This window comes from Notamacropus eugenii, chromosome 5 (genome assembly GCF_028372415.1).
Source record: "Notamacropus eugenii isolate mMacEug1 chromosome 5, mMacEug1.pri_v2, whole genome shotgun sequence".
In the NCBI taxonomy this organism is placed as follows: Eukaryota; Metazoa; Chordata; class Mammalia; order Diprotodontia; family Macropodidae; genus Notamacropus; species Notamacropus eugenii.
Window position 1 is genome coordinate 324,855,129 of NC_092876.1, and position 60,948 is coordinate 324,916,076.

The window sequence follows — 60,948 nt, forward strand, 5'->3', positions numbered from 1 at the left end:
ACAAGATCTAGCAGCTTCTACATTAAGGGATCGAATGGCGTGGAATATTATATTCCAGAAGTCAAAGGAAATAGGACTAAAACCAAGAATCACCTACCCAGCAAAACTGAGTAAAAAAAAAAAAAACTTCAGGGGGGAAAATGGTCTTTTAATGAAATAGAAGACTTTCAAGCATTCTTGATGAAAAGATCAGAGCTGAAAAGAAAATTTGACTTTCAAACACAAGAATCAAGAGAAGTATGAAAAGGTAAACAGTAAAGAGAAATCATAAGGGACTTGCTAAGGTTGAACTATTTACATTCCTAGATGGAAAGACAAAATTTGTAACTCTTGAAACTTTTCAGTATCTGGGTAGTTGGTGGGATCACACACACACACACACACACACACACACACACACACACACACAGAGAGAGAGAGAGAGAGAGAGAGAGAGAGAGCACAGGGTGAATTGAATAGGATGGGATCATATCTTTAAAAAAATGAAATTAAGGGGTGAGAGAGAAATATATTGGGAGGAGAAAGGGAGAAATGGAATGGGGCAAATTATCTCTCATAAAAGAGGCAAGTAAATGACTTTTCAGTGGAGGGAAAAGTGGGGAGGTGAGAGAAAAAACGAAGCTTACTCTCATCACATTCAACTAAAAGAAGGAATAAAATGCACACTCAATTTTGGTATGAAAATCTATCTTATAATACAGGAGGGGGGAGAAGGAGATAAGCAGGGTGGGGGGGATGATGGAAAGAAGGGCAGTGGGAGGAGGGAGCAATTAGAAGTCAACACTCTTGGGGAGGGACAGGGTCAAAAGAGAGAGCAGAAGAAATGGGGGGCAGGATAGGATGGAGGGAAATATAGTTAGTCTTACACAACACGACTACTACGGAAGTCATTTGCAAAACTACACAGATATGGTCTATATTGAATTGCTTGCCTTCCCAAAGGGAATGGGTGGGGAGGGAGGGAGGAAGAGAAGGTGAAACTCAAAGTTTTAGGAACAACTGTTGAGTATTGTTCTTGCAACTAGGAAATAAGAAATACAGGTAATGGGATATAGAAAGTTATCTTGCCCTACAGGACAAAAGAGAAGATGGGGATAAGGGAAGGGAGGGATGTTAGAAGGGAGGGCAGATTGGTGATAGGGGTAATTAGAATGCTCGGCATTTTGGGGTGGGGGGAGGGGAGAAATGGGGAGAAAATTTGGAACCCAAAATTTTGTGGAAATGAATGTTGAAAACTTAAATAAATAAATTTATTTTTTAAAAAAAGATTTATTATGCTTTTCAGTGGGCAATAGTTCTTAGGCAACTTGCAACCTTAAAGGAATACAGGGAAAATTTAAAGACAAATGTGATTTTAGAATTGCGGCCCAAGCACATGCACCCAAGCACCCCATCGACCCCAGGCTACTTTCTGGTCCTTGCCATCAAGACCTTTGCCAGATTCCTTCCCCTCCTTCAGCCATCCCAGACTACTTGGCCGACCCTAGATTCCTCCTAGTTTTTCTGTATATAAGATCCATCTTGCCTCCATGAAAGTGCTCAGTTTAATTTTGGCCACTTGACAATACATGTGTCATGAATACTCAGATCTCTTAAGAGTCTAGCCAATGTTCAGATTCCTTAAGAGTCTACCCAATATGGCAGATCCTTAATAAACTCTGTTTGTCTTTGGCTGCAAGAAGGCTTGGGTCGAATTCATTCAGGCAGGACCCAACTGTCCCTATTTCAGGGTCCCAGCACCCCCAAACCTCAACAGGAGGACCCCATTGGAAGTGAATGATTTGTGATCTGATCACATGGTGTAGTGACAACCTTGTTTATGTACGGGTGTATGTGTTTGCTTACCTCTGCAAAAAAAAAAAAAAATCAGTTTCTGATGCTGAGTGAAGCAGAACCAGAAGAACATTGTACGCAGCAACAGCAACATTGTTGGATGATTTTCTATGACAGACTTAGTTCATCTCAGCATGACAAGGATCCAAGACAATTTCAAAAGACTCCTTATGGAAAATGCTATCCACAGCCAGAGAAAGAACTGTGGAGTCTGGATGCAGATCAAAGCATAGTATTTTGGAACTCAAAATTTTACAAAACTGAATGTTGAAAACTATCTTTACATGTAATTGGAAACAATACTATCAAGGGAAAAAGGCAATATTCTGGTAGCATGAAGAAATCAGTTTCATTTACTTTCTCTTTATTCTCAAACTATAGTCAATAAATCAAAAAGTATCTCTTGAACGGCTGCTTGTTGTATGTGAGACAAAGTGTACAAAAGGTACAAACAGAATATATGCAAAATGAAAAGGTAATCTCAGAAGGGAGAGCTTCCCACCTTTTAGCAGAGGTGCAGAACGGAACATAGGTTTCCCACAGGGCCAAGGAGAAGGAAGAAGGAAGCAAGAAACGGGGCTGCCTTTGTTTAAAGTAAGCTTATTTGACACAAGAGAAGGCTTGGAGGAAATGGGGCAAGTGAGTAAAGTCGAGCTAATGATACCAGGAAGAAAGGAAAGAGAATCAATGAAACATTTTAGCAAACGGTGCTACAAAAAAAAGAAGGCAGTTCAGGGGAAACCCAGAGGAGCAGGATAGCTTTGGAAGAAGCACGTCAAAATGGTTACATACTTAAAAGAATAAAGTGTCCTGCAATTTAGCGCGTCATAGGCAATCTGCTGTTATCTCTTGTTTGCATATGGAAGTATAAGCATCCATTGATGTCTGTCAAATTTATATTACACAATACACGTTTTTAAGTGGGGGAGGGGGAGGAGAAGGGGGAGGTAAGGCTCTAGAAAGACGTCTTGTAGAAGGTGGTGCCGGAGGCGAATCTTGAAACAAGGAGGGGATATTAAGAGTGGCAAGTAAAGAGAGAGTGCTTTGTAGTCATGGGAGAGAAGCCCCCCTGCAAAGGCCTCCTGGGAGAGCGACAGGAACCAGGGCAGTCCTGCTGAAGTGTAGAGAGCAAGAAGGGCAGGAATAAGGCTGGACGAGAAAGGAAGACTAGGGACAGCTTGTGAAGGGCTTTCATCACGAGAGGAGTTTGTATTGTATCCCAGCGGCAAAAGAGAGCCACCGGAGTCGACCCAGTAGGGTAGTGAGCGGTCAGGAAAATCAGCTCGGCAGGTGGGTGGAAGGTGGGTGCAGAGGGGAGAGAGAGCTGAGGCGGGATTCGGACCAGGAGGCGGGAGGGGACGCCCAGGCCCGGCGTGCGTTGCCAGGGTCGGAGGCTGCGTTATTTGGAAACGGCTTCCTGGGAGAGGCGCGGCTTGATCCGGGCCCGGTTGGGAAAAGTCGAGAGAAGGGAGGAGAATCGAGGCAAACGGACAGCTCCTTTTACTATTTCGGTAAATTTGGATGGTTGCCGTAGAAAGGGAAGAGGGCAGGGAGAAACGGAAAGCGAAGCCAGTCACACGCGGTTAGGCTGAGGCGATGCCAAACTGGCCATAGAGTCCGCGTGGTTTCCTGTGCTTCTATGCCGCGGGTTAGCAGGCGGTGTGTGGCAGACTGGGTGGGTGACGTCACGAAGGGGGAGGTGGTATGCAGATGAGGAGAGTTACGGGCCCGTTTTTCTCTCCTGGAATACGTAGATTTCCAGGGTTTGAGGGTAATCGTTGTGTTGTTCTGGTTAGAAATTGTGGATATGTTTGTGATGTTTGAGGGTTATGTTTGGCGTAGGTGAAGCGTAAGTTCTGTGTGCGCGTTGGCATATGTGTAGTGTGCGTGTGTGGTGAGGGAGAGGGCGTGCAAGGCGGTGTGTAGCATACTTACCTGGCAGGGGTGATTCCATGATCACGAAGGTGGTTTCCCCAGGGCGAGGCTTATCCATTGCACTCCGGATGGGCTGACCCCTGCGATTTCCCCAAATGCGGGAAACTCGACTGCATAATTTGTGGTAGTGGGGGACTGCGTTCGCGCTCTCCCCTGACATTCCGTTTTCCAAAAGCAGGTGGTTGTGGTTCTGTGCCGTGATGGTTTTCTGTAGTTCTTGAGCGACTTTCTCGCCCCTAGTGTCTTGCTGCTGCGTACGGCGGTTATAGCTGGGAGTGGGGGCGCTTGTTCAGTTAACCGGAAGCCGGAAAGGTTGCCTGTGTTTAATGTAAAACTTGAGTAGCGTATTTCCGGTTACATGCGTTTCTGTCAGTTGGCATTTGTTCATTTGCTCCAGTTCGGCACTTCACTGCCTGTCTCCTCTAATGTAGAAATCGCTAGATCTCTGCGTGATATTTGAATTAATTTTTTTGGCTGCTTGCAATATTTTCTCCTTGACCTGAGAGCTCTACATCATGGCTGTCATGCTTGGGTCCTTGTACTCGGACCCCAATTCCAAGATCACGTTTCTCCCTGGCTTCAAAACGCTATCCCTGACAGTTTTCACCGCCGCCCAAGGACGCTATGCCTGGCAATAACTCATGAGCGGGCCCCAGTAAGACCAACTACCTTTCCCCATCACAAGAACAGAATTATCATGTATCGATTCCCAAAGTTATCACCTTCAATCCAGAGGTCTAGCTATAGACATCAACTCTCAAAGCTATCTTGCTACAGAGGTAACAGACCAAAAATACAACCCTGAGAAACCCCTTCTCCTGGTTCCCAGTAGTGAATGACACCTGTGACCAAGGTTGCAAGTTATCACCTAACTAGCATATTTGCCATATAATCCACTACTTTTCCTATATAAGCTTTAGTAGCATTCCTGTTAACAGGAATGCACGTTCCTTAAGGAGCTTTGCCTGCCATGTTGGCCGTTACAATAAACCTTTACCACCTTGGCTTGAAGAATGCTTGAGTGTATGAATTCATTCCAGATGACCCTGTCTAGTACTCTGATCTTTGGGGGTTGGGGGGTGGGGTGTTCCTGAACCTCTTGCCCAGCATCAATAGTCCTAGGAGTTTTCATTTTGGGATCTCTTCCTGGAGGTGATCAGTGGATGCTTTCAGTTTCTATGTTGCCCTCTGATTCTTGAAAGATGATGTCTAGGCCCATTTTTTGATCATGGCTTTCAGGTAGTCCAATGATTCTTAAATGATCTATATCTCCTGGATCTATTTTCCAGGTCAGCTGTTTCCCTAATGAGATATTTCACATTTTCTTCTATTTTTCCCATTCTTTTGATTTTGTTTTATTGCTTTTTGAAGTCACTAGCTTCCACTTGCCTGATAGTAATTTTTAAGACAGTATTTTCTTCCGTGAACTTTTGCACCTCCTTTTCCATTTGGCCAGTTCTTCATTTCAAGGCATTATTTTCTTCACTGAATTTTTGTGCCCCTTTTACTATTTGGCCTATTCTGTTCATTTTCTGTATTAATTCTGTATTTAATGTCTGTATTATTTTCCTTCTGCATTTCTTTCTTTCTTTGTTGTTGTTGTTGTTGTTGTTGTTGTTGTTGTTTTGGAGGGGTGGTGCCTCCTTTAAGGGAGCTGTTGACTCTATTTTTCATGATTTTCTTGCATCGCTCTCATTTCTCTTCCCAATGCTTCCTCTATCTCTCTTACTTGATTTTTAAAATCCATTTTGAGCTCTTCCATGGCCTGAAATCAATTATAATATTTTTTTTATCTGAGGCTTTGGATTTTGATTTTTCTTTTGGTCTTCTTCTGACTTTGTGTTTTGATCCTCCCTGCCACCATAGTAACTTTCTATAGTCGGGATCTTTTTCTGCTGCTTACTGGTGTTTCCAGTCAATTTCTTTACTTTTAGCCCAATGCCAAAGTGGGGTTCAGCTTCTGGAGCAGAGGGGGCACTGTCCCAAGCTTCAGGTTTTTTGGTGCAGTTGTCTTTAGAGATAATCTTGGGGTCCTGAAAGTTTTTGGCTCGTCCAAGGTGGTACGATGTAGGGAGCGATGTGTTGACTACTCTCCTGGTCTGTATTCTGGTCTGGGAGTGACCACAAGCACTCTTTTCAGTCATGGAACTGTGACCAGGGTCACTGCTCCCCTGTGGCTGCAAGCGCTGGTGTGTTAGTTCTCCTCACCCTGGAACTGAGACCCAGGACTTCAACCCGGATCCAAGTATGGGCAATGCCAGAGGGTCCTGCACCCCAATGCCAGCAAAGGGACCCTTGTAATCTCTTTCTGACCGTTTGTCTGACCCCCTCACTGTCTGTGGGCTGAAGGGTCCAGAAACTTCCACTGCCACCACTGATTCAGTTGACCCTGAGGCCTACTGCTGGTTTGATGATCCACAGCCTGCTGTGGATTGTACTCCACTTTCACCCCAGTGCAACACACCTTTCCTACTGACTTTCTAAATTTGTCTTGGACTGGAAAATTATTTCACCCCATCTTTTTGTGCCTTCTGTCACTGCAGAATTTGTCTTGAGGCGTTATTTAACATTTTTTGGAAGGGCTTGCTGGAGAGCTCAGAGGAGTCTCTGCCTTTTTCCTGCCATCTTGGCTCCACCCCCTGTCCACATCCTCTATCTCATCAACTTGTCTAATTCTAACCTGGCCACGTGGATCATGTTTTGCATGTCTCCTTCAGCTTCCACTCTCATCTCAACTGGTTTCTCAGCTTTGGTCAGTCATCTCATCCCCCATCTCCACCAGAGAACTAGACCTCTCCACACCCACCTTAGTTCTCCCATATTTAAACCCTGTATACTGCAAGTAGCCAGGCATATCTGTATTCCTGCCCCTTAACTTCAGCTGAGATCTCTCACCTTCTTTGTCCACATGGCCTGGTTTCACCTCCTCTACCCTCTGCCTTGGTGGGAATGTCCTAGGGAGTCATGCTGATCAAGCCAAGCTGAGGTGAGTCTTCCCTGGGAAATACCTATTCAAAACTACTCTCTGTATTCCAAACAGGCACCAGCTTGGCATCTTCGTGATCTGCTCCCTTTTCTTCCATCCTTCCCACATACAGTGTTTTCAACACTTGGAATGGCTGAACACAGGAAACACCAACAAGGACACAAAGGTACAACACAGACATGCTCCAACTGACAAGCAGCAATGGGATTGGTGATTCCAATTACACCAGCTCCCACTCTTGGAATACAATCCAGTAAAAAGGTCTCTCCTATGTCCCCCTTCAGGGTTTGCAAGGCAAGCCCCATCCTCCTCCATGCCTAAGAAGATTTGCAAATAATTCTAGAAATCAGCAAGTTGGTGCTAGAAAAGCAACTTCCCATGCATACTACCATCGAACGGAGATTTATAGGTGACACTGAAAGAGAAGCTGGTATTCCAGGGCAGAAGAAAAGGAAGGTATTGTAATACTGATGACAAAACTGCTCTAGCTGATGCTCAATGAAGGGACAGTTTTTGGCCAGGGAGCCACCCTGGCTGCTCAGTCAGGTCTGATTTTGCTAGACTTCTGGCTATAGCATCACTGACTGAATTTCCCATGGGCACTTCCAAATAGACAGAGGCATTTTCCAGAGTTATCCTGGAAACAAAATTGTGTGGGAATTACTCATATGTCTGGCCACCAATTAGCAAAGGTTCAAACTTCCTAACATGGAAGTGAGACAGTGACTGTGGGGGTGAGCTTGCTAACTGTTTCGAGGACCAAAGAAAGTGACGGAAGAATGTGGAAGATTGTCTGTGTAGGCCAGGCAGTCTAGGCTGCGGTCACACAGGTCCATTGTTATATCTAACGAGTTGAACAGGCTTTTTAAAAAAAATTTAATTTAATTTTTTTTTTTGTAATTTACATGATAAAGACTCATCCCGTACAGTCTCTGTGCCTAGACTGTCATTTGATAATTGTGGCTCACTGTGATGGGCTGCTTGGCAATGAGGATGACAAAACTCCTCCTCTTGAAAGTTCCTAATGAAAGACACAACAGTCTCAAAGCCCATTTGTCAGCATTATACTTATGAAAATAAGCAATTCAATTTGTCTAAAATGCTGATTAAGTGTAGGCTGGCACAAGTAAACTCTAGTATCTGGGGCAGGCAGGTGTCCAAGTGGATAGAGTGCCAGGCCTGGAGTTACGAGGAACCGGGTTGAAATTCAACCTCAAATCCAACCTGGCCAACTCACTTGACCCTGTTTGCCTGAGTTTTCTTATGTGTCAAACGAGCTGGAGAAGGAAAAGGCAACCGCTCCAGTATCTTTGCCAAGAAAACCCCCAAAGGGGTCAGGAAGAGTCAGACATGAGTGAAAAAGAGGAAACAAGAACACCAACAAAACCCTAGTTTGGAATATTTTGGGTTTCTATTACTGAGAAAAACAATAGATCCAAAATTTTCTTCAAGTAATGTTGAAGTGAACAGATTGATTTACATGAGAAGTTACATTGTTACCGGGACAAATAATCAAATACTTGGTGGTGTTAAAAGTGCAATTTGAAGTCTAAAGGAGAAAACATTACAGATACAAAATTCAATTATAGATAGATCACGAAGGAATATTACGGTCCATTGCACAAAAATTGCTTAAAGACACCCAGTCGCTTCTCTGTTATGCCCAAGAGCCCATGCTCCATACTGCTAAACTGCTGTTGTGTGTTGAAATCTTTGTCAGGGCTGCATCCAAGCTCGTCTGCTCGGCCAATAGATGGCGGTCTGCTGTGGGGCAGGTTTGGCGAGTGACGTCAGTAGAGGACAGAGCAGTATGCAGACGAGGAGACTGTTGTCGACGCTTTGTCTAAGCAGACGCGGCGCCTGGAAAAGGTGGACGTGGAGGGTCGGAGGGGCCTGGCGAGTTGGTAGGCGTTGAAACGCTTGCGGGTGCGCTAGGCTTGTGTGCGCGCGTGTAGTGTAGCGTGTGCCGTTGGGCTGCGGAAGCGTCGCGCGAGTGATCGTGTGTTTAGAGTGTGCGTGTGGCCAGGGGGTGGTGGAGCGTGGGGTTGGGCGTCATACTTACCTGGCAGGGGTGATTCCATGATCACGAAGGTGGTTTCCCCAGGGCGAGGCTCGCCCATTGCACTCCGGTTGAGCTGACCCCTGCGATTTCCCCAAATGTGGGAAACTCGACTGCATAATTTGTGATAGTGGGGGACTGCGTTCGCGCTCTCCCCTGTGTGAGCTCTCGGAAAGACAGAGGCGGAACAGCACGACTCTTTGGAGGGCCGGGTGGCGGTTTCCCTGCGGAGGGGTGCTCCACGTGTTCAGGGCAGTCCCTGCGGGTCCGGTGCCGCAAGCCCGCCCCACTTTGCCCCGCAGCTCTCAACGCCGTAGTGGCTGCCAGGCCGGACGTGGTCGCCTCGGATTTGCGCGGGACTTACACGCCAGTGCCAAGCGTGCGAGTCACACGCACCTTACGGAGGAAAGTCGAAAACGTTTTGCCCTCCGCAAGCGAGCGCGCAGGCGCTAATCCTATCCACTCGCTGCTTCTTTTCGGAAGGACGCTTTTCCTGTACTTTCCCGGAGCTTCACCTTTCGTTCCAACTTGTCTTTCGGTGCCCAAACGGCGAAAAAGCTGTGCGTCTCTACCCTTTGACGCAGCGATACCACCACCAGCTCTGGACCCCAGAGACATCATCAACACGGGAAAAGGACCCACATGCACAAGCACAGTTAGAGCGGCTTTTTGTGGTGGCCGAGAATTGGAAATTGAGGGGATGCCCGTTCCCGGTCGGGGGGACGGCTGGACAAGTTGTGGTACACGAGCGTACTGCAGTGCTACCGTTTGTTCCGTAAGAAATGGTGAGCAGGCGGGTTTCAGAAAACCCTGGCAAGACCTGCGTGACCTGCCGCTGAGTGAAGTGAGCAGAAGCAGAACCCTGTCCACACAGCAGCACTGCGAGATGAGCGACTAAGCCCCCTCTTCTCAGCAAACGCGATGATCCAAGAGAATTCCAAAAGCCTCGTGATGGAAACTGCTAGGCTATTCACATCCGGAGAAAGAACTATGGAGGCTGGTCGCAGATGGGAGCGCAGGGCTTGCTCTGTTGTTTCGGTTCTCCCTTTGGCTGATTCCTCTTTCCCAACACACACGAGTGATGTGGAAATAGGTTTGATGTGACTGTTGATGTACAGCGCGTCGCCGGGGTGCCGCCGGCGGTCTTGGGGAGGCGGGAAGCTTACAAGTCAACATGTGGCATAAAAACACGAACCTTGATCGAAAGAAAGACAGACAGACAGACAGACAAGCAGGTGGGAGGATAGGTAGGTAGGTAGGTAGGTAAAAGGAAAGCGGTGCTCGGTGCTGCGGTTGGAGAGCGTCTAAGATCACGTAAAGCTGCTCCCGGACGGAAAGAGAAGTCGAGATTGGCGGCACCGTCCCCGCAGGCAGCGCGAGGCAAGAGCCGTGGACCTTCGGGAGGCGCAAAGTCCTGGCGAGCGACGAGAATAAGGACTTGTCTTCTTTTGCCAGCAGCAAGTTACTCCCCAAAGGGAAGTGCACCGTTCCCAGAGGCACTGCAATACTGGGTCGATGCGTGGAGTGGACGGAGCAAGCTCCTACTCCATCTCCCGGCTTCAAAAATCCATTTAATATATTGCCCTCGGATAGAGGACGTATCAGATATTAAACTGATAAGAACAGATACTACACTTGATCTTAGCCAAAAGGCCGAGAAGCGATAAAGAACACTCGCACCGCTCCCCTCACCCTTCGCTACAGTACCCTTTTCCCACTCGCGCCCACTTCAGAACCTCGGACCAAGCCTCGCCCGCCCTCGGCTGCCTCCTACACTCCACCGAAAGGTCTCCAGCCTCGCTCTTGTACCCAACCCGCCCAGCGCCTAAAAGCACGCCAGAAAGACGACCTTCACCCGATGTGAAACCTTTCCTCCGACAAAAAAAAACAAAGCAAAACACTTTCCTGACACCCAGAAGCCCTTGCCTCCTGGCTCGCTTGATATTTGCATAGCTCTCCGCCCTGCTTTACTTCCCCTTTCATTTCTCCTTCCCTTTCAGCTCTTCTTTTGTTTCTTTTACATCTATTTCTTATTCAAAGACCTTCAAAAGTTATGGAAAAACCCACCGGGCAAGACGAGAAATCAGGATGCCCTGATCACCTTCATGGACGACCAGCAGTTCGTGGATGCCCTGGACTCCTGTCTCTCTGTGTATCTCCTTTCCTTCTCAGGGCCCTGAGCAAACACAAAAGGCTGGAGAAGAAAGGGGAAAAAAAGATGGCATTTTCAGTTTGATGGAATATTCCTTGGAAAATATAACATGATAGGATGGGAGTTAATCCAGCTCCTTTTTCCAAAATTCCCTTTCAACCTAGTCCGGGGCTAGCCGAACCTAGTTTCAATGACTCCAAATCCCATGCCCACACCCTTCTACCATCCTGCCTCTTCCTTAATTTCCGTAGCACATTTCCATCGACCTCACACAGTTATGATAGCTACAGGCACTAGCCTGGCGACCCTACTAAGAGACCATGTTTAGATACACTCCTAAGTTCTATATCTTTTTATTCATTTAATGTGTGCTGTGCCTCCTGATCTTCAGCAGCTGACAGAACACCCTGGCAGAAGAGATGTTCCCTAGGTCACTCTGAATAACGGAGAACACAGAGACAAAAAAATCATCATGGCCAACCAGGAATCCAGCCTCACTAGAGCTACCCAGCTTTTGTGCTCTCCTTGATGTCAACACAGTCACCTGGTTGAGTATACAAACCATCAATTCTTTGGATGTGGCTAGCATTTTCCATCATGAATCCTTCAGAACTGTCTTGGATCACTGTGTTACTGAGAAGAGCTAAATCTGTCCTAGTTGATCATTGCACAATGTTAATGTTAGTGTGTACAATGTTCTCCTGGTTCTGTTGACTTCACTGAACAGCAGTTCATCTAAGTCTCTTCAGGTTTTTCTAAAATCTGCATGCTCATTATTTCAAATAGCACAATAGTATTCCATTACATTCAACAACTTGTTTAGTCATTCCCCAATTGATGGGCATCCCCTCAATTTCCAGTTCTTGGCCACTACAAAAGACCTGCTATAAATATGTTTTTGTACATGTGGGTGGGTCCCTTTGCCTTCTTTATCATCTCATTGGGATATAGACCTAGTAGCTCTTTTGCTGGATCAAAGGGTATGCAGAGTTTGACTGGCCTTTGGGCATAGTTCCAAAGAGCTCTCCAGAATAGGTGGGTTAATTCCGGACTCCATCAACAATGCATTCATTAATTTTCCAGTTTTCCTACTTCTTCTCCAACATATATAATTTTTATTTTCTGTCACTTTCTCCTATCTGATAGGTGTCAGGTGGTATCTCATGGGTGTTTCAATCTCTGCTCTCATCCATAGTGATTTAGAGAATATTTTTCATATAACTAAAGATAGCTTTAATTTCTTCCTCTGAAAAGTGCCTATTCATATCCTTTGACCATTTATCATTTGGGGAAACACTTGTATTCTTATAAATTGGACTCAGTTCTCTATGTACTTGGGAAATAAAGTCTTTGTCAGAGACACTTGTAGAAATTGTTTTCCAGCTTTCTGCTTTCCTTCTAATCTTGATTGCATTGATTTTGTTTGTGCAAAATCTTTTTAACTTAGTATAATCAAAATTACCCATTTTGCATCTTGTAATGCTCTCTATCTCTCATTTGGTCATAAATTCTTCCCTTCTCTGTCAATCTGACAGGTAAACTATTCCTTACTCTCCTAATTTGCTTATCATTATCACCCTTTATTTCTACATCTTGTACCCATTTTCACCTTATCTTGGTATAAGGTATGAGTTCTTGGTCTATATCTAGTCTCTGCCATGCTATTTTCCAGTTTTCCCAGTAGTTTTTGTCAAGTAGTGAATTCTTATCCCAGAAGCTGGAGTCCTTGGGAGTATCAAACAGTAGATTTCTACAGTCATTTACTACCGCGTCTCGTGTACCTACTCTAATATACTGATCCACCACTCTACTTCTACTTATACTACTGTGCTGAAATATATGAAATGTGTGGTGAATATAGAGAAGTATGGAAAGATCCCTAGGAAAGGATTCAAAGTGAAGTAAGCAGAGCCAAGAAAACAATATACACAGTAACTACAACAATGTAAATAGAATCAACAAATTAAAAGTAAATTAACAAAATGATGAAGATCAAATAAGACTAAGATGATGTGATAAGACACCTCAAACCTATCCCCCTCCTCCTTTTTTTGATGTGGTTTTATACTCTGCACATGTTTTGGGGATTTTTCAATGTATGGATCATTTGTGCTGACCTTTCTTTTCCCTCTCCCCAATAAAAAAATCCTATTAGTCATATGGATGGCTCTCAGGGAAAAGGAGGGAGAAGAGGAGGGATACATAGGATCCCATGGTGAAGTAAGAAACAGAAAATATAGTTCCTTCTTTTGGCATCTTCCCTTCTCAGTCTAGGCTGCACAGCAGTTGCCCCCATTGCCATGGCTGAGTCCCTGCAGGCATTCAAGGGCCTTACCCAAGAGGCTGCCCTGAGTTTCTGTTCTGACCCAGATCCCAATACCAAGGATTTCCTATTGCAACAAACAATGTTAAGAGTAAAAGATCCCCCCAAAGTCCCTGGATTTCTACGCAAAGGTTCTTAAAATGACACTAGTTCAAAAGTAGATTTTTTTCCATTATGAACTTTTCACTCAATTTCTTGACTTTTGAGTACCAAATGATATCCCAAAAGATAACAGTCTGGACATTTTCCAGGAAAGGTACACTTGAGTTAGCACACAACTGAGACACTGAAAATGATGAAAACCCGGCTTAGCATAATGGCAATTCGGACCTTTGGGGCTTTTGACACATAGGAATTGCTGTTCTTGATCTCCCAGGTGACTGAAAAAGATTTGAGGCATTAAGAGTGAAATTTGTGAAAAAATGTGATGAAGGCAAAAGGAAAGGACTAGCATTTATTCAAGATCCCGATGGCTACTGGATTGAAATTCTGAATTCTAAATATCTGATAACTCACACTTAATTTTGCCAGAATGATACAGTTCTGATATTCTTTGAAGACACTTTGAAAAAGAGAAGCAATGTCATTCAAGCTTTGTTAGACTAAAGCAAGAATGCAGAATGTATTTACATAGTCCTGTCTCCACTTGAAATTTTCTCTTTAGTTCTATTCATAACCATTTTATTATATTTTACATTAACTATTCATGTTCATTGTATATCTTCCAGCTAGCTGAAATACTATAGTTCCAGCTCTGTCCTTGAATGTTGTCATGAATTTTTGCCTTTCATGTAATAATTCTGCCTTTTATGTTTCCTGAACATCAGTTCTCTTTGCCTTTTACCTTTCACTTGATCATCATTAAAAAAAATTATGTTTGTGTTCTGATGTCTTCTGATATTTAAATGCATTAGAAATAACTCTTCAGAATAGAATGTAAGGTATGGTACACACCTTGAAATTTAATGTGAACTTCAAATGGAAAAACTGGGGAATTTAGGGCAAAGTATTGGTTGTGTTCAAGCTGATTCCTGCCCTAAGAGGCAACTTTTAAAAATCCCATCAGGTTAATAAGGATGGTAGTGTTTAATAAAGTACTTTTAAAGTGACAGAAAAAATGTAAATATGACAGAAATATGTTAGTACCAGATGTAATATTGCTTGCCAATTCCCTTAAATGATCCTAGTAATGTCAGAACTTCAGTAATGTTCTTGTGTTCCTACTCTTAAGACAGTTACTATTTCTGAATGAATTATTCCATAATCTGTTTGCTTTAGTATTAGCTACAAATGTGCAGGTCAGGATGTTTGGATGTGTGTGGTTTTTGTCTATTTTGATACATTCTTTTTTTTTTTTCATTTCAGCAGCTATGGTATACTTGGATTACAATTATTCAATAGGGGTTATGACTATGCAACGTTGGGTGAAGTTGAAGAAAGCATTTTCTTTTTTCTTTTTGTGTTGAGAGGCCTAATAGTTTCATGTTCCTTGTAAGGCTGTTATATAAATTTTGAGCACTTTTAGTAATATGCTTTCTAAAAAACTGTTCTGATGCTTATTCTGAGTATTGTATGTAATGTGACTATTTAGAGCCTTTGGCGGGGGTGGGCTGCCTTCATGTTAGATTACCATAATATGTTTTGGTAATGTAATTTTGTTGATCATTCTGCACATACAGTCACTCAGAGCAAGAGGGCCTGAGTTTTATAATCATCACCATGAACTGAGGTCCAAATTCGAATGAAGTAGGGATGGGAAAATAATATCAACTGAGTTCAACATCCAACACTGTCAAAAGAAGATTTTTGTAACCACAGAGCTGTAGTGCCATTAGAAACTGTGAATTTCCAAATAAACCTGAATACTCATCTTCATTTTAAAAAAATGTTTATTTACTCGTGATTAGGTTGCACTGAACCACATGTTAAGTCCCTCCCACCTTGGAATTTTACCTCATTTAGGAGCCTAGCTTGAGCTGGATGTCAGCTCGTTAAATCCTTGCCCCTTTCTGTTGTGATGCATAGCTTGAAGGGTAATGAACCAGAATGAAATGATTTTCCTTGCCCAGATTGGGAAGGATGACTGGGGTCTCACGAAGAGGCCTTGTTAGTTCATACTATGTCCTCCCCTTTTTCTCCTAAAAACATAAAAACCTTTTCCTGTGAGCCTGTTGGTGAGGTTACCTCAGTCCCCCTCCCTTGTTTTCGTTCCAATTCAGGCAATTCTTCCAGATTTGAGTTGCCATAGGATTGGAGAGACAGGTCTACAACTTCTGTTACTTAAAAGAAACCCTCCCTTCACTTGCCTGGCCTTGGATTCCACTGCTGACATATAAAAAACAAAATTAAAAATAAAAGTCTTATCTGTAACAAAAACTTTAAAATTCACTTAAAAATTAAGTGAATAAGATATTGCACCTCTACCTATGAAACTGTGGAGGGAGGAAGGCATGAATCTTCTGCTTCTGGTTGTAAAGGCCTGCATTGGACAGATGATTCATGGGTTTTTTCAATCCATCTGGCTCAGCAGCATTGCTACAGTTTCCTTAGCAATGTGGTGAGGAGGAGAATCAGGTTAACTGTCAGCCAGAAGATCTTGCCACCTAGAGTCTGAATGGTCTGTGCAGGGAGAGCTTGCAGAGAGAAAGGTGTAGCAGTATCCAACATTTCGTCCTGACTTTAGGGAGCCTCCTGCTAAAAGTCCTTCAAATTTTCATCTGAATGGAGAGCAATGTTCTTTCCCTATGGCTCAATGACAGCTCTCTTGTTCGAGGAATGGAAAGGGGTTTAATCTTGAATAGATTGGATCTTTTTATAAGCAATAGCTAATTTGCAAACCATAAATTTGAACGTTCCAGGATTTAGGTAGCCCTACTACCAGACTTAATCATCTTGGATAATAACAGGAACTATACTGGCACTAATCATAGTTATAACCATAACCTTTCAGAATAAAGAATCTACTTTCCAATTCGTTGGAGTTGCCAAAATCAAGAAATGACAGTTTGTTAGAATCTGACTACAAAATATATCATAACACAATTACAGGTAGAGCTTCGAAAGAATTAGATCTGACCAGTGACCCAACGTTGCTATGAAACTCTATTAGATAAGGGTGGACACATAGATGGACACATACGTACATACATACATGTACACACTAGTACACACATCAATAATTGAGACAGTACACTCAATGAATTTTTGAGAAGAGAATTTCTTATCTTAGCACAACTGAAAATTCCTTGACATGATCAAAAAAGAGAAGTGACTGTATATTTCTTCTGCCTAGAAAGTTGTTTTTACAATGTTTTGTCTTCTTTTTCTTTTGTGTATATACATATCATATCATTATTTACATGCAAATAGGCACTTATGTATTTGAAAATACATTTTGCTATTGCCACGTACTTAGAATCAGCATGTAAAAAGAATCTGAATGTCTGTGCATTTTAAATAGTATTTGAATAAAAATAAGAGCATATCTCACTCAAGTTGTCCTACTGGTGCTGCCTCCATGATGTGACCATGTAACTGTTCCTGCCACTGTTGCACACTTGAGAGAGCAGAATGTCCCTTGGACTTATAGTTACAGGACCAAGGTCTAAATCTCACCCGCGCTACAACTACCTGTGTGAGGAAGCTGTACTAAGATGGCCCAAAAGGCCCCTTCCAGTTCAAGATCCTGCCAGCTTTATTGACTACATGCCAGCAATAATGAGGCAAAAAGAATGAAAAGGAAACCAATGGCCAAAAAACATATTAAGACCAGGAAAACTCAAGGACCATGGGCTACAGGCAAACAATTTATGGAGAAGGCTGAGGCTTCCAGTTTCCTGAATTCTGGAAGGCAGGGAACCTTAGTCCACCTTCAGAGGTCAGCATGTCCATCCCAAACAACTTGATCTCTCCTTAAGTGTACCTTTGGCGGGGCGAAGCAATAAAGCAGGACACCTCCCCATCTTCATCAGAGACTAGAGAAGGACAGAGTGGGGAGGGAAGCATGGAAGGCTGCTCGAAAGCACAGCCTCTCCCACTTTCTCTAGGATTTGGTGCCCAGGTTAAGACAGGTACCTAGGCCTCACATTTTTTTGTTCATGTTCTTTCCTAAAGGAAATGCAAATCTGGGCTAAGGAGAGATCAGTGCTGTGCCAACCTCACCCTTTCCCTCGAAAGAACTATGAACTCCCAAGTTGACTGGGAACAGAAGATGAAATTGTCATGGTAATCACATAACAGCCAATTCACTAGGAGGGTGGGAATGGGACCTAACAAAACTAGGGGTTTTTTTCCTTCCTTTTACAGGTTTGGTCATAGGTATAGCCTTTTTATTTCTTCCATTGTAATATAAACTTTAAACCAGAAATCTCTTTTCCCTCAGTTATACCCTGTTGATAACTTCCAACGTATTATTAATTGTTGTTGTTCTGTCCTTCCAGTCAGATCTGACTCTTCACAACCTCTATCCATAGGGGGTTTCTTGGCAAAGATATTGGAGTGCTCTGCCATTTCCTTCTTCATTGGCAAATAGAGGTTAAGTGACTTGACCAAGGTCACATAGCTAAGAAGTTTCTGAGGCTGGATTTGAACTCTGGTCTTCCTGACTCCACAGCATCCAGTTTCTTTATCTTACAGTATCTCCATGTTAATGTGTTCATGCAGTATTACCTTTGCATTTGGCATATCAGGAAGGCCTCATTAGTTATCTCCCATAAGTACATGGACAATTAGATCTATATAGTTTCTGCAACTGGACAGCTTCCCATACGTGGCTTAAATTATTTGATTTAATATTAATTCACCTCTGCCATAAGCCAATTAGGAGGGCAAGGAATAGTTTACCTTTCACATGTATCAAGAGGGGAAGAACTTATGACCAAACAAGAGATAAAGAACATTAAAAAATGCAAAATGGATAATTTTGAATACATTAAAGGAAAAGGTTTTTGTGCAAATAAAACTAATGCCACTGAGATTAGAAGGAAAGCAGAAAGCTGGGAAACAATTTTGGAGGAAGTGCTTCTGATAAAGGCCTCACTTCTCCAATATATAGAGAACTGAATCAAATTTATAAGCATACATGTCATTCCCCTATAGATAAGTGGTCAAAGGATATGAACAGGAAGCTTTCAGATAAAGAAATCAAAGCTATCTATAGTCATATAAAAATGCTCTAAATCACATTTGATAAGAAAAATGCAAATTAAAGCTACTACCTCACACCTATCGGATTGGCTAATGTGACGGGAAAGGAAAATGATAAATGCAGAAGATGTGGGGAAATTGGAACACTAATAATGCATTGTTGGTGGTGTTCTGAACACATTCACCATTATGGCAGCTCTTTGCCTAGTGGCTAAAATTGGAAATTGAGGGAATGTTCATCAATTAGTGAATGGTTGAACAACTTGTGGTATTTGAATGTGATGGGATACTATTGTGCTGTAAGAAATGACAAGCAGGAGTGAGGGGAGCAAAAGCAGGAGAAGACTGTACACAGTTACAGCTACAGTGTTCAATGACGAACTTCTACAGATTTGGCTCTTCTCAGCAATGCAAGGTTCTAAGACAACTCCAAAAGACTCATGATGGGAAATGCTATCCATGTCCCAAGAAAGAATTACAGAGTTCGGATACAGAGCAAAGCTTACTATTTGTTCTCTTTCTTTTTTGTTTTGTTTCTTCTTTTTTATGGTGCATTCCACTGGTTATAATTCTTCTTTGCAACATGACCAACATGAAATGACGTTTAATGTGAATGTATATGGAGAGCCTATAACAGATTGCATGCCATCTTGGAGAAGGGAAGAGGGAAAGGGAGGAAGGAGAAAATTTGGAACTCAAAACTTGTGGAACTGAAGGTTGTAAACTAAAAATAAATAAATAAAAATAAATGACAAGCAGGATGGTTTCAGAAAGACTTATATGAACTGATGCCAAGTGAAGTGAACAGACCAGGAGAACATTGTACATGTTAGCATTATGTGATGATCAAATATGATATACTTAGCTTTTCTCAACACTACAATGATTCAAGACAATTCCAAAAGACTCATGATAGAAAATGTTATCCACAACTAGAGAAAGAACTGTGGAGCCTGAATGCAGATCAAAGCATATTATTGTCACCTCTTTTTATTTTTTTCACGTTTTTTTTTTTGCTTTTGTTTAGTTTCTTCCTTCACAACATGACTAATGTGGAAATATGTTTAACATAATTTCTCACATATAACGTATATCAGATTGCTTGCTGTCTTGGGGAGAGGGAAGAGAGGGAAGGAGAAAATTTTAGAACTAAAAATCTTAATAAAAATGAATGTTGAAAACAATCTTTACATGTAATCAGAAAAAAACTTTTACAAAGAATATTAATTCACCTCAAATTACATTTAAAATTCTTCTGAACTCTTTCCATAATATTTGTTTGTATAGTCTGAAAATCTGGATAAAATAATTAATCCACTCATTCTGAAATGCAATCCATCATGGATTGTTGGAATCACTAAGTAATTGCTTTATCATTTGAAACATTTCTAGTAATTTCCTTTTAAAATGCTTCTTTTTGGATTGTTTTAGTTTCACCTGTAATGTTACTGATTAATGCCCATTTTTGGTTTTGAAATATTAACTTCCTTTTTAATTTTGTTTGTATACCTCTCTTAGTTAAACAGTTTTGTATCCTCTGACATTAACTCATTAATTTTTTATTGTTGACTTTTCCTGGCTACCTTTGAGTCTTCTTGAGTCGGCAAGGAAAGAGAGTGATTTTGCCTTGCTATCCTGGAGTGAGCCATATGAGAGCTTTTGCCTAAACATGGCCCATCAGTGGATGCAGGTATATTCAGAATCACATCTTTTGACTTTTTAAAAATGTTTCCCAAGAGTGGGTTCAAGTATGTTCTGAATCACAGTCTCCATTACTGGTGGCAAGTTGGAACACATATCTGTGTTTTGTTGATGTTTTCTGCATTCTTTACTAGTGCAGCCTACTACTGGTCATCCACTGTGCCAAAAGGCCAGTCTGCATCCACGGTCCTTTTTAAAAAATATGTTTAGATAAATCTCAATGCCTTGTATAAAATTTTGGAATTGTGTTACAGATTTGTTGCTTAAAATCTATAGTCAATGGAAAGTCTAAATTCCCTTTATTAATAGCATCTTCATTTGAAACCAAAGGCTCAAGACTGACCTTAGTAATATATTTCATAAGTTAATAAGGGCTAAAATTAATTTAAAATATGGCAATAACTCCTCATTCAATCTTACTAGTTTAAAATATTTCCCTAAAATCTCCTTCCTTCCCCTACTACTAACCTTTGTTCTAACCCTATGTCCCTCACAACATCAACTATCTTTATTTACTAGTTTATTTCTTACCCTATTCTTTCTTTTATTCTCTCTTTTCTTTCTCTGTCTCTATTATATATGTATATATATCCATATGTGCACATGTATGTTTATGTAAATGCATATGTGTATATTCATTTACTACTACTTCCTAGGCCTTTCAGACCTTTCTAGTTCTTAGTCTGAATGGAAATATATATGTACATATATATTTCAAAAAATTAATAATATTTTAAAAGTAAAGCTACAATCTGGGTGGTGACATTAAGTATCATAGTAGAATGGGAAAGAACAATCCAACTGATACTTATTAAAATATATCAAAACATGACTAAAGTGAAGATATGTTTAATAGGAATGCATGTATAGAACTCATACAAGATTGCATGCCATCTTGGGGAGGGAGAGGGAAGGGAAGAAGAGAAGAAAATTTGGAACTTATTAAAGTGAATGTTGAAAACTGAAAACAAATAAAAACTTTGAAAAAATTATCCAAGCACTCATTTTCCTTTTTAGACAAGAAAAATCAATATTTTCCTTTAGAATTAGTGTAACAGTTGTTAAAAAAAAACATATAAAAGTATAAAAAATTTTTAAATCTTGAAATTATTTAAAGAGAAAAAACTTATGAAAAAGGAAAATAAACTACAGTTATCCCTTCCACATTGTGACCTTCCCCATTCAGGTCCAGATATAGCATAGGAAATTAAATGAGTATTTGGGGGGAGTTTTAAGGAATCAGCAGGTGATACAAGAAGGCCAGCAGATGACACAGAAAAGGTTTAGAAACCCAGAAATCTATAAAATATATGTAGAGTTTTGTAGAATATCAACATATTTTATCTTTTAATACTATACTAGTTCAGACTCTGGGACAAAGTGAGGGTCAAAAAATTTTACTCAGATTTTCCAGATCTCAGGGATGCTATGCCTCTAACTCCTGACATGTAAAGGGATAATTGTAGTTCAGGCATAGGCTATGGGGTGGAGGAAATCATTCAGAGTAGTAGAAAATCTGTGAAGAATGGAACTCGAGGAGGTTGTAGCCTATTTTATATGGAGACAGGATGACAGCTTTTCCTAAAATCTGTTACATTTTATTCTGAGATGGAAAGCAATGTGTTTGAGTGGACTCTGCAGGGACTGATTTCACAATCCCAGTAAGCATTCCTTGGTTGTTTTTCACTTTGGGTTATAAACATGACAGAGTTGTATGGCATAGGTGACCAAAACTAAGCACCAGAATCAAGTTGTGGACTTGGGACTGGGTGATAGGTTCTCATCAGAAGAAGGTTTGGGAAAAGCAAAGCCTTCTCTTTGGAAGCCTGTCTGCTTTTCTTGTTGGCCTGTAAGGTTAAGTAATTAAAGTTAGTAAGTAAGGTTCACTTGTGGGGGCAGGAATGGAAGTTCTACTAAAGGATTAGGATTTTATGTGACAATAAATGTGCCTCCCAAGCTGGTTTTGAACAGACAGCAGTTTAAGAAAATTGCAAGTTAGATTTCGCAAAGGAGATTGGTAAGAGTGTTGAGTCTGGAGTCAGAAGAGGGCTGCCTTGGAATCGCCTGTGGAACCTTTGGGCATGTTGCTTAACATCTCTAGGACTCTGTTGGCTCTCTGGAAAAGGAGGAGATTGAACCTGATAAGGTCAAAGTTCTGATTGTACTGTTCTCTGATCTTTCACAAATCAAGAAAGTGTCTAAGAGCTCCTAGTGAAACCAGGTGTCTCCCAGCTCAGGTCCAATCCACTGGAGGCAGTGGAAGCATCATTTGAGTAAGTGTCTCTAGCCCATGAAGGTTACTGCTTTGAAGGACAGCATGGGTCTGAAACCTTATAAATGTTTCCAACTTTTCATCATCATGGAGTATCTGGGGTAAGGGAGGTTGGAAAAGGCCTGGAATGGATTTGGGGGAGATAGTTGAACTCAGGAAGCGGCCAAATTCATTTGGACCTGTGAGTTCAGAGAGGCTTGATTCCAAGGTGGAACAATAACAAAAGCTAAAACACCTGTTCTGATCCTTTGAGGGTGAGGAAATGTCATAACCTTACATCAGTTCCCATTCATTTTCTTGTCTAAATTCGGCAGGTCAGCCAATAAATGGTGGTCTCCAGTGGGGCAGGTTTGGGAAGTGATGACAGTAAGGGCCAGATCATTATGGGGATGAGGAGACTTGTGTGGGAGTTTTCCCCAAGGAGATGGTGCCTGATCATGTGTTTAGAGTGTGTGTGGTGAGGGAGTGGTGGAGCATGGTGTTGAGCATCATATTTACCTGGCACGGGGTGATTCCATGGTGGTTTCCCCAGGGTGAGGCTTATCCTTTGCACTTGAGAAGGGCTGACTCTGGGGATTTCCCCAAATGTGGGAAACTAGACTGCATAATTTGTTATATGGGGGGGGGGGGGGCGGTGTTTGCACTTTCCCCCTGATTTTTGCACTTTGAAAAGTAGCTATTCTATAATCGTTTGCTGTTTGTGTCCTATGAAAATTTGTCCTCTTAGACTGCATCACAGAGCTGAATTTAATGTTTTTCTGAAAGCTATGTTTAATTTTATTTCTCATTTTACATATAAAGTTAAGCTATATATATATAATATATACATATATATATCTTGATTAGAGGAGCTGTCTTTTTCCTATATTTCTCAACAATCTGTCATTTTATGCCACTTTGTCCTGAACCCTGAAGACACACACTTGAAGAAACATTATAAAGAAAACATCAAGACCAACTTTGCCGCTTGAGTTGACTAGTTTAATATATGGCCTTTTCAAAGTTTAATGGAATAAAAGGAAGGAATTAATTGTCAGTGACTTTTAATGGACATTGTTATTCCTTATTTTTTTTCCTCAAATAGTAGAGAAAGAGGATTTCATAAAAGGCATGGTTCTGAAGCCTTCCAGACTTTCCTAAGCCAACGGTTGCCTATAATGCCTACTAGCACTCTGCCAAAATACTTTTAAAATTTATTTATTTAACTTTGAACATTCATTTTCACAAAATTTTGGGTTCCAAATTTCCTCTCCATTTGTCCCTTCCCCCCACCCCAAAATACTGAACATTCTGATTGCCCCTATCACCAATCTGCCCTCTCTTCTATCATCCCTCCCTTCTCTTGTCCCCATCTTCCCTTTTGTCCTGTAGGGCCAAATAACTTTCTGTACCCCATTACCTGTATTTCTTATTTCGTAGTAGCAAGAACAGTACTCGACAGTTGTTCCTAAAACTTTGAGTTCCAACTTCTCTTCATCCCTCCCTCCCCACCCATTCCCTTTGGGAAGGCAAGCAATTCAATATAGGCCATATCTGTGTAGTTTTGCAAATGACTTCTATAATAGTTGTGTTGTGTAAGACTAACTATATTTCCCTCCATCCTATCCTGCCCCCATTGCTTCTATTCTCTCTTTTGATCCTGTCCCTCCCCAAGAGTGTTGACTTCAAATTGCTCCCTCCTCCCATTGCCCTCCCTTCCATCATCCCCCCCACCCTGCTTATCCTCTTCTCCCCCACTTTCCTGTATTGTAAGATAGGTTTTCACACCAAAATGAGTGTGCATTTTATTCCTTCCTTGAGTCGAATGTGATGAGAGTAAACTTCATGTTTTTATCTCATCCCTCTCTTTTTCCCTCCACTAAAAAGTCTTTTGCTTGCCTCTTTGATGAGAGATAATTTGCCCCATTCTATTTCTCCCTTTCTCCTCCCAATATATTTCTCTCTCACCACTTAATTTCATTTTTTTAAGATATGATCCCATCCTATTCAATTCACTCTGTGCTCTGTGTGTGTGTGTGTGTGTGTGTGTGTGTGTATAATCCCACCCACTACCCAGAAACTGAAAAGTTTCAAGAGTTACAAATATTGTCTTTCCACGTAGGAATGTAAACAGTTCAACTTTAGTAAGTCCCTTATGACTTCTCTTTGCTGTTTACCTTTTCATGCTTCTCTTCATTCTTGTGTTTGAAAGTCAAATTTTCTTTTCAGCTCTGGTCTTTTCATCAAGCATGCTTGAAAGTCCTCTATTTCATTGAAAGACCATTTTTTCCCCTGAAGTATTATACTCAGTTTTGCTGGGTAAGTGATTCTTGGTTTTAGTCCTGTTCCTTTGACTTCTGGAATATCCTATTCCATACCCTTCGATCTCTTAATGTGGAAGCTGCTAGATCTTGTGTTATCCTGATTGTATTTCCACAATACTTGAATTGTTTCTTTCTAACTGCTTGCAATATTTTCTCCTTGACCAGGGAACTCTGGAATTTGGCCACAATGTTCCTAGGAGTTTCTCTTTTTGGATCTCTTTCAGGAGGTGATCTGTGGATTCCTTGAATACTTATTTTGCCCTCTGGTTCTAGAATATCAGGGCAGTTTTCCTTGATAATTTCATGAAAGATGATGTCTAGGCTCTTTTTTTGATCATGGCTTTCAGGTAGTCCCATAATTTTTAAATTGTCTCTTCTGGATCTGTTTTCCACGTCAGTTGTTTTTCCAATGAGATATTTCACATTATCTTCCATTTTTTTATTCTTTTGGTTTTGTTTTGTGATTTCTTCATTTCTCATAAAGTCATTAGCCTTCATCTGTTCCATTCTAAATTTGAAAGAACTATTTTCTTCAGTGAGCTTTTGAACCTCCTTTTCCACTTGGTTAATTCTGCTTTTTAAAGCATTCTTCTCCTCATTGGCTTTTTGACCCTCTCCTGCCAATTGAGTTAGCCTATTTTTCAAGGTGTTATTTTCTTCAGCATTTTTTTGGGTCTCCTTTAGCAAGGTGTTGACCTACTTTTTATGCTTTTCTTGCATCTCTCTCATTTCTCTTCCCAGTTTTTCCTCCACCTCTCTAACTTGATTTTCAAAATCCTTTTTGAGCTCTTCCATGGCCTGAGCTCATTGGGTGGGCTGGGATATAGAAGCCTTGATTTCTATGTCTTTCCCTGATGGTAAACATTGTTCTTCCTCATCAGAAAGGAAGGGAGGAAATACCTGTTCACCAAGAAAGTAACCTTCTATAGTCTTATTTTTTTTCCCTTTTCTGGGCATTTTCCCAGCCAGTGACTTGACTTCTGAGCATCCTCTTCACACCCACTTGGCCTCCAGATCTGCCCAGCTAGCACTTAGGGGCTGAGATTCAAATGCTGCTTCCCAGCCTCAGGGCTTTCAGCGGGGGCAGGGATGCTATTCAGTGTGAGATTAAGTTCAGGTGCTCAGGTGGGGGCAGGGCCACCACACGGGGCTTAGTTCACTCAGGGGGTTTATTCAGAGACCTTCAACAATGGATCCAGGCTCCTGCCTGCTTTGGGAGCCCCTGTCTGCTGCCACCTCTGCTACTGCCTCCCAAGGGGGCCTGAATCATGGAGACACCCCGCTCCCCTCTCAGTGGGCTGAAAAGACCCTCTCACTGACCTTTGGCACCTGTGGGTGGAGGGACCTGCGCTGCTGCTGGAGATTCTGTCCCTGAAGCCTGCTCCAATCTGCTGCTCTTTGTGCCTCATGGCCAAGGCAGAGCAGAGGCTCCGGGTCCAGTGCACGGACCCCTCGTGTCAGTTTTTCAGGTTTCTCTGGAACAGAAATCTCCTCTGCTCCATTGTTCTGTCGCTTCTGCTGCTCTGCTCCAGAATTTGTGGGGAGTTCTTCTTTACAGGTGTTTTATGGGCTGTGGGTTAGGAGCTAGCAGATGTGTATCTTTCTATTCTGCCATCTTGGCTCCTCCCCTGAGAGTCCCCAAAATATTTTTTTTATCTTTTCTTTTTTTAAAATTAATTAATTAATTTTACTTTTAACATTCATTTTCCCCAAAATATTTTTAAGACAATCTTCCACTAGATGAGAGAATGTCTTCTCTGAATAAATTATTTTATGCCACCTAATAATATGGGCCAGTTTATGTGTACACTTCATTAAATAGACTACATTTTACTGTTACTGAAACTTTCTGGTATTTGTCCCAAATGTTGCTTCTGGGGCACTGAAGTGGTAGTTGACAGTTTCTGCTCCTACGTCCCTAGCAGGGGAGATACCTTGATCAAACTAGGCTTTCTCCTTTCAAGGCCTAGAAATTTGCACTTCCAGGTGTTCTGACCTCTGTGATTTCTCCCAAAGTGGAAAAACTACCACATTATGCCTTATATGTAAGAAACTGATTCCCGTGTGCTTTTACACTGGCCTGATATTCTGCCTGGTTCCCTCTTGTCTTTGGCTGCATGGTGAAATTCTGGTGATCATGGTAATCCTGGGCAGTCAATTCAAAAAGCTTTTGCTTTATAACTAATTTTTTTTCCCCAATGAACAAAAATTTTATTCTTTCTCCTACCACTGGGTGCCTCTCACTGTTGGGAAAACAAAAACTGCTGTAACAAGCATGAATAGACATGCCGAACATGCCTAGTTGACCGTATCCCTGCAAAATGTCTCTCATTGTGGACCCAGAGTACCTCATCTCGGTCAGAAGGTGGGAAGCATACTTTTATCACCGGTCCCCTGGCATCTCAGGGAAGGCCAAGCAGGCCCGGGAGCCGCTGCTGTGGAAGGGGTCATTTTTATCCAGATCTTGGCTGTTGCAGGAGGGAGGGCGGACTTGAAGGCAAGTTGACAGGAGAACCTACAGGCTTTTTTCCCGTTGGAGTGATGATTGTCCTTCAGACTGATTGCTGTCTCATAACTTCAGCTACCTCAAAATAGTTTTTACTGGAGCAAATGCTAGGTTACTCTTTTGTTTCAGTATCACCTATGGCTGTTTCCAAAGCATGCAGAGCAGAAATTGGTCCTCTAATGGAAAATGTAGCAGATTTAAAATGAAATGGAAGTAAGGAGTAAAACCTTTAGTCTCGAGGCTGTACACAGCCTTCCAGATTCTCAAGCACGGTGTGCAGAAAACCAGCTAACTAAATAGGATTTGTTTCCTGACCCTTGACCTCTGAAAGTTTCACAGAAGAAGTTCTTTTAGTTAACCAAAACTGTTGTACAGAAAAACCTCTTTTCAGATCCCAAAAAGCCACTCATAGTTTAAAATTACAAAGCTTTCTCTCCACTTGAAGTTCGAGGAACCAGTCTCCTACTCCCTTACCCCTTCGCGACAGCACCCTTTTCCACTCGCGCCCCTTACAAAAACTTTGACTAAGACTCACATGTTCTCGCCTACCTCCTACACCCGAAAACACCGGCTCCACACCTGAGCCTTTATCCAATTAGACGATCGCTTAAAAACACACCAAAAAAAGGACCTTCACCAGATTTTAGCCCTTTCTTCGGGAAAGAAGACGCTTTCCTGACACCCAGAAACCCTTGCCTCCTGCCTTGATCAATATTTGCATAGCTCTCCTCCCTTTTGCACTTTCTCTTTCGCTTCAATTTCCCCTTCCTCTTCCTCCCTTTCTTCTGTGACAGCTTCCAAAAGCAGTAGAGAAACCCACCTAACAAGAGGAGAAATATGCGCGCTCTGATCTCTTTAATGGGGAACTCGACCTTCACAGACGCCTTCATTTACTGGCTTTCCGAAATGACCCACTGCCTTGTGAAAACCCTGAAAAATAGACAAGGGAATTTTAGTCGGCAAGTAAGACTTGACAGAAACAAGCCATTCCATCTCGCTTTTCCAAAAATCCATTTCACACCGAGGATAGCTGAACTCAGATTCAATGACTCCAAATCCCATGCCCACACCCCTCTGCCACGCTGCCTCTTCCTTAATTTCTGTAGCACATTTCCATCGACCTCACGCAGTAATGACTGCTACAGCCACCCCACTCTTCAGCCTACCAAGAGATCACGTTTAAATACACTCCACTTTTTCAGTGTGCCAAGCAAGGTCATCCAGCCAAACACTCCTTCTACCCCGTCAGTGTTCCAAGCTAATGTCTCATTGCCAACTCTCCAGCCTGAATCTTAAATTTGACAGCGATCATGCTTGAGGACTCAAGACTGAAAGTGTCCTCTTCATTCTACCCTGGGCAGCTTACAACACCCTGTTCCTATCTGCCTTCAGAATGGCACATTCACTGGCTCACATAGCCACTTCCACAGAGGAAGATTCTGTCCTTAAAGATGGTCCCCAGGTCCATCACTGCTCATGAACCTTGAGACATGGGTTTCACTTTGACAAGCCCTTTGTTATATGCAGTGCCTCCTGATCTTCAGCAATTGACAAAATACGCTGTTACAAGACATGTTACCTTGGTAACTGGCAACACAGAGGCAAAAAATCATCAAGTCAACCAGGTAACCAGCCTCACTAGAGCCACCCAAACTTTGTGGTCCCCTTGCTATCAACACAGTCAACTCGGGAGTATAAAAACCTATTTGGAAACCTGCTTTTTAACACAAGCTATAGTTTTGCTCAAATGGAGGAAAAAGTTTGTGCCCTTATCAGGGCACAGGTAACAGCTTCTGTCTCACAGATCAGGTGCCTTACCTTCTTCACTGGACTGACAATAATCACTTTTCCAACAAAGTGAGGGGGGCACTTGGAGGACTCATAAAGATGCCTTTAGTGGATCACATACCATTTGGGGTTTATTTCCTACTCTTTGTCACCTTTTGACTTTGAGAAAAGGACATGAAGGTGATGGTAACCATGGTGGGGCAAATTATTGACCCTTTCATTTTGATGTGTATGGGAATACAACATACACTTATTGTCATGAACTCTCAAATTAAAAAGACTGGTTTTCATATATGATTTAACTTTATATAGACATTCCTGAATGTGAGTAAAGCATGGTTGGTGTGAAGATTGTGTTTGGATGAATATGACTCAGCTGAAAATATAGCAGATGGAGGAAGACAGCTAATTCCCAGTCTCAAACCTGACTCCCTTTTACAGCTCCTATAGATGTCTGCTGGATAATTCTCTGATGTATCAGGGACTGAACCTAATTAAGAAGTAATGGAAGGTTGTATGTTTTAATGGGAAACCAGGACAGTTAGTATCTGAGGACCTACTCTGGAGTCTTAGACATTTGCATCTGGATTAACAAGGAACAGGAGTTGCAATCTGAAGACCCAGGTTTAGGTCAGAGAATCTATAGCTGTTGATCTTGGGCAAGTGATTTAATCTTTCTATATCTCTGTGAAATAGTTCATCTAGAACATGAGGTGCTTTATTCTTTGCTCCATGAGGAGCATGGATATGCTACGATTCTGAGTGAGTCTAGCTATGATTTGAGGCAAGTTCTGTGAACTTATGAATACCTTGCTTTCCTCACCTAATATAAAAAAATGGGACTGGTACTGTGTCTAACAGGGGTATTTGCATGATCAAATGAGATCATGTAAATGAAAGTGACCTGCAATTCAACTTAATGCAGCCAATATTTATTAAACCCTTATTATGTATCATCTGTTGGGACTAGTTGGTGAGGGATTTGAGGCAGGAGGAAGGAATACAGCAGTGTAGGTCATATGATGCCTCTCTTTAAAGGCCTAGAAAAAATGAATCACATCCAATGCATAAAGGGAATACAAGTGCAAATAATAATTCTTAAGCAAAATACTCTTGAAAGACTAAGGAAAAAAATCAGAAAAAATCTTGGAGGATCTTGGAGTATCATTCAGGTGAGTTTGAGTCTCAAGAAGCAGAAATGACATGGCGGGGAGTGGAAGAAAGAAATAGACACTATGTATCTTAAGTATCATTTACATGTTATATGCTATTATGTCTATTCATCCCCTGTGGTGGGAAAAGACCTAAATGCCACATGGAGACCCATTCTCAATCCAAACAATGACTGGACTTGTAATCTTTGAGAAATGGAACCTAAGTCTCCTCATAAAATGGGTATAATATATGCTTGCACAAATTAAATTCCTGGGCTATTTGTGGGGAAAATGCTTTCCAAACTTAATGCAGGAGTTAGAGAATGGGACACTTTCTCTCAGGGGACATATAATATATCCCAGAGGTCCAAGCTATGCCCTTGAGGTTCATTTCAAGTAAGGCTAATCATCTTTTGGAGACTTAATTGAAATTTCCTGATTGACTGGGTAACCTGGATTGAACAGTAAGTACATTACAGATAGTATAGTCTTACTAGACTCATCAATCTTCTGGAGCAGCAGTTATGTGTGTGTGTGTGTATGTCTGTGTGTGCTCAGGAAAGTCTAGTACCTCTGGTGTGAAGGCTGCCAAGCCCTTTTCAAGACTGCTTTCCACCTTTGGTATACACCTGTTCCACCTAATTCGCATCTGTGGCTCCAAGAAACTGTAGCATGTCCAGAGGCCACATCCCAGGTAAACAGTTTGGGCAGACTGGCTAAAATTAGGCTGAAGGTAATCTAGGGGTCTCAAACCCATTGGTGATTTAGGGTGGTGTCTACCCCAAGCATGTGAAGAGACACTTGCTGTAAAAAATGGTTTCCCAGCTTTCTGCTTCCCTTCCAATCTTGGTTGCATTGGCTTATTTTGTGCAAAAACTTTTAAATTTTTTTTAGTGTATTTATTTTTAGTTTTCAACATTCACTTTCATGAGTTTTAAATTTTCTTCCCCTCTTTTTCCTCCCCACTCCCCAAGATAGCATACAATTTGATATAGGATTTACATGTATGTACATTCCTATTAAACACATTTTCACATTAGTCATGTACAGAAGAATTAGAATGAATGGAAGGAACCATGAGAAAGAAAAAACAAAACAAAACAAAAAACATAGTCTGCTTCACTCTGCATTCAGACTCCATAGTTCCTTTTCTGAATGTGGATGGCATTTTCCATCGAGTCCTTTGCAATTGTTTTACATCCTTCATTGCTGTGAAGGGCTGAGTCTATCTAAATCAGTCATCACAAACTGTGGCTATTACTGTGTATAATGTTCTCCTGGTTTTGCTCATTTCACTCAGCCTCAGATCACATAAATCTTTCCAGGTTTTTCTGAAGTTCACCTGTTCATCATTTCTTATAGTACAATAGTATTCCATTACATTCATAAATCACAACTTCTTCAGGCATCCCCTCAATTCCTAGTTCTTGGCCACCACAAAAAGAGCTGCTATAAATATTTTTGTACATGTGGGTCCTTTTCCTATTTTTATGATCTCTTTGGAATATAGCCCTAGAAATGGTATTGTTGGATCAAAGGGCATAGTTCCAAATTGCTCTTCAGAAAGGTTGGACCAGCTCACAACTCCGCCAACCATGAATTAGTGTTCCAACTTTCCTACATCTTCTCTAACATTTATCATTTTTCTGTTTTGTCATGTTAGCCAGTCTGATAGGTATGATGTTCTCTGAGTTCTTTTGATTTGCATCTCTCTAATCTATAGCAATTTAGAGTATTTTTTCATATGACTATAGATAGCTTTAATTTCTCCTCTGAAAACTGCCTGTTCAGATCCTTTGACCATTTATCAATTGGGGAATGACTTGTATTCTAAATTTGACTTGCTTCTCTCTATATTTTAAAAAATGAGGCTTACATCACAGAAACTAGTTGTAAAAATTCTTTTCCAGTTTCCTGCTTCCCTCCTAATCTAACTTAATGTAATCAATATTATCCATTTTGCATTTCACAATGTTTTCTATCTCTTATTTGATCGTAATTTCCTTCATTCTCCTTAAATCTGACAGATAAACTATTCTTTGATCCTCTAATTTGTTTATAGTATCAGCCTTTATATCTAAATCATGTACCCATTTGGACTTTATTTTGGTATACAGTGTCAGATGTTGGTCTCTGCCCAGTTTTTGCCACACTATTTTCCTGTTTTCCCATCAGTTTTTGTTCAGTAGTGAGTTCTTATCCCAGAAGCCGGAGTCTTTGGGTTTATCAAAAAGTAGATGATTATATTCATTGACTACTATGTCTTGTATACCTAACCTATTTCACTGATCCACCACTCTATTTCCTAGCCAGTATCAAGTAGTTTTGATGATTGCTGCTTTGTAAGAGTTTGGGATCTGGTAAGGCTAGGCCACCTTTCCTTGAATTTCTCTTCATTAATTCCTTTAATATTCCGGAACTTTTGTTCTCCTAGATGAATTTTATTATTATTTTTTCTAGTTCTATAAAATAATTTTTGGAAGTTTGATATGACACTAAAGAAGTAAATTAATTTAGGTATAATTGTCATTTTTATTGTATTGACTTGGCCTACCTGCCAGGCCTAGAGGCCTGTGGGCTACCCGAGTCTTCTTACCTCACCTCCCGAGGTCTTCGGTTGGCCAAACCGGATGCTCGTATGAGAGAAAGGACGTTCCAGAGTCGAACAAGGGTTGAGCTTTATTTCAGGGTCTAGTTACAAGTGCAGGGAAATTCTTCCTTAGGAGGGAGCGAAGAATCTCCCAAGGAGGCAAAGATCTTACAATAAGAGATTGGAAGTAGAAGTGTAAGTGGGGAGAGAGGGGGAGGGGAGAGAGGAGAGAGAAAAAGCGGAGCCTTGTTGTCCTGTCTGCTCCGCGCCCCTCCGCCCAAGAGAGCTTTCAGGCTTTCCTGATCCTACTTAAACTCTTCAGCAGCATAGTTTGCATCTGAATACCGTGCTGTTAGATAACAATAGTGTGCCCAGATCCGGGACAATCTCGAGGGCGGGGAGATCTCTCTCCCATCACGTTTCTCACGGGAAGAGGCGGAAATACACGAGATAGCTCGGTTCACCTCGATTCCCAGTCGTTTCCTGGGGGGTCTCGTGAGAACTCTAAGATTTAGAAGTTCCCACCTTTACCCGCCCGAGACTGTCCACCTGGAATTGAGCTTCCATCCCCAGCACTATTCTGTGTGTTAGAGACAGACATTGTGAGAGCAGTAGAACTAACAATTAGTTCAACTAATAAGGTTATACCTAACACTACACATGAGATACATCTTTTGAATCGCATCTTACTTGTTATCTTTTGATCTAATACTGACATAATATTGTCAGCCAGAGTGCGATACCATCCTTCTGTTTTCGCTACCGTGAATGCATACTTTGGCCTAGCAATGATGTAAAGCCTTCCTTTATCAAATTGTGGCCCTATGCATTCATGTACCGAACAATTCAGACAAGTTAAATTTAATATCCTTGTCATATTCATATGTGGCATGAGTGTAGACTGACTTGCACGATCCCACATAAAGGCATGAGATGATCCTAAACACACTCGTGTCATAAGACTAATATGGTTTGTAATTATTTTACCGTTTGGTCTTACGATAATAGATGGTCCTACAAAACTTTGTACTGTCTGTCCCCCAATAGCGGCAATCACCTGTTCGATCCCTGCTGTATAAGAACCCTTGTTAGTAACATATCTAGGACTAGGATATCCTGAGACATAGCGATCTGGCCTAAAATGTGATAGGTTGTGACAGGAAGTAAGACTCTCATTATAATGCTCTAAGAATAACACAGTCTGTTGACACTGATGTGACTGACTATCTTCAAATGATACAAAACCTGAATAATTACGATAAATGGAGACATTAGGATCATTTCTCTTGCTACGTTGTAGCAGATCTAGAAATCACTTCTCATTTTTGTCCCATGTCTTGTGCCCCATTCATTTTTGTACAATATGTTCTATGTCTCAAACCTATTTCTCATTTTTTATCCATATCTTCTCCCTCAATGACCCAAGTCCATAGGTGAAAAAGTCTAGAGTCCCCTCGATAAGCTAAAGTCTCATGTCCCAGAGTTATGTTTGCATACCATGTCATATCGGCCCTACATTATTAAAAACCCATGTAGTGCCAGTCTATCATCCAACAACCTTCTTTTGAAGACAGAGCGGTAATCCTGCAATCAATCCAGTAAAGTTCATTCTTGGCTGTGAACCATTTGATTTACCTATAAATTCAAAGCCTGCACCCCCAAACATGCATGATAAACTGCCATGTAATACTGGTGTTGGTATCTTTTCACCCCATCTTATGACCCTCACCCACGGAGGATTCGGGATGAACGCCCAGTGATGCGCATTCCCACTTGTCTCCTGGCTTGGAGTTGGATCTCCTCCAACCCCAAGAGTCAGTAAGAGAAACAGAATCAACCTCCTCATTTTGAAGACAAAGACTCCTTATTTGTTCTTCCAGCTTCTTTCTCCGCTTCGTTGCTCTCAGTCTCTTGCCCTGTGATTTTCTTCCCGTTGTCTCTTTCTTCTATCAGCCAAAGCCTGCGTACTGGGACCCACTGTTCTTTCTCTTTTCCTGTGGAAACACAAGCATAACCCTTTCCCCATATGATTATTTTTCCCGGACCATGACATTGTCCTTCTGCATCACGCCACATGGCCTGCTTTCCTTCATTCTCTATTTGTGTTTTTTCTAGAAGTGAAGTTCTTCTTGATGTTTTTATAGCAATAGCATATTTCATGGCTGCTGAAAGACTCTTATCATCGAATTTTAAATAATTTAATGTGTATAAGGCTAAATTGAGAGATGCCTGAGGGCCTTGTGTAATTCCCCCTTTTTGTTTTTGCAAGTAAACCTTGAGGGGACGATTTGCCCTTTCAACAATGGCTTGGCCTGTAAGGTTATATGGCATTCCTGAAATATGAATGATTTATAAAGAGAAATGCAGTATTAAAACTGCGGCCCAAGTGCATGCACTCAAGCACCCCACCCTGTCCCCCTTTAAACTGATGGGACCCAACACATTTTTGGGATAAGGGATAAAGGTCTCAGCTTCTGAAACTGCTTCCTGCTGAGATTGGATGTAGAGCTGACCCTGCCTCACAGGGTCCCAACATTGGAGGGGTTGGGTCTTTAACCAATATGAGGAACTTGATGATTCAGAGGGTGATGGGTGATGGTCTTGGACAAAGAAACCTAGAAGACACAAATCTGGCACAAAGATTAAACAAACAAGAACCAAAAAGGAGTAAGAATAAAATAACTAGAAATGAGGTAGGTGTGAGAATACTGTCAGACTTCCTCACACTCTCTTGACATACTTAGTAACTATCTAGGATAGGAGGGGCTTGGATGATTCCCATTTGTCCCCATCCTCCTTATCTGCTTTCTATATATTTTGATCAAGCTTTTATTTAGCTTTTCAAATCTCTAGAAGTGATCATTCAGACTGCTTCATATTCCTTTATATTTCTACCATAGATAAGATAGTGCATAAGTTATTACTGTTCACCAGCATAGCTGTATTGTCTTAAATAAAAGAGATTTCTAAGTTGAATCTCATAACTGAATAGATGATCATCATTGTTTCATCAGCTTGTTTATCTTTTTCTGATTATATTCACTCTGGAAGACAAAACTTTAGAAATTAAGTTGTTAATAAGTAAATAATAGGGACATCTGAAGGTGAGTCTTCTGAACATGTTCCAATTTCAGATAAAAATAATATTAAGTTTTCCAGTAAGATTACACAAAAGGGCTCACATGTTATACTGACTACTTGTAATTGATCATAGAAGTTTGCTATAGAAGGAAAAAATATGGACATGTGATATAGCAAATATGATAGGATAAAACATCTTTGACTCTGTTTGAATTCAGATAGCAGTGAAATTTTCCAATCATGCAGTATCTGTATTATAGCCAGACTCAGGAATAGTCAAGTGGGAAACATTCCTTTATAAAAGGACACAGTAGAAAAACTGACCAGGAGGATTCCCTCCTAGATTGAGTCTAGAATTGTCCCCTCAGTGTTTCCTCTCCAGATACAAATTACACTTGATAACAGTACAGGATGCAGGATCACAGTGCCTCTGAGTATCTTGTGGCACATTCTTTCAGATACTGATTTAATGCAGACAACTATACCCAAATTCAAACTTAAACAAAAATATTTATGGTCCCAAATGCTTTCACCTTAAACAGCAAATTTCCCTAATCACAACCTAAAGCCAAATACAGTTATTTGTATTCTCATGGAGTTGCAATAAGTAATGATGATTAACAGGACTCACATACATATGAGATTCTGTTTAGGATCCTTCCTTCTCAAATTTAAAACTTGTCCTGATATAAAAGTCAATTGTTAAAAATCTTTTCTTATCTATTACAACTTTTGAGCAAGTCACATTCATTGTTTATGAATTATATAAGCCAAACAATTTTCTTTCTTAGGACTGATGACCTTGTACACATGAAAGAAACCTTGGCAGTTTTACAAAATAAAAGGAATTGGCATGGATCCCATGCCTGCCAACCCCCAAACATACAGGAGGACTGTTCTGAATGGGCAGAATCAGTCTAGATAAAATTTTCTCTCCATTCATTTCTTTCCACACATAGTAATCAATTAACAATTTTAGGTTTAGCATTAAAACAGCAACTTCAAATACTTAGTTAACAATCTTACAACTTTTATACCCGATAAATTATTTTAGCTGTAACTTCTTAAACAGGCAAAGGTGAAAATACCTGGTTTTCTAAATGGCAATTACAAAACATTATAAGATAAGGTTAGTAGGACTGATAAAATTTTTAAATAACATAAATGGCTACACACAATTTTTCCAACATCTTTTAGTTTCAACAAGATTCAGATTACAAATTGCTTTCTCTAACACCATTTCTGGATTACAGAGTAAAATAAAAATCACAATGGTTCTAATTTTTACTCAAGAAAATTTCACGTCTATGTCTACTACTTAAAAATGTTTTTGAAAGAGAAAAAGTTGTAAAACTGCAAGTGGAAGTGAGGGAGACTCTGGAACAAAGTCCAGTGGCACCTAGCCTCCTCCTTTCCACTTGGTAGTTCAAGGCTTGATCTCTGAGGTATCTTTTTTCATTTTCAGATTTATGCATTTTCTCAATTTGCCTTAGTGCCAAATAATACAATAAATTCTGACCTGTCTTAAACATCCAATTAGGAGTGACATGTTTCACTTAAAACATGACCAGAATAATTACCTTTTAGTTGTGTCCCATACACAAAAATTTTTCTCTTTTAGGTGAGGCATGAGATAATTAAAATGCTATTCAATCTGCCTTCTGATATGAGGGAAAAAATTTCCCCAATTTCTTCTTGTCTTTCTCTCCACCTTCGTAACCTGGCCAGAGTTAGAATGTATAAAGAGAGAGAGAATTTTACCAACAACTTTCCAATAAATTCCAAAGCTTTTATGCTTTCCTTAAACTTCATACCCATGTTGTACTCCTAGTGGGCTTTGATTAAAGCCCCTTTAAAATTACACATACATCATTTCCTTGCATTTCTTATCTAAAACTGCATTTAGCAATCATATAAATAATATAAGATTAGTTTCTCACTTTCTCTCTCCCATTCTCCTCCCTGATGCTGCAGCCATCAGAGAGAAGGGATGAGGGGGAGGGAAAAGAGATAACATTCCAAATTCCAGCTACACTGGAGCCGGCCGTAATAACTCACAAACACACGCACACAGAACATGTAAAGACTGAACACATATACAGACAATAGAAAAAATTCAAAAACTGAGAAAAGATTGTCAGAAATCCTCTGCACAAATTAGACCTATGGCTTGATTTCTTTTACTTAGTTCCAAACATACTTTGTGAGACTCAAATTTCCACAGTAAGTAATCTCCTTCAAGAGTGATTTTAAACTTGCTGGCTCCACTAGGTGTTTCCCTTGCATTCTCTCTCCCTGGAGACCGTTCAGGTTCCCTTTGTTTCTCTGCTCTTCTGCTCTGCTCTTTGCTTCAGTGTCCTCCCTTGTGGCGGGAACTTTCACTTCCTCCTTGAACTTAACTGATTTTTTCGTTTCCACTTCTAAGTCCCGTAATCTACTCTTTAACTCATCTACCTCCTGTTGCATTCTTTCTCTCTCCTCCTCCCTCCAATTCTGCTCCTGAAGCTGTCCTAAATTAGGATAAATTGAAGGTGGACTGGGAGAATTCGCACGGGATGGTTCAGGGGAGGAATCTGGTGAAATGGAAGGCGTTGTTTGTGTGGAGGCTGTGAATTGCCTGGGTTGTGGGTCACAACAGCCATCTGCAGCCTGAAGGGCCACTTTTACTATATTATACAGAAAGAAACTTGTTAGCTCCAGATCCCCAGGATTTTCGGAGTCATAGCTAGTTAACTGTTCTCCTACAACTTTCCACGAGCTTATAGAGACAGGAGGTCTCTGCTTTGTCCAGGGACAAATTCTTTCTACTTCCTTTAAGAACTCCCTGATCACTTTCATTTGAATGACGACCCCCTGTGTCTTAGCTGATCTGTAAATTACCTTAACAAAAGTTTCTCTATCGGCCTTCTCTGCTGATTCAACTAGCGCCATAGTAAGATTCTTACTTCACTGCTCCAGAAGCAGGTTACTCACAAGACTGGTGTCTTCTTTTCCTTGTCTTCCTGAGGTTGAGTGCACCGAATTCTTCTCAGATTGGTCAGTCTGAGGCACCCCAGGGCGCGAAGGTCGTGTCTTTTCCCCGCTAAAGGACTACACTTTTGGCCCTCTGCTGTGTTCCGTAGATTTTTTCTTTCTGCCCCGAGAATGGACGCCAGAATGTTGGGGTCCCATAGACCATTACGGGGATCCCTAAACCCGACCCAAGGCTCTTGTCCAGCAAGAGGCCTTGATCTAGTGAGTAATGAATGAGGTGGGAGACAAGGTGGTGAGGACTCCATTTATTCCAGCTAGCTCACATGCATATATAGTGTTAATTACATGAACATTCCTAAGCCTATACATTGAACCTATCACCTAACACCTTTCCTTATATGGGTGTCTTCTCCACTGGACATTCGGAGCTGGACAAAGAACTACCACGTTGCAAACAAAGACGAGACCCTTCCTCCTGAAATCCATCTAGTTCCACCCCTACTGACAAGTCCCTAGGTTATCTAGGCAGGCTCTCAGTGTGGCGTCCTGCAATGGACAGGGGTTGGCTCTAACTCGTCCCATTACACCCCAGGGAACAGCTGGGAATTGAGGAGTGAAACACGAGCTGTCTTGTTTTTCCACTTCTTCTCAGTGGAAACTTGCTGGGGAGAGCATCCCACCCTTGCTATTGGTCCCACCCTTGCGATTGGTCTGTGGACTGAGCACACCTTGTTGTTAATTGGCTAAGGGGCTGAGAGCATGCATGGTGTCCACCGTTGAACTATACAGCTGGGAGAGCTTATATGGGGACAGGAAAGCCTGGGGGTTGGGTTCCTCTCTCCTCTGGAAGGAGAAGAGAGCTCCACGGGGAGAACTTGTCCTACATGCTGACATGTAGCTGGTATCCGGAATAGAGCCTACACTTCTGTTTGACTCTGGAGGTGTCTTCTCTCATTACGTTTATCTGGCTGATCACCGAAGACCTGAGTTAGGTAAGAAGGACCCGGCAGCCCACGGCAGTTAGGCCGGACACACCACTTAGTAAAGATACCAGTTTATTTTTTCCATTAAATTGAAGTACAACACTTGAGGTAGCAAACCCCACGTACAGTGTTAAGTATTCAAGAATGTCTTTGTGAAGAGGTTGTGTGGAGCAAGACATCTCTCTCCTGTCATACATCTTACAATCCATTCTTGTCTTAACCAAAGCCCAAATGGTTATTTCCAAAGTTTGAAATAATTCATTGGACTCTGTGGACAATCCTGCATGTATAGCAACAGAGTAAAACATTGTTTTATTTTTTTTTCCAGTTCATTTTTCTTGAGTTTTTTAAATCTGTTTTCTTTCACAGTATGACTACAGGTTTTGCATGACTACATATATGGAATTACTTGCCATATATATGGAATTACTTGCCTTCTCAGTGAAGGAGTTGGGGAGGGAGAAAGAATTTGGAACTCAAAGTTTTAAAAACAAATGTTAAAAATTGTTGTTTATATGTAACTGGGGAAAATTAAATAATAAATACAACCCCCCACAAACCCCATTGTTTTAAATAAAAGTCATGTTGTCCTAGTACAACTGAGGATCTTAATATATCTTTAATTGTTTCAGGACCGACCAAATAATTTTGTTTGGCACTGATCGAAATGCTTTAGTCAGACTCTACCAAGTCTTTACACATAGAGAACATCCATGGAGAACATCTCTGATAACTGAGGATCATAAAACTATATATTCACAATAAACATCAATTGGCATAAAATCTTTCTGGGATTCACTGATCAACTGCTGTTTTTAAAAACTTCCATTGCCCTGCATCCTTGACCTGGGCAGAGGCATATATCTTGATTCCTAAGGAAACAACAAAAGACAACAAAACAATTTCCTAAAGAAATTGGTCTCCATTTGGGGGTTGTTGTTTTTACATTTATTTTCAAAATTAATTTTATTGTTACATCACCTAGATAACTTCATAGATGTGTGTGTGTGTGTGTATGTTTTCCACATCTATTGCCATTACCACCACCATCACCTCTGTAAAAAAGTTGGGTGATCTGCCTTCTCAGGTCTCTTCTTTGGGATCAAATGTTGTCATGACAATTCAACAGCTTTCAGTTGTGATTTTTGTGTTCTTGGCACATGTACTTTGGTTTATATGGCCACTGCCCTTGTGTCTGACCTCCATGGGGTATATATCAACCACAAGGTGTTTTGGATCAAGGGGTATGGGTATTTTAATTAATTTTTAAAAGTATAATTCCAAGAACACAGCACCTAAGAAAGAACTTGCTATTTGACAAGAATGGTTGGGAAAATTAGAAAGTAGTCTGAAGGAAGTTAGGTTGAGATGAACATCCTAACTCTATATACCAGGATAATCACAAAATGGATAAATGGACTGAATGTTAAATATCAAACGATATACCATTTTTAAAATTTGGAAGAGAACCAGATCAGGGAGCTTTTAAAGTTATAGCTAAGGGGTGAATTCCAGTCAAACAATTCTAGTCAAATGTTCACAAATGATAAAAGTAGTTTGAATTACATACAATGAAAAAGCTTTTGAATAAATGGCCCTCAAAAAAATGAACTATTAACAACCACATGAGAGACTGTCCCAACCAAATCATTAATAGAAGAAATGCAAATTTTTTTTTACCTTTCTTAGGTACCTTTCTTAGTATTAGAAAAGTCCTACTCTTCTGGCATGCTACTTGTAATTATGATTTGTGTTCCTGAAACTCAGTATCTTCAACTACTCTAGAAGCGGATTTTCAGTTGTCCCCTCCACTCTAAATGGCAGCTTGAAAGAGGCTGAAACTGGGCAGCACCAGAGGTGTCTGCCTTCTTCTCTCCTCCTCCATGCCTCACCTGCCCAGGGCCAGCTTGTCCCTGGAGCAGCCACAGCAATTGGTAATGCATATGATGCATTAATTAAGGATATAATAATATATAATTAAGTATATATATGTATACTAATATAGATAAGTAAAAAATAAGTAATATAAATAATAATAATAATATAATAAACAAGAATTATAATTAAGGATTTTTGGAGTAAGATCCTTTATTCAATAATGGCAGAAAAAGCATCACTTTTTAAAAAAAAATCCTCTTTGGAGAGGGTGGTATTGGGAAGACCTAGGCAGTACTATGGATAGATTGCTGAGCCTGGAGTCAAGAAGACCTGAATTCAAATTCAGCCTCAGACACTTACTAGCTCTGTGACCTTAGGCAAGTCACTTCACCCTGTTTGCCTCAGTTTCCCCATCTGTCAAATGAGCTGGATAAGGAAATGACAAACCACTCCTGTATCTTTGCCAAGAAAACCACAAATAGGGTCACCAAAGAGTCAGGCAGACTGAAAATGACTGAACAACAGTTCAGTTGTGAATAGATATGTCACTAACAAATGTGACAACCAACTATTCCACATACTAGGTGTGAGATTTTTAAATAAAGACTTGGAAGTGAACATATACTTTGTAACCATGTAGATTTGGGACACAGCAGGTCAAGAATGCTTTGGAAGCCTGGGAATACTGTTTTACAAACATTTTGAGAGTTACCTTCAGTAGAGAAGACTTCTCAAAGTTCCCAGAACTTGAGCAGCTGGAAGAAAGAATTCATTTATAATGAAGATATCAAACAGCCTGACAGCTTTCCTTTTGTGATTTGGGTAACAAGATTGTGATAAGTGAAAGATTTCTACAGAAGAAACTCAGGCCCGATCCAGAGACAATAGCAACTATTTTTACTTTGAAACAAGTGCAAAAGATGCCATAGATGTTGCAGCAGCTTTTGAGAAAGCTGTTAAAAGCAGTCTTGCTATTGAGGATAAACCAGATCACTTCATTCTGATAGAGTCAATGTTCACCAACAGCCTCAGCCCACTTCATCTTGTTGGTGACTGTTAAAAAGGTTTGCCAATATAGCTCTAACCAACTCATTTGCAAAAGAGGGCAGGGGAAAGGGGAAGAAGTGGGTCATAGAATAAAAGTCTAGCAGTTCCAATTCTAATATTAAATTTAAGCTAATTTATACTGCTGCTTCATTAGAAGGTGAAAAGGAAATATCCACTCACTGAGTAACCTGTTTACTGAAGGCATGTAACATTTATAAATAAAGTTGCCTAATAACAAATGTTTACTTAAATTTTAATGTGTAACTTACAGAGCAAATTAAATGAATACTTTAATTATAAGCAAAATGAAAACTTGAAATTCAAGAAGCACTGCTTGGGTTGTTTCTTCCCCTAGAATTCAAATTCAAATTCAGAACACATTTTTACATGGATTTATTTTTTTACAAAATTAGCATTTCATTCTTGGTTCACTGAAAACATTTTTTAAATGCTTGCTTACTATTAAAGATTTAAATCACAAAATAAAAAGAAAGAAATGGGTTTTCCATATCCACAGAAAGTATTATCATCATTGGGTAATAATGATGTAGAAGAATTTGTTGTAGAAGTTGTAGAATTTGTACTGACTCTAAAGACCTTGGGAAAATAGGGATACAGCTCTGTCGGAGATCTGGCAAATTCATGAGGCTGCTTTAGTTACTTACATCTACATTATATTCCCCTTTGTTGTCATTCCATAACTCTGGCAGACTGTTCATTTGACTTGGCTAACAAGGTGGTAAATCTCTTCCTCTCATGAACTTTTCTATAAAATTAGACACAATATGCAAATCCAGTTCATCATTTCAGTTATTAAAATATGCAAATCACTTTTTCAAAAAAGTTAACAAATAAACTTTGGTTTATAAATATTTGGGGATTCATCTGATAGAAATACTACTGTTATTATAGAAACCTAATCATAGCATTAATTTTGACTCCTTACTCTGCTGTACCACACACCGTGAATTAGTGGAGAAAATCTGTCATTTCTACCTCCACAATATGTTGATCATCAATCCTTTTTTTTGTTCACATAGATACCATCACCCTTCAGGGCCTTCATTATCTAAGACCTAGACAACTGAGTCAGTTTCTACATTGGGCTCCCTGCTTCAAATCTCTTCCCACTCTAACATATCATTGCTAAAGTGATTTCTTAAAAGCAGAGATCTGATTGTGTCATTATCCTACTCAAATTCCAGTGGCTGCCTACTGCATCTAAGGCTCAACAATAAATGTGCTGTGTAGCATTAAAGACTTTCACAACCTGGTCTCTTTCTTTGCTAGTCATATATATGGTAATCTCTTTATCCAAATCAATAACCTAATCAAATTGTCTACTGTTCTTCATACACAATGGAAATTCCATCTGCTGTTAAAACCACCCATCTCAGGTCACTCAAATTGCCTCACGTGAAACCAATCCAGAATCATTTGTTCAAGGAACCTAAGTTGGTCCATCAGTATGTGCCAGTCCCCAATAACATACTGCAATAAAAACAGGCTCACCCACTGATTTAGGTGAGGTAAAGGGAAGTGAGGGTGGGAGGGGCATAGAAAGAGGAGCAGCTGTCATGTAGTCTACTGAGTTCATGGTTCCTGGTTGAAAATTTCAAAGTAAGGGATTTAAAAAAAAAAAATCTTTGAAAGCCAAAAGTGTCCTCCCTCATTATAGAAAAGTTAAGAAGGCAAGGTAACTGAAGTCACTGCATAATGTACTTTTCCCTGGCCAGACTTATCAATCAATTGGTGTCTGTGGTACAAGTGAATCACTAATTTCAATGAGTTTTCCACTCCCTCTGCTGCCAGTTGGTATCTGATAACATGAAGGTAGTCCCATGAGATAAAACTGCTGTTTCATTAGCAAAAAGTACCATCTATAAGATCTATTAAGACAATTGGTAAGCTGACCCAGCTGTGGATCTCATCTCATGCTGTTCTTCATTATCTCCCAAAGAAATTAATGGGAAAAATGACTCAAATCCAGGTATCCCATGGTGAATCATGATGGCCGATAAGAGAGACCATAGTCAAGGACAATACGTTAGCCTTGCTTATCTTGTAGCCTACGTAGTTAAGAATTAAATCTCTATGGGGAGACTTAACCTCTTTTTTGGCCTGAATAATAGCTCTATCCAGAAGACAGCATACCCTTGGAGATCACACCATTCATAAATGGAAGAATATGCTTGGTAGAATTGAACATGTCACCAAATTTTGACCAGGGCCACATCCTGACTGCTCAACCAAGTCTGATTCTTGTGTCCTTTTTGCTATGGCACCACTGGCTGAATTTCCCACAGGCACTCCCAAATAGATGGAGGCATTTTCAGTGACAGCTTTGACCCAGGTACAGAATTATGTGGGAATTACATACTTCTTTGACATTAAAGTGAAATGTCACCCATGAGGCAAGTTCACTTACAGTTTCAAGTTTTAAGAAAAGGTCTGTGAAGGGTCTGGACAGTCAGCATAGGTCTAACTCTTGTTACACTGGTTCATTGTTGATATCTACTCTAATCGATTTTCCTAGAGCATTTTGTTTACAATTCTTTGCACTGTTCTCTTTTGTACTCTTCTTATGGACTGGGTGTTGTTATCACTATCATGGCATGGAAAGCTCTTTGAAGAAAAGCACCATATTTCCTATTACTTTTTTATTTTGCCCACTTGACACCTGGCATAATACTGTAATTCCCTGGCTCAGTCTGTTTATTTCATCCTTTGTTTCTGTTAACTTGAAGAACAACCAAATCCTTTATGGATGGATAGAAATTTGTCAGACAATTCTGAAATAATTTTAAACTGATACAGTTTGATAATGAAAACATGAAAACTGTTACCTTCACAGATACAATAATACAATAATAGTTTTTCTCACCTGTTTCACATCCATCGGTATGCTATAACACTGAAAGATAGTTAAAATTACTTTGAAGTATTTTAAATATACTTGTTAAATGGATAGAATTTACCAAGGACTTAAATGAAAAATGCTATTATCTCCAAAGAAAGAACTGATGGAGTCTGAATGTAGATGGAAAACATACTTTCTCTTTACTTCACTTTTCTTTTTGTCTATTTTCTTTCACAGCATGTCTAATATGGAAATGTTTTGCATAACTGCACATATATAACATCTAATTGCTTGCCATTACAATGGAGGTAGGGGAAGGAAGGGAGAGTAGTTGGTAGTCAAAAGTTTCCTAAAGTGTTAAAATTGTTTCTACATGTAACTGGGGAAAATATTAAATGTTACCTTTTTAGAAAAAAAATTGAAATTAAAAGAAATAGGACACCCTGGGGAAAAAAGAATGAAAGTAATGGTATTCCTGATACTTACGTTCCTTTAATTACATTCCAGTTTTTTTGACAATGGCTTCTCTGAATTTTCTTTTCATCTTAAGGTATTTCGAAATAGTGGTTATTAATTATCGATGTGTGTATGATACAGCTGAGCAACTCAGTGGACAAAATACTTACCACACAGGTATGTAAACCTGACATGAAACGTGGCCACGATTCACTTAACGCTGTTTGCCTCAATTTCTCGTTTCGCTGTAATTATCACAAGGTTAAGGGAACGCCAGAAAGAAAACTAAGCAGTAGAGTGATTTCAAGTGGTTAGAAAAAAACGCAGATATCTGAAGAGCACTAGAACATTAAAAAAAAAAGCAAAAGACAAAAACAAAAAACAAACCGCAACTCGGGAAAAACCAACGTATAACTTCCGATTCACTATGAAAACTGTGCCTGGCAACTCTAGAATGCAAATGACCGTGAACACCGAAAAAGAAAAAACACTGACTTGTTAAGAAACGGTGCTCTATATTCTGACAACTTCATTATGAAGCAATCCGTCACTGACAGATGCTACGCGTATCGTAAAGTGTCTGTGGACAGAATACAGAAAATCACGCTCGTGCGCGGCCGTCTCAACGGCGAAGACACGTGCCCAGCAATCCTTCCTATACGCAACACCATCTAAATGGTAACATACCCTCAAAAAAAAACACTGTCTTTTGCACGAAGTATTTCTGCCAGTGGGAGGTGTACCGTCTCCGGAAGTACCGCAATACCAGGTCGATGCGCGCAGCGGAAACAGGAATCTCCTGCTCCGAATCCTCTCTCCAAAAAAATCCACTTAATATGACACGTCGTAATATTTAGCATTACATCGAATATGTTACACGGAAACAGACGCCTTAGGATGTTCCATTTACACGCCGAACAAAGAAGACCGTACTAGACACTAAACCGACAAGAACAAACACTACAGTAACTTACCGCCGCTTGCCCTGTAGTCACAACGTTAGAAAAAGACCAACAAAAAAAACAGAAGACGCAGTGTAACAACTTCCAGTAGCCACAAAACAGAATCGCCGGAAAACCACCCTAACAGAAGACAGACGAGAAATGCCACACACGCCAGGAAAACCCAAACAGATCTTTTTTTTGCGACTAACAGTTCTCCCAGAGGGAGGTGCACCGTTCCCGGAAGTACTGCAATACCGGGTCGATGCGTGGAGTGGACGGAGCAAGCTCCTATTCCGACTCCCTGCTCCAAAAATCCATTTAATATATTGTCCTCGGATAGAGGACGTATCAGATATTAAACTGATAAGAACAGATACTACACTTGATCTTAGCCAAAAGGCCGAGAAGCGATAAGGAACTCTGCCACCGCTCCCCGGCCCTTCACAACAACAACACTTTACACACGCGGCGACCAGAAAACACTGCACCAAGCCTCGCCCTCCTCCCCTACCTCCCGCACCCCAACAGCCAGCTCAGCCGCCAGACTTTCGCCTCCACGCAACCAAAGGCCGCCTCAGAACACACCACAAAACGGACTTTTACCACATTTTCGCACTTTCTTAGCACAAGAAGGCACTCTCCCAGCATCCGGAAAAACCTTCCTCATTTGCATAGCCCTCCCACTTCTGCACCAAGTCCACCAATGGCATCCCTGCAGGGGGCGGGGAAGCCGCACCGAATGCACACCGAGCCGGGGAGGCGGGACAGGGGAAGGGGGCCTGGTCCCGCCGGGAAACTTCTTCCAAAAACCTTTTGGGCTCCCTTCCCTTCTCCTCCCCTCCTTTCCTCTCAAAGCTGCGAGGAAACCCACCTCGAAGTTCGAAGAGGAGGAACCAGGGCCCCCTGACCCCCTTCATGGGGAACCGGCACTTCACCGGTGTAAGCGGACGAGTTAGAGCTGACCCCTGTCCATCGCAGGACGCCACACGGAGAGCCTGCCTGGATAACCTGGGGGCTTGTCAGTAGGGGTGGAACTAGATGGGTTTCAGGAGGAAGGGTCTCCTCTTTGTTGGCAACCTGGCAGTTCTTTGTCCAGCTCTGGATGTCCAGGGGAGAAGACACCCATGTAAGGAAAGGTGTTAGGTGATAGGTTCAACGTATAGGCTTAGGAATGTTGACCTAATTAAGACTACGTATGCATGTGAGCTAGCTGGAATAAACGGAGTCCTCACCACCTTGCCTCCCACCTCATTTCATTACTCACTAGATCAAGGCCTCTTGCTGGGCAAGCGCCTTGGGTCGGGGTTTAGGGATCCCCGTAATGGCCTGGGGGACCCCAACACACCGGCTTCCTCAGTGCCCCCACTCCTTTGCCTACAGATAGCAAAAGATATCTACGCAATGGGTTTGGGAAGGACTGAAAAAATCCCTGGCAGGTCTTCCAAAGTCAGTGACCAAGCCACATGGAAAACACGCCAGCTGTACACGGATCATCAGTCCTCCTGTGGCACATACTTATATGCTCAAGCAATAGGTTCAGGCCTCAGAAAACCTGAACATTCATGAGGATTCTGCAAAACATAGGCAAAATTGCTAAGAGTGATTGAGAAAGAATTCTTTTATATGTTGCCATGGCCATAAAAGTTAATGAGAAGATAGATTCATAATCCTATTTTTGTTGTTTAGTGAATTAGTCAGTTCGGCTCTTCCTGACTCCTTTAGGGATTTTCTTGTGAAAAATACAGGAGTGGTTTTCTATGTCTTCACCAGTTCATTTCACAGAGGAGAAAATTTGAGGCAAACAGAAAATAAAAAATTCCTTAAACAGTGCTTAATATTTATTGATAATACTCTGTTCCTCCCCTCTCTCCTATCTCTTCCCACTCCAGTTCATCCTCCATTCAGCTATCCAAGGGATCTTCCTAAAGCAGAGCTCCGACAACCATGTCACCCCTCCATAAACTCCAGTGACTCTCCCCAGGGTCAAATATAAACTCCTGTGTAGCTTTAAAACCCTATGTAACCTGGCCTCTTCTTACCTATCTAGTCTTCTTACATCTTATTCTTCTCCATATACTCTGTCAAACACAAGACAGTTGATCACTGATCAACCTTTTTCTTGGCTGTCCCTGAAACCTGCCTGGAATTATCTTCCTCATCCTCTCAAACCCCTGGCTGTTTGGCTTCCTTCAAGTCTCAGGAAAAGCCTACCATTGGGGAGAAACATGTTCTGATTCCCCTTAATGCTTGTGCTTTCCATCTGTTGGTTTTCTCCAATTTACATGGCTGTGCTGGGGATGGGATCTGAACCCCTAAAAGGAAAACACTATGTCTTTGAGATCAGGATCCCGAAAGGAAAAGCTGCTGGACTTTGCTATGAGCCCTTCCCAGTTAATTAATTGCCCTGTCTTTGCCGGCACCTGGCCCCACCTTAGACCACCACGCCTCAATTTCAGATAGACCCCTTCTCTGTTCCACCCTTTTCTGTATAAAAGATCCATCTTGTTGCCTTAGAGGGGCTAAAATTCAATCGTCCCATTTACATTAGCGTTACAAATGCTCAGATTCCTTAAGTCTAGCCAATGCTGAGATTCCTTAAGATTCCAGCCTATATGGTGGATCTTTAATAAACCTTGGGGTTTTTTGTTGTTGTTGTTGCTTTTTTGGGTGTTTGGGTTTTTTTTTTGCTAAAAGAAGACTTGGGTCGAATTCATCTCGACAGGACTTACATGTGGCTATTTCAGGGGTTCATGCACCGTTAAACTTCAACAGCTGTACGTGGGCTTGTTTTAGCGGTTTGCACTTCATCTCCCCTGATTAGACTGTGAGTTCTTGATAAAGAGCAAATTAACCTGGGTCTTTTGCCTACCACACACCACAGTGCCTGAGATGTGGCAGGTAGCTTAATCCATGTTTCTTTTCTGATTCTGAAGTGGCTTATGTTTGGCTGAATTTTCAAAATTGTGGTTTTGCCACCTGTGTAGTGAAGACAGGAGGACTGATGATCCGTGTACAGCTGGCGTGTTTTCCATGTGGCTTGGTCACTGACTTTGGAAGACCTGCCAGGGATTTTTTCAGTCCTTCCCAAACCCATTGCGTAGATATCTTTTGCTATCTGTAGGCAAAGGAGTGGGGGCACTGAGGAAGCCGGTGTGTTGGGGTCCCCCAGGCCATTACGGGGATCCCTAAACCCCGACCCAAGGCGCTTGCCCAGCAAGAGGCCTTGATCTAGTGAGTAATGAAATGAGGTGGGAGGCAAGGTGGTGAGGACTCCGTTTATTCCAGCTAGCTCACATGCATACGTAGTCTTAATTAGGTCAACATTCCTAAGCCTATACGTTGAACCTATCACCTAACACCTTTCCTTACATGGGTGTCTTCTCCCCTGGACATCCAGAGCTGGACAAAGAACTGCCAGGTTGCCAACAAAGAGGAGACCCTTCCTCCTGAAACCCATCTAGTTCCACCCCTACTGACAAGCCCCCAGGTTATCCAGGCAGGCTCTCCGTGTGGCGTCCTGCGATGGACAGGGGTCAGCTCTAACTCGTCCGCTTACACCGGTGAAGTGCCGGTTCCCCATGAAGGGGGTCAGGGGGCCCTGGTTCCTCCTCTTCGAACTTCGAGGTGGGTTTCCTCGCAGCTTTGAGAGGAAAGGAGGGGAGGAGAAGGGAAGGGAGCCCAAAAGGTTTTTGGAAGAAGTTTCCCGGCGGGACCAGGCCCCCTTCCCCTGTCCCGCCTCCCCGGCTCGGTGTGCATTCGGTGCGGCTTCCCCGCCCCCTGCAGGGATGCCATTGGTGGACTTGGTGCAGAAGTGGGAGGGCTATGCAAATGAGGAAGGTTTTTCCGGATGCTGGGAGAGTGCCTTCTTGTGCTAAGAAAGTGCGAAAATGTGGTAAAAGTCCGTTTTGTGGTGTGTTCTGAGGCGGCCTTTGGTTGCGTGGAGGCGAAAGTCTGGCGGCTGAGCTGGCTGTTGGGGTGCGGGAGGTAGGGGAGGAGGGCGAGGCTTGGTGCAGTGTTTTCTGGTCGCCGCGTGTGTAAAGTGTTGTTGTTGTGAAGGGCCGGGGAGCGGTGGCAGAGTTCCTTATCGCTTCTCGGCCTTTTGGCTAAGATCAAGTGTAGTATCTGTTCTTATCAGTTTAATATCTGATACGTCCTCTATCCGAGGACAATATATTAAATGGATTTTTGGAGCAGGGAGTCGGAATAGGAGCTTGCTCCGTCCACTCCACGCATCGACCCGGTATTGCAGTACTTCCGGGAACGGTGCACCTCCCTCTGGGAGAACTGTTAGTCGCAAAAAAAAGATCTGTTTGGGTTTTCCTGGCGTGTGTGGCATTTCTCGTCTGTCTTCTGTTAGGGTGGTTTTCCGGCGATTCTGTTTTGTGGCTACTGGAAGTTGTTACACTGCGTCTTCTGTTTTTTTTGTTGGTCTTTTTCTAACGTTGTGACTACAGGGCAAGCGGCGGTAAGTTACTGTAGTGTTTGTTCTTGTCGGTTTAGTGTCTAGTACGGTCTTCTTTGTTCGGCGTGTAAATGGAACATCCTAAGGCGTCTGTTTCCGTGTAACATATTCGATGTAATGCTAAATATTACGACGTGTCATATTAAGTGGATTTTTTTGGAGAGAGGATTCGGAGCAGGAGATTCCTGTTTCCGCTGCGCGCATCGACCTGGTATTGCGGTACTTCCGGAGACGGTACACCTCCCACTGGCAGAAATACTTCGTGCAAAAGACAGTGTTTTTTTTTGAGGGTATGTTACCATTTAGATGGTGTTGCGTATAGGAAGGATTGCTGGGCACGTGTCTTCGCCGTTGAGACGGCCGCGCACGAGCGTGATTTTCTGTATTCTGTCCACAGACACTTTACGATACGCGTAGCATCTGTCAGTGACGGATTGCTTCATAATGAAGTTGTCAGAATATAGAGCACCGTTTCTTAACAAGTCAGTGTTTTTTCTTTTTCGGTGTTCACGGTCATTTGCATTCTAGAGTTGCCAGGCACAGTTTTCATAGTGAATCGGAAGTTATACGTTGGTTTTTCCCGAGTTGCGGTTTGTTTTTTGTTTTTGTCTTTTGCTTTTTTTTTTAATGTTCTAGTGCTCTTCAGATATCTGCGTTTTTTTCTAACCACTTGAAATCACTCTACTGCTTAGTTTTCTTTCTGGCGTTCCCTTAACCTTGTGATAATTACAGCGAAACGAGAAATTGAGGCAAACAGCGTTAAGTGAATCGTGGCCACGTTTCATGTCAGGTTTACATACCTGTGTGGTAAGTATTTTGTCCACTGAGTTGCTCAGCTGTATCATACACACATCGATAATTAATAACCACTATTTCGAAATACCTTAAGATGAAAAGAAAATTCAGAGAAGCCATTGTCAAAAAAACTGGAATGTAATTAAAGGAACGTAAGTATCAGGAATACCATTACTTTCATTCTTTTTTCCCCAGGGTGTCCTATTTCTTTTAATTTCAATTTTTTTTCTAAAAAGGTAACATTTAATATTTTCCCCAGTTACATGTAGAAACAATTTTAACACTTTAGGAAACTTTTGACTACCAACTACTCTCCCTTCCTTCCCCTACCTCCATTGTAATGGCAAGCAATTAGATGTTATATATGTGCAGTTATGCAAAACATTTCCATATTAGACATGCTGTGAAAGAAAATAGACAAAAAGAAAAGTGAAGTAAAGAGAAAGTATGTTTTCCATCTACATTCAGACTCCATCAGTTCTTTCTTTGGAGATAATAGCATTTTTCATTTAAGTCCTTGGTAAATTCTATCCATTTAACAAGTATATTTAAAATACTTCAAAGTAATTTTAACTATCTTTCAGTGTTATAGCATACCGATGGATGTGAAACAGGTGAGAAAAACTATTATTGTATTATTGTATCTGTGAAGGTAACAGTTTTCATGTTTTCATTATCAAACTGTATCAGTTTAAAATTATTTCAGAATTGTCTGACAAATTTCTATCCATCCATAAAGGATTTGGTTGTTCTTCAAGTTAACAGAAACAAAGGATGAAATAAACAGACTGAGCCAGGGAATTACAGTATTATGCCAGGTGTCAAGTGGGCAAAATAAAAAAGTAATAGGAAATATGGTGCTTTTCTTCAAAGAGCTTTCCATGCCATGATAGTGATAACAACACCCAGTCCATAAGAAGAGTACAAAAGAGAACAGTGCAAAGAATTGTAAACAAAATGCTCTAGGAAAATCGATTAGAGTAGATATCAACAATGAACCAGTGTAACAAGAGTTAGACCTATGCTGACTGTCCAGACCCTTCACAGACCTTTTCTTAAAACTTGAAACTGTAAGTGAACTTGCCTCATGGGTGACATTTCACTTTAATGTCAAAGAAGTATGTAATTCCCACATAATTCTGTACCTGGGTCAAAGCTGTCACTGAAAATGCCTCCATCTATTTGGGAGTGCCTGTGGGAAATTCAGCCAGTGGTGCCATAGCAAAAAGGACACAAGAATCAGACTTGGTTGAGCAGTCAGGATGTGGCCCTGGTCAAAATTTGGTGACATGTTCAATTCTACCAAGCATATTCTTCCATTTATGAATGGTGTGATCTCCAAGGGTATGCTGTCTTCTGGATAGAGCTATTATTCAGGCCAAAAAAGAGGTTAAGTCTCCCCATAGAGATTTAATTCTTAACTACGTAGGCTACAAGATAAGCAAGGCTAACGTATTGTCCTTGACTATGGTCTCTCTTATCGGCCATCATGATTCACCATGGGATACCTGGATTTGAGTCATTTTTCCCATTAATTTCTTTGGGAGATAATGAAGAACAGCATGAGATGAGATCCACAGCTGGGTCAGCTTACCAATTGTCTTAATAGATCTTATAGATGGTACTTTTTGCTAATGAAACAGCAGTTTTATCTCATGGGACTACCTTCATGTTATCAGATACCAACTGGCAGCAGAGGGAGTGGAAAACTCATTGAAATTAGTGATTCACTTGTACCACAGACACCAATTGATTGATAAGTCTGGCCAGGGAAAAGTACATTATGCAGTGACTTCAGTTACCTTGCCTTCTTAACTTTTCTATAATGAGGGAGGACACTTTTGGCTTTCAAAGATTTTTTTTTTTTAAATCCCTTACTTTGAAATTTTCAACCAGGAACCATGAACTCAGTAGACTACATGACAGCTGCTCCTCTTTCTATGCCCCTCCCACCCTCACTTCCCTTTACCTCACCTAAATCAGTGGGTGAGCCTGTTTTTATTGCAGTATGTTATTGGGGACTGGCACATACTGATGGACCAACTTAGGTTCCTTGAACAAATGATTCTGGATTGGTTTCACGTGAGGCAATTTGAGTGACCTGAGATGGGTGGTTTTAACAGCAGATGGAATTTCCATTGTGTATGAAGAACAGTAGACAATTTGATTAGGTTATTGATTTGGATAAAGAGATTACCATATATATGACTAGCAAAGAAAGAGACCAGGTTGTGAAAGTCTTTAATGCTACACAGCACATTTATTGTTGAGCCTTAGATGCAGTAGGCAGCCACTGGAATTTGAGTAGGATAATGACACAATCAGATCTCTGCTTTTAAGAAATCACTTTAGCAATGATATGTTAGAGTGGGAAGAGATTTGAAGCAGGGAGCCCAATGTAGAAACTGACTCAGTTGTCTAGGTCTTAGATAATGAAGGCCCTGAAGGGTGATGGTATCTATGTGAACAAAAAAAAGGATTGATGATCAACATATTGTGGAGGTAGAAATGACAGATTTTCTCCACTAATTCACGGTGTGTGGTACAGCAGAGTAAGGAGTCAAAATTAATGCTATGATTAGGTTTCTATAATAACAGTAGTATTTCTATCAGATGAATCCCCAAATATTTATAAACCAAAGTTTATTTGTTAACTTTTTTGAAAAAGTGATTTGCATATTTTAATAACTGAAATGATGAACTGGATTTGCATATTGTGTCTAATTTTATAGAAAAGTTCATGAGAGGAAGAGATTTACCACCTTGTTAGCCAAGTCAAATGAACAGTCTGCCAGAGTTATGGAATGACAACAAAGGGGAATATAATGTAGATGTAAGTAACTAAAGCAGCCTCATGAATTTGCCAGATCTCCGACAGAGCTGTATCCCTATTTTCCCAAGGTCTTTAGAGTCAGTACAAATTCTACAACTTCCACAACAAATTCTTCTACATCATTATTACCCAATGATGATAATACTTTCTGTGGATATGGAAAACCCATTTCTTTCTTTTTATTTTGTGATTTAAATCTTTAATAGTAAGCAAGCATTTAAAAAATGTTTTCAGTGAACCAAGAATGAAATGCTAATTTTGTAAAAAAATAAATCCATGTAAAAATGTGTTCTGAATTTGAATTTGAATTCTAGGGGAAGAAACAACCCAAGCAGTGCTTCTTGAATTTCAAGTTTTCATTTTGCTTATAATTAAAGTATTCATTTAATTTGCTCTGTAAGTTACACATTAAAATTTAAGTAAACATTTGTTATTAGGCAACTTTATTTATAAATGTTACATGCCTTCAGTAAACAGGTTACTCAGTGAGTGGATATTTCCTTTTCACCTTCTAATGAAGCAGCAGTATAAATTAGCTTAAATTTAATATTAGAATTGGAACTGCTAGACTTTTATTCTATGACCCACTTCTTCCCCTTTCCCCTGCCCTCTTTTGCAAATGAGTTGGTTAGAGCTATATTGGCAAACCTTTTTAACAGTCACCAACAAGATGAAGTGGGCTGAGGCTGTTGGTGAACATTGACTCTATCAGAATGAAGTGATCTGGTTTATCCTCAATAGCAAGACTGCTTTTAACAGCTTTCTCAAAAGCTGCTGCAACATCTATGGCATCTTTTGCACTTGTTTCAAAGTAAAAATAGTTGCTATTGTCTCTGGATCGGGCCTGAGTTTCTTCTGTAGAAATCTTTCACTTATCACAATCTTGTTACCCAAATCACAAAAGGAAAGCTGTCAGGCTGTTTGATATCTTCATTATAAATGAATTCTTTCTTCCAGCTGCTCAAGTTCTGGGAACTTTGAGAAGTCTTCTCTACTGAAGGTAACTCTCAAAATGTTTGTAAAACAGTATTCCCAGGCTTCCAAAGCATTCTTGACCTGCTGTGTCCCAAATCTACATGGTTACAAAGTATATGTTCACTTCCAAGTCTTTATTTAAAAATCTCACACCTAGTATGTGGAATAGTTGGTTGTCACATTTGTTAGTGACATATCTATTCACAACTGAACTGTTGTTCAGTCATTTTCAGTCTGCCTGACTCTTTGGTGACCCTATTTGTGGTTTTCTTGGCAAAGATACAGGAGTGGTTTGTCATTTCCTTATCCAGCTCATTTGACAGATGGGGAAACTGAGGCAAACAGGGTGAAGTGACTTGCCTAAGGTCACAGAGCTAGTAAGTGTCTGAGGCTGAATTTGAATTCAGGTCTTCTTGACTCCAGGCTCAGCAATCTATCCATAGTACTGCCTAGGTCTTCCCAATACCACCCTCTCCAAAGAGGATTTTTTTTTAAAAAGTGATGCTTTTTCTGCCATTATTGAATAAAGGATCTTACTCCAAAAATCCTTAATTATAATTCTTGTTTATTATATTATTATTATTATTTATATTACTTATTTTTTACTTATCTATATTAGTATACATATATATACTTAATTATATATTATTATATCCTTAATTAATGCATCATATGCATTACCAATTGCTGTGGCTGCTCCAGGGACAAGCTGGCCCTGGGCAGGTGAGGCATGGAGGAGGAGAGAAGAAGGCAGACACCTCTGGTGCTGCCCAGTTTCAGCCTCTTTCAAGCTGCCATTTAGAGTGGAGGGGACAACTGAAAATCCGCTTCTAGAGTAGTTGAAGATACTGAGTTTCAGGAACACAAATCATAATTACAAGTAGCATGCCAGAAGAGTAGGACTTTTCTAATACTAAGAAAGGTACCTAAGAAAGGTAAAAAAAAATTTGCATTTCTTCTATTAATGATTTGGTTGGGACAGTCTCTCATGTGGTTGTTAATAGTTCATTTTTTTGAGGGCCATTTATTCAAAAGCTTTTTCATTGTATGTAATTCAAACTACTTTTATCATTTGTGAACATTTGACTAGAATTGTTTGACTGGAATTCACCCCTTAGCTATAACTTTAAAAGCTCCCTGATCTGGTTCTCTTCCAAATTTTAAAAATGGTATATCGTTTGATATTTAACATTCAGTCCATTTATCCATTTTGTGATTATCCTGGTATATAGAGTTAGGATGTTCATCTCAACCTAACTTCCTTCAGACTACTTTCTAATTTTCCCAACCATTCTTGTCAAATAGCAAGTTCTTTCTTAGGTGCTGTGTTCTTGGAATTATACTTTTAAAAATTAATTAAAATACCCATACCCCTTGATCCAAAACACCTTGTGGTTGATATATACCCCATGGAGGTCAGACACAAGGGCAGTGGCCATATAAACCAAAGTACATGTGCCAAGAACACAAAAATCACAACTGAAAGCTGTTGAATTGTCATGACAACATTTGATCCCAAAGAAGAGACCTGAGAAGGCAGATCACCCAACTTTTTTACAGAGGTGATGGTGGTGGTAATGGCAATAGATGTGGAAAACATACACACACACACACACACATCTATGAAGTTATCTAGGTGATGTAACAATAAAATTAATTTTGAAAATAAATGTAAAAACAACAACCCCCAAATGGAGACCAATTTCTTTAGGAAATTGTTTTGTTGTCTTTTGTTGTTTCCTTAGGAATCAAGATATATGCCTCTGCCCAGGTCAAGGATGCAGGGCAATGGAAGTTTTTAAAAACAGCAGTTGATCAGTGAATCCCAGAAAGATTTTATGCCAATTGATGTTTATTGTGAATATATAGTTTTATGATCCTCAGTTATCAGAGATGTTCTCCATGGATGTTCTCTATGTGTAAAGACTTGGTAGAGTCTGACTAAAGCATTTCGATCAGTGCCAAACAAAATTATTTGGTCGGTCCTGAAACAATTAAAGATATATTAAGATCCTCAGTTGTACTAGGACAACATGACTTTTATTTAAAACAATGGGGTTTGTGGGGGGTTGTATTTATTATTTAATTTTCCCCAGTTACATATAAACAACAATTTTTAACATTTGTTTTTAAAACTTTGAGTTCCAAATTCTTTCTCCCTCCCCAACTCCTTCACTGAGAAGGCAAGTAATTCCATATATATGGCAAGTAATTCCATATATGTAGTCATGCAAAACCTGTAGTCATACTGTGAAAGAAAACATAGATTTAAAAAACTCAAGAAAAATGAACTGGAAAAAAAAATAAAACAATGTTTTACTCTGTTGCTATACATGCAGGATTGTCCACAGAGTCCAATGAATTATTTCAAACTTTGGAAATAACCATTTGGGCTTTGGTTAAGACAAGAATGGATTGTAAGATGTATGACAGGAGAGAGATGTCTTGCTCCACACAACCTCTTCACAAAGACATTCTTGAATACTTAACACTGTACGTGGGGTTTGCTACCTCAAGTGTTGTACTTCAATTTAATGGAAAAAATAAACTGGTATCTTTACTAAGTGGTGTGTCCGGCCTAACTGCCGTGGGCTGCCGGGTCCTTCTTACCTAACTCAGGTCTTCGGTGATCAGCCAGATAAACGTAATGAGAGAAGACACCTCCAGAGTCAAACAGAAGTGTAGGCTTTATTCCGGATACCAGCTACATGTCAGCATGTAGGACAAGTTCTCCCCGTGGAGCTCTCTTCTCCTTCCAGAGGAGAGAGGAACCCAACCCCCAGGCTTTCCTGTCCCCATATAAGCTCTCCCAGCTGTATAGTTCAACGGTGGACACCATGCATGCTCTCAGCCCCTTAGCCAATTAACAACAAGGTGTGCTCAGTCCACAGACCAATCGCAAGGGTGGGACCAATAGCAAGGGTGGGATGCTCTCCCCAGCAAGTTTCCACTGAGAAGAAGTGGAAAAACAAGACAGCTCGTGTTTCACTCCTCAATTCCCAGCTGTTCCCTGGGGTGTAACGGGACGAGTTAAAGCCAACCCCTGTCCATTGCAGGATGCCACACTGAGAGCCTGCCTTGATAACCTAGGGACTTGTCAGTAGGGGTGGAACTAGATGGATTTCAGGAGGAAGGGTCTTGTCTTTGTTTGCAACGTGGTAGTTCTTTGTCCAGCTCCGAATGTCCAGTGGAGAAGACACCCATATAAGGAAAGGTGTTAGGTGATAGGTTCAATGTGTAGGCTTAGGAATGTTCATGTAATTAACACTATATATGCATGTGAGCTAGCTGGAATAAATGGAGTCCTCACCACCTTGTCTCCCACCTCATTCATTACTCACTAGATTAAGGCCTCTTGCTGGACAAGAGCCTTGGGTCGGGTTTAGGGATCCCCGTAATGGTCTAGGGGACCCCAACACTGGGGGGCCTCATGAGAGCTCTGTGGTTTAGAAGCCCTCACCTTTACGTGACCCGAGACTGTTCACGTGAAAACTGAGCTTACACCCCAACAGTGGTGGTCAAAAAGAATGTAATTTCCAGACAGTTTAGATCCAGGACAAACTTGTCTCATATGACACAGGAGAATGCTTATATAAGTCTCATACTTCTAAAGTAGCCAATGAAGTCATGACAAAAATTTTGGCAGAATCAGACCTGTTCAAACAGTGAGGTCTGGTCCCTGGCCAAACAATAATAATAACAACCACAATACTTTTATAAAAGCATTCTGTCAACACATTCATTTAACTTAGCATTGCATTTCATTTAAAGAACAATATGTTCTCATTCTCTTGGATAAAGGTATGGGACAAGAAATGATTAAATCTCTCCTAGAGGGCCAGTGTGGGAACCACTATCTCTACCCTACTAGATATTATGGAGGGGTGAGGAGCTGTTAAGTTATTGCTATAGACTTTGGCCTCTGAAATCAACCACAGGTAGTCTAAGCAGTGAGATTTTTGAGGTTTGAAAGGTGAAGGCTATAGTGAGTGTCCTCGGGAATCTGTTAGTTAGGACTTTGGAACTCAAGTATAGCTGGTATTCAGGGAGGTATTTCTTCAGGGGGATTGCCATGTTTTCTAACTGGGAACAATTCATCATCTCTGTAACTGACTTACTTATCAGGGAATAATCAACTAAAACTAGTGACCTAAAGATGAATGATCCCTGGTATCATGTGATCTGGCATAATGATCCCCACCTGGCCCTAGTGGAGCTTCAGTTAGATTTCATGAGTCAGGGAATGCAGAAGACTAGAGTTCTTTGAACTACCAAAGAGCCTGCATTTTCTGAAGCCACTGGGAGAAAAAAGCTAAAAGCCACAGGGAAAGGACCCCCACAGGCAGTGAATAATTTATATGTGAACTTGTGGTACATGCCACAATGTATGTGTTTGTTTACAAAGGGTTTTTAAAAGTAAGTTTCATTTACTTTCTACTTATATTCAAACTGTAGTCAATAAAACAACAAACATCTACTAAGCAACATGTTGTACATGTGTACAAAAATAATGAAGTACAGAATATATACGAAATAAGGCATTTTTAGGTGGTAGGGCTTCCTACTTCTTAGCAGAGAGTGTAGAATGAGAGATTTTCAGGCATGGTGTGTGTGTGTGTGTGTGTGTGTGTGTGTGTGTGTGTGTGTGTGTGTGTGTGTGTGTGTGTGTGTGTGTGTGTGTGTGTGTGTGTGTGTGTGTGTGTGTGTGTGTGTGTGTGTGTGTGTGTGTGTGTGTGTTTTGCAGTTTTTGGAAGTAAGCATATTTGTTACAAAGAAGCGCTTGGGGAGCGGGGCGAGTCATTATAGTGATAATGATTCCCGAAAGGAAAGAGTATCAGTCAAACATTTTAACAAATGTGCCGCAAAAAAAAGAGAGGGGAGTTTAGACACAAGCACAAAGTAGCAAAATAGCTT

At 40.9% G+C, this 60,948-nt stretch overlaps 1 long non-coding RNA gene, 6 other non-coding genes and 4 pseudogenes across 7 annotated transcripts in view; 6 read left to right on the top strand and 5 right to left on the bottom strand.

Moving 5' to 3' along the window:
- Positions 1–881, bottom strand: part of LOC140506363 (splicing factor 3A subunit 3 pseudogene) — a 6,083-nt pseudogene extending 5,202 nt beyond the window's left edge.
- Positions 1–10,975, bottom strand: part of LOC140506371 (uncharacterized) — a 129,475-nt gene extending 118,500 nt beyond the window's left edge. The window contains exon 1 of the long non-coding RNA XR_011967902.1: positions 10,881–10,975. This is a non-coding gene — a long non-coding RNA (uncharacterized lncRNA). The remainder of the gene's footprint in view (positions 1–10,880) is intronic.
- Positions 3,761–3,924, top strand: LOC140509386 (U1 spliceosomal RNA). The gene has a single exon (XR_011968710.1). It is a non-coding gene; the product is annotated as a U1 spliceosomal RNA (small nuclear RNA).
- On the top strand, positions 8,809–8,972 carry LOC140509428 (U1 spliceosomal RNA). The gene has a single exon (XR_011968746.1). It is a non-coding gene; the product is annotated as a U1 spliceosomal RNA (small nuclear RNA).
- Positions 10,288–10,478, bottom strand: LOC140509441 (U2 spliceosomal RNA). The gene has a single exon (XR_011968757.1). It is a non-coding gene; the product is annotated as a U2 spliceosomal RNA (small nuclear RNA).
- A 1,364-nt stretch (positions 10,976–12,339) lies between the features above and the next one.
- Positions 12,340–17,085, top strand: LOC140506372 (lactoylglutathione lyase pseudogene; annotated as a pseudogene).
- Positions 17,086–22,896: 5,811 nt separating this feature from the next.
- On the top strand, positions 22,897–23,059 carry LOC140509430 (U1 spliceosomal RNA). The gene has a single exon (XR_011968748.1). It is a non-coding gene; the product is annotated as a U1 spliceosomal RNA (small nuclear RNA).
- Positions 23,060–42,176: 19,117 nt separating this feature from the next.
- On the top strand, positions 42,177–44,261 carry LOC140507919 (ras-related protein Rab-9A-like; annotated as a pseudogene).
- A 2,929-nt stretch (positions 44,262–47,190) lies between these two features.
- Positions 47,191–47,381, bottom strand: LOC140509432 (U2 spliceosomal RNA). The gene has a single exon (XR_011968749.1). It is a non-coding gene; the product is annotated as a U2 spliceosomal RNA (small nuclear RNA).
- Positions 47,382–51,052: 3,671 nt separating this feature from the next.
- On the top strand, positions 51,053–51,243 carry LOC140509433 (U2 spliceosomal RNA). The gene has a single exon (XR_011968750.1). It is a non-coding gene; the product is annotated as a U2 spliceosomal RNA (small nuclear RNA).
- Positions 51,244–55,328: 4,085 nt separating this feature from the next.
- Positions 55,329–56,257, bottom strand: LOC140507920 (ras-related protein Rab-9A-like; annotated as a pseudogene).
- Between the last annotated feature and the right edge of the window lie 4,691 nt (positions 56,258–60,948).